The sequence below is a fragment of the Aotus nancymaae genome, unplaced genomic scaffold (genome assembly GCF_030222135.1).
Source record: "Aotus nancymaae isolate 86718 unplaced genomic scaffold, 86718_ANA_hifiasm-v0.15.2.pri h1tg000025l, whole genome shotgun sequence".
NCBI classification, from domain to species: domain Eukaryota; kingdom Metazoa; phylum Chordata; class Mammalia; order Primates; family Aotidae; genus Aotus; species Aotus nancymaae.
In genome coordinates, this window is record NW_026988438.1 from 29,423,362 (window position 1) to 29,494,458 (window position 71,097).

General features: G+C 51.2%; 1 protein-coding gene across 3 annotated transcripts; it reads right to left on the reverse strand.

Moving 5' to 3' along the window:
* Nucleotides 1–6,322: 6,322 nt before the first annotated feature.
* ADCYAP1R1 (ADCYAP receptor type I) lies at nucleotides 6,323–53,360 on the reverse strand. Of its 3 annotated transcripts, none has more exons than XM_012475135.3 (16): nucleotides 53,278–53,360; nucleotides 51,659–51,764; nucleotides 39,070–39,177; nucleotides 36,595–36,615; nucleotides 35,480–35,521; nucleotides 33,032–33,141; nucleotides 32,471–32,568; nucleotides 31,873–32,005; nucleotides 30,782–30,935; nucleotides 30,342–30,402; nucleotides 29,647–29,716; nucleotides 24,789–24,880; nucleotides 17,387–17,467; nucleotides 14,245–14,374; nucleotides 12,721–12,762; nucleotides 6,323–11,129 (listed from the first exon to the last, which is right to left on the reverse strand). In XM_012475135.3, the coding sequence occupies exons 1-16, from the start codon at nucleotides 53,326–53,328 to the stop codon at nucleotides 10,941–10,943; spliced, it is 1,488 nt and encodes a 495-aa protein (XP_012330558.1). In that variant the 5' UTR covers nucleotides 53,329–53,360; the 3' UTR covers nucleotides 6,323–10,940. The 3 variants fall into 3 exon arrangements, with proteins under 3 accessions (XP_012330558.1, XP_012330557.1, XP_012330559.1); XM_012475134.3 differs by having other exon boundaries at nucleotides 17,387–17,470; XM_012475136.3 differs by lacking the exon at nucleotides 17,387–17,467.
* Nucleotides 53,361–71,097: the final 17,737 nt, after the last annotated feature.

Sequence of the window (71,097 nt, forward strand, 5' to 3'; positions counted from 1 at the left end):
ATACACTGAATAAACTGATGTCACCGCACGGTTAAAAAAATGAGGGGGGAACAAAAACTGCAAGTGAATGGGTAGAAATGGATACACCATGTGTACATTAACCAGAACATTGTTGCAACTATGTTACTGCCAAACGAAATAAAATTTATGGCAAAAAAGGTAAAGCATTAATAGAAACATGGAGACATCCCTTAGTAGTAAAAATGAGATGCTATCTGCCTCTCCCTCCTCCTCTGAGAATTGTTGAAAATTTCACACCCTTGGATCCAGCTCATTCAGTTCTAAGTCTAGAAAACCTCTTGCACATGCAAAATAACAAGATCCTCATGAGACACTGTTTGGAATAACTTCAAAATGGAAACGACATACGTTGCCACAGGGAGGATGACGACTATGCCTGGCCTGTTCCTATGATGTAATATACAGCAATTAAAAGGGAATAATCTAGATCTGAATGTACAAGCATGAATAAATAGCACGTTAAACTACTTCGGAAACAAAGGCAGAATGATATATCTAGTGTGATGCCATTGATGGAGCTTAAAACACACAGGCACACCTACTAAATAGTGTTGATGGATATTTAGCATAAGTAAAGAAACAAATGGTACGGATAAATACAAAGTTCTTGTTAGTGACTGCCTCCGGAAGGAGAGAAGTAGGGAAATCAAATACCACAATGGAGACCAAATTTCATCTGTTGTTCTTTCATTTAAAAAGTTATCTGAATCAAGCATAGAAGCATATTGTTAGTTCTGGGGTGGACACAGAATTTGTTGTATTGGTCTCTGTGCTTTAGTGCACTTATTTTAAAAATTCATGATAAAAGGATGCCTTTTCTATATCTTGCCCATTCAAATAACCCTCCTACCCACCAGTCCCTAGGAAAGTCCATGAGTAGATCAGCCTTCAGGTGAGGCCTGATCAAGTTGTTCCAATGGCAATGCGAAGGACCCTGTTTCCTTTTGTTGTTCTCCTCTGCCTCCCCTGTTGTCTGATTCATCTTGAAAATCCCTACCATGTTCTCTGAACAGCTCCAGTTGTTTCTCTCATAACTGCAGGTGACTATAGCACCTGCAAGCCTCACATTCCCATGTCCTGCTTTCCAGGGGATGAGAGAGTGCCTCTCCAATAAGCTTCCTAGAAATAGACTTCTCACATGGCCTGTGTGCCTGTCCGCCTGTCCCTGAGCCAGTCATTATAGCCAGAGGAATGGGTGATAAGGCCATGTGGCCTGGTTTATCTGGACCCACCCCTGAGCCTAGGAGTATGGGCACCCAAACTTTGTGTTTGATCATGAGGTGAGCAGTTTCCATAAAACAAAAGCAGGGTTCTTGAAGGGAGGTGAGGGCAATGGAGGCTGAAGTGGCAGTTACAAATGTTTAGTTTGTTAACCACAGATCCCTTAACACCTTAATTTTACACCTTATCACACACCATATGTGGCTGACTTTTTTTTTAGTCTTCTCCACCTGACCATGAGGACAAAAATGTTTCTGGTTCATTCTTGATGGCAAACTGCCCTCAGTGCCTCTACCACACAGTTAGTTCCCATTAAGAAATTTTTAAATGGAGCGGTAACGGCCATCCATCTAAACAGTGACCTGAATGCTCCAGAGACCACATGACATCTTTTGAAAACAGGGACCTCAGAGATCTCTGGATCTCTGGATTACAGGCCTAAGTCTTGTAAAACTAAAAAATATATTCCTGTGATGACAAACATAAATGTGGGTCATATCCAGCACTTAGTTTCCAAGTCCCTCTCTCGCTTGAACCTCAGAAATGTGTTTATAAGATCCTATGTTTTGGAACATTTGAAAAAAGTAAGTTATTTGCCCTAAATTAGTTAAGCCTGCAGCATCTCTCCACCCTAACATCTTCTCTACCACCTCTTCTTACAATGTTGGGTAGCACTGAACTGCCAGGAACACTTTGGGGATCCAGCGAAGGGGAGGTTAAGTTAGACACTCGGTTTGGGCTCAGTGGGTTTTACACATGAGTGTGTGAAGGTGTGCCATTGCTTCCTTATACAGTTATACTCTTGTTCCGAGCATACTCCTGCTGTTCATTCAGCATTATGTACAAAGGCAGAGAGGGGGCCAGAGATCAGATCATGTCTATTAAAACGTCCTGTAGTGCCTGGCAGTGTGCACAGTGCTGGAGAAACAAAGTTGGATGTGTATGGAGCCAGGTGCTAGTCATCATATGTGTAAAACTGTAATTGGAAGATTGTTTTCATTGGTGCTGAGTCCAAATGTTCAATAATAAAACACACATTTTGATTATGTGACTAAATTATATTTAAATTTTATGCAAAGAAAATGATAGAAAAGCTATAAAGAGATGATCAAAGAGTACGCAGTCAAAACAAGCAAAAAGCATCAGAGAGTAATGAATACAAAGATGATGTTTTTCTGGGTTTCCTAATGTGTATGATAGTTGTCAAGTTTTCTCATTCTAAACACCCTTATTTTTCATACCTAATTTTGAATTTAAAATTTTTCATTTTGTTTTAGAGGACTCCCCAAGTTATATGAGTTTCCACCTTCATAAAACCTAAATCTGCCTTTGTTCATATCGGATAAAAATAGGCCACACAGACTGCCAAGTAGGTACAGTCTTGGAACTGTCTGTGGTGCTGGACCCAAGGTTCACTTGGCTCTCTCCATGGTACTTACTGCCCAAGCCAAAACTGTTCCTGATGGTGAATAGCTGGGTTGGTTAATGGAAGTCAGGCTTAATGTCATAGGAATGGATGCTTTTGTACATGGAAAAAGCATCTCGAGAGGGTTAAGGAGAACACTACAGATGACTCTCAAGTATTGGAGACAACCAAAAGATAGGGACACCGAGAGTGTCAGCTCAAGGAGAACTCACCCCAAGCCATGCCTGAGTCTACTTCAGGGACAGAGGGGAGGAGGGACCTGGGGTGAGGGAGGAGAAGGACCTAGAATACAATGCACTGCAGGTGGGGGCTCTCTGGAAGGAGGAGGAGGAAGAGGGTGACTGAGAGGGGTGGTCCTGAGAGGGCCCTGAGGGTCAGACAAAGGCCCTGCCCATTGCATTGGTGGAAGATTTGCTGACTGAAGCTGAGATCTCACTGCGAAGTCCCCATTAGCTGAGAGCCTGTATGAGTTGAAATGGATATACATGATGTTTTTGTACAGGACTGCTATCTGCTAAGGACTGCTTCTCTGGCCTAGAAAGAGCACATAGAAGAACTCCTGGTGACTGGGTTTCACAAAGAGAATTTATAACCTTGCATTCAGGACAGTGGCAGGGGAATTCCCATGTTCATACCAGAATAACTACTGCAATGGGATATCCACAAGGGCACAGTATAACAAGGTTGGGAGGCTCAGAGCATCTACATGAGTTCATCTGGGGGCAACTGACAGAAATTACAAGAACTTCATCCCTCCCAAGCCCCCATAACTACTCTGAGTATCCCCCAAATTAAAAAGAGACTACTTAATTCTGTGCTTTCTGTAAAGTGGCACAGAATCCACACAGGGGCTGCAGCCATGAGAGAACAGACCAAAAATGGTGCAGACACACTCTCATCCCTTGAAACTAGATGACGTTTCAACATGTGGAAGACACAGCTCCGCAATTCTAATCAGGGGGCTTTGTGGTGTAGGCTGGAGACTGTATTCCCGAGTTTGTTCCCAATATAGTAAAATAGGACAAACACATAGCTATTATGACTGGCTTTCCACAGGTGTTGGATGAACCCAACCCGCCACAAAGGGCTGCCCAAAGATTTGGCGATTATGATACAAACTGTTTGTCAATCAACATCCGTTCTCTCCTTCCAATGTTAAGTTTGCACTGCATTGCCTGCCTTGCAGTGGGGTGTAGCCATGTGACTACACATTGGATAATGAGATACAAGCAGATACAGGTCTCTTAGAAGATGACTGAAGAAGAAAAGTTCTTTTGCCTTCTCCCATTTACCTCTAAGTCCAGCGACATCCAGAGCTCCAGGGGGCCCTGGAGCTTAGGGTGCCCTCAAGACTAGAACTCACCTGCTAAAGATGGAGGAGCAAAAAGATAGAAGCTTGAGTCCTCTGAGACACCACAAAGCCACAACACCAGTTCCGGACTGTCTACCTCCGGACTTCATATGAGAAGTAAACTTCTGTCTGCTTTAAGCCACTTTTTTTGGAGTTTTTGCTGTCCTATCTCACTGAACTTGATACCAATTGATTCAGAGATGGTCTGATACTTACGCTGATTGAGACGAATGGATATCTGCAGGCTGATTTCCTCTTGGAACTCTTTGCTTTCTATTCTAAGACTAGTCTGAGAGAAAAAAGGAAATTAAAGCTCCTGCTGCAAATGTCTATGCTTGTTCTCTGCCTCCTGGAAAGGTAATCATCGCCCAGGCCCAGGGTTCACAGACAGGGACTATGATGCCCTTCTAGTGTCCTCAGTCAGAACCTGTAGAACAGTGGATCTTGAAGTGCTATCTCAAGACCAGCAGAACAGCCACAGCTGAGAACCTTTAAGAAATATAAATGGTCCAGCCCTACCTCAGACCTGCTGGATCAGAAATTCTGGGGGTGGGTCCCACAATCTGTGTGTTAACAGCCCCTCAGGTGACTCTAATACAAGATAATGTCAGAACCACTGGGTTCCCAAGAGGAATTACACACAGTACCAGCAAAACGGCATCAGGAACAGCCAAGATTCAAGGCATTTTTTGAGTGGGCTTGGGAGAAATGAGGGCTTAGTCCATCAATGTTGGGGAGAGGACAGAGGAAACAGGATTTAATAAATGCTCACATGGACTAAGCAGTTTGATGATCTTCACTGTTGCCAAAACCTTCAAGTTTAATGTGAAAGTCAAGGCTTTCAACTAACTTTTGGCTCTTACCTTCGCTTTTTGGATGTGACCTCTTTCAAAGAACAAAATATATGGCCCCTCAATTCATTAGGGTCACATCAGTGAAAATAATATTTTTCTAAACACTAGGGAAGTCTTCTGTAGGAGCAGCCAACAGAGCCTGACACACAAGGAGACTGATTTTCAGCCTTTGAGCATAAGTTCGATTTTTGGAAGCAGCTCAAAATATCTGCTAAGTGGGTCATATAACATAGCCTGGTCATCTCCTTTAGAACTAAAAGAAGAGGTGGACCTGGAGAAAAAGGAGCAGACACAGCCTCTGAAAGCAGAACCAGTGTCCGAGCTTGGGAACAAACCCCCGGACACCTGGGGGCCTCTGGTGACTTATACAGTGCTAGCTGGTTGCAGGGCTCACACGCTATTGGGCTAAGATCTGTCTTTCCATTGACTTCACTTCTTCAGAGTGGCCCACCTGATCGTGGGAGAAAGCTGGCCCTGCATTTGCTGTAGACCTCAGGCTTGTTTTAGTGGGCATTTATTATTCCCAAGATTTTATTGTTATGTTTAGAAAACCTCCAGGCTTGTGAGCCTGACTCTCCAGGTAGAATCCAGAAAAGTCCAATTTCCAGTCTTCCTTGTAGTGAGGACACAGCAATCCAATGGTGTTACGTGAGACTTTGATTCAGAAGTGGGCAACTTGAAAAGGACTGAAAGTGGGATCTGATTTGACAGAACAACAGCAAACCTCTCTGCTTTCAAAGGTGGCAATAACCGTGAGGTCACGTCCCTGGCATGGAAGAGACATCACTGGGGTGGCAGCAGCAACAGTGGCAGCAGTTTTGTCATCAGTCATGTGGCACGATATGGCTTCAGATACCTTTTCTAGTTTCTCCAGCCTTAAGAGAATTCTATGAGTAGCTCAACATCTTTTTCATAAACTCCTCTTCAGACTTGGCCAGAATTATCTTCGTTGCTAGCAACTGAACATTATGACCAGTATGAAAATGGACACTGGGATCGTGACAATCAACAACTTTGAGGAAATGAGGGTTATTTTGAATTGGTTATCTGGTCTGGCTGAGATTGATGGCTCAGAATATCCAGAAGTATTAGGGGACGGGACCCTGGAAGCCAAGGATGTACCTGTAGTTACCTGGGATGAAATGCTCCCTGCAGTCAAGGCTTTGGGATATCTGGTAGGCACTCCTGAGCTACAATGTGAAGGTCATGATTCCACTCAGTTTCCATGACCCCTGGAGATCCTTTGAGGCCAAGACTTCTAATTTACTTTCTGAAGTCCATCCTAGGCTCACTCAGGCCCACTCTCATATTTCTCCTTTGGAATCTTAAAGGCCACTGGGCCTTGTAGACTAGATTACTCTGGGATGATCAAATTTGGGGCAGTAGTGCTTTCCCCTTCCACCTCCTTTCCTCCCTTCCCTCCACTTCTGCCAAGTTACAGCCACCAGGAAAAATGGTAAAACATTTATTGAGTCATCTACAGCAGTGTGACATCCTTAAAATCCTGGACAAGATTGTGAGCACAGCATTAATGGCAGCAGCAGTAGCACTAAGGTCTGTGGGGCTTGTCTTTATCGTGGGAGATGAAACCCAGGCTGGTCCAGCTCCCATGAGTGAGCCAGGAACCATGTCAGATGCCAGGGGCTGCACCACTCTAGCCCTGACAGAGGCAAAGCTACAGAAGACAGACATCAGACAAGACACACATGGCCAAGTACAGACACATCCCAAGACTAAGTTCAGAAGAAGGAGGAATGGACACAACACCCACTTGGGAAATGTCCCAGATCCTTGAAGTTGACTCCCAGGGCAGTGGCAAGGAAATGCTGCTATCACTCATGTGGAAGTATGCTCACTCTAATCCCAAAAGAAAACTGAATGAGCTGATGCAGATGAAGCTAGAATTCTGTGTCCATCTGAGCCCTCTGGCCTCCCCCTTACTCCTGATGCTGGTGGTTTTACAAATGGGGCAAATGTTAACTCAGGAGGGCTCGAAGCAGTAGATAGACAGCAAGGAGTCCCTTTCAGCCGTCTTCATCCCAGTAAAAAACCCCCATCTGTATAGTTTCCAAAATCTTTTCACATACAAGCCATCTAATCTCAACCTTATTCTTGGCCTGTGGGGCTAACAATGCCAACCATGTCCTCCCCATTACTCAGAAGGCTGAGGCCCAAAGAAGGTAAGCCCTGGATCACAGAGCAGATGGCTAAGCCCAGGTTGAAAAGTAGGTCTCCCCATACCATGCTGACTCCATTGCTTCTCCTGCAGTAGAGTCCTGGACAACCTTCTGTCACCAGAGCCCCTCTCCTGTGCAAGGTTACATACATACTGCATGGCTGCTTTGAGTGTCACATTCTGCTCATGTGCAGGGCTGTGCATATATGTGAGCCACTTAGGGTTATAAAACATACTCGATCCCACCATGGTGGCAGGCACCATGCTGTTTTCTCTCATCAGCTTAATGGGGAGGTTTGACCTACAGATCTCCAAGTTTCCTCCCAGCCTTAGCATTTTGTAAGCTTCCTCAAAGACACGGGCAATTAGTCAAGGTCACACAAGCCAGGAGCAAAGCTTGAAGCCCAAGTCCCTGCTCCTTGCTCAGGGCTCTTCTAGCTGACTTCCATGGTCCCTGGGCTCAAGGAGGACTTTATGATAACAAAATATTAATACTTGCTGGCTTCATCTTGGAGTAGCCGTGAAGGAGGCAAGAGTGTCCCTCAAAGAAAGAGACTCTTTGAGCTTTCCCTTCCATGAAGAGTGAGGGTCAGATGAGAGAGGTGAGTGGGCATCCTTGATGGGGATTGTAGATACAGGTGTCTCTGAAGCCTCGGGCTTGGCTCTAGCTCCCTGGTCCTGCTCAGCAAAGAACCCAGCTTGGAGGGGCTGAGTTAGAGAGGAGTCACTGTTAAGCCACTGGATGTGTCAAGCAGGGTGACAGAGCTACACACTGGTTCAGAGACTGTGGCTTGGCATTTAGTGGGGAGTCATTAAGTCTGCAGTGCTAGGGGCCGCCACAGGGCCACTGAACCACAGCCACCCACATTCCACATTCGGACCCCTTCTCTGGCTCCCTGACAGCCTCAGCATCCTTGACTTGGAATCCCATTTCCTCCAGGATGACAGTCCTTCCCTGACACTCTGTGCCTACTCCCTTGCTGGACAGTCGTGACAGGGAAAGAGAGATTTCTTCATCCCAAGAATGGCATTATATATAATCCCAATTCAGCCTCCTACGGGTGAGTTTCATCCTTCAGGATTGCACAGAATGAGAACCCCCTTCCCAGGAATAATCCTTAACAGGGATGGAGTCTGACAAGGCTGTTCCTCCCCAGCCCCACTTTTCCTGAGTCTCTCAAGCTATCTTCACATGACAGGATTTCTTAGCCTTTCCTGGCCCAGGCAAATACCACAGTTCTGGGGCCCATTTTAAGTAGATAGCTGGTGTTTAGATGGAGTTCCAGAGATGCTTTAGGCTATATACAAATCATCTAATCTTATTGCCCATTTTACAGATTTGAAAACAAGGGTCAGAGAGGGAAGAGTTTTACACAGACCTTATGCTGTCCCCCTACTGCCTGTGACCCTGAAGGCCAGAACCTCCTGGAACATTGAGAATACATCAGGTACATCTGCTCACAAGACTGGCGAAAATTCATTCAGACAGAAAAACCAACCAGCCAACAGGAACCAGCAACCTCTATGAGGACACAGGGCCAGGGCTCAGGAAGCAGTACAGTGCATGGGGTTCAGGGTTGATTTTGTTTTTGCTATTTTGCGACGATGTCTCTATAATGCCAAAGTTTCTTCTTCCACAATGAAACAGACCTGCTGCTGGGAGTGATGATGAATGAATGGGGTCCATCCCCAGGGGGCTGCTCCTTGGATCTGGAGGAGGCACCACATTCCAGCCACGTATATATGACTGTGTCTATACGTCAGGCCCAAGGCACCTGCTCAAATGTCCGTGACCTAGTTCTTCCAGTCCACCAGCTTCCACTGTGGTGTTCAAATGGAAGGGACAGAAGGTCCTTTTCTAAGAAAGGGAAAATAAATGGCATTCTGTCCATCCCTCTAAACACACACACTCATCAGAACCTAATATGAGGCACAACGATGCATGCCCTTTTACCTGCCTTGGCTTTGAACTGGAAAGTCATTTAACTGTACAGGGCAGGGAGCAATGTAACCACCGTCACAGCAGTCTGAACCCAACTAGGGTAGAGTGTAGTTTCCTGAACCCCAGTCCATGGCTCCTTCCAGGCAGCCCAGTCCCCTTAGCAGTGTCCAAAGTGCAAGATGGCCACAGAACCCTTGCTTCAGTAATACACACTAGTGCAGGCGGAGGGGATCATGAGGTCAGGTGCAGGGTAGAAGGGCCACTGCACACTCCATGATCAATCTGAGTCACCAAGCATGCCCGGAAAGGTCAGGTACCTCCTTTCTTCCTCTGGCTTTGCCAAAGACCCAGGGACTTACTTGACTGGCCAAGGACACGGGCTTCTCTCTAAATTACAGCAACAAGAGCCTTTTCCAGCCACTCTGAAAGCCTCTCCAGAAACATTTTCCCAAGTCCCCCAGGCCCCTTCCTCTTTATAAAATGAAGTAACATCCTCTTCCACTCAGTCCCCAAGCATTCCAGAACATCATCATGAGACAAGTCTGCAAACAGAACTTGGACAGGTGTAACACCAAACGCTAACGTGGAAAACTAGGCCACACAGCGACCATGTACTCCAGCACTGCCCTCTACCTCCACAGCTGGGCACTGCCCTATTTTACCTTCTCAGGCTGAGGGTGTGCAACCTGCAGCTGGGGGCCCAGGGGCAGGTGGTGTGGAAAGCAAATGCCCCATCAGAATGGGCATGGTGGGTGTGGCTTCTCCTGACACCCTAGCAGCCCATGGTGAGTCAAGGTCAAGGGCATATAAGGGACATCCTTGCAGAGGTCTCGGATTTCAATAGTTGAGTCCAGGCCCAAGGATCCTGGTATCTGGGACACCTCATCATCCGCGGGGGCGGGGGTGGGGGTGGGAGATCCCTGGGCCCCAGACTGAGGCGCATGGAGGCAAAAGGTGATTCAGGATTCACTGATATCACAGGCAGGCGGCTGGTTCATCCTAATCATGGCTTTGACTTAAGGAAAATGGGGAGGGGAGGACTCAGGGACTCTCTGTGGTGGGCGAGGTTGGAAACAGCTTCTGGAAGGCATCCATGGGGGTAGGAGAGGTGAACAGGAGGTGACCAGAAGAACCCCGCCCATCTTGAGCTGGGGTTAAAACAATGGAGATGGCAAAGGTTTTCTTCCCTGGGTCTCCCAAACTGTGTCTCTTTCCCAATCACAACCACATTTCTGGCTCTCAGCTCCTCTTGGATCAAATAAAAAGCACCAGAACTTTCCCTGACCTACAGACTCCCCACCCAAACTGAAGTCTCTGATGAGAAGAGCGTTGGAGCTGTCCCACTGAGCTGAGCACCCAGACACCAAGATGCTGGGCGAGTGCCAGGAGATCTGCACCAAGGGGCGTTCTGGCCACCCGAGCTGGCCCTCTGCTAGGCTTCAGGGACTTGGACCCAGGACTGAGAAGAGCCCCACGGTGGCATGCACACTCGAGGGGTCACATCCCAAATCAGATGATGAGGGGGCTCTTGGGGCAGGTACCACCCAGCTCCTACAGGCAAGCTCTCTTCAGCCTTAGCTCACAAGGCCTCACAGCTGGGGTCAGGCCATCACTGAGGCTGACCGAGACGCAGATGGGTGGAGCTGAGACCTGGCTGGAGGTGAGGAGGGACACTGGGGCAAAGGGGAAAGGGATGGGACAACTTTTCCAAATTTGAGGAGTATTTACATGTCTGGGGTCAGGGCCCAGGGGACCACAGTGGGTGGGACCAGTACCAAAACAAGGAGGGGGCAATCCTAGTCTGTGCCCTGCCTCCTTCTCCCCCTCAGGGAGCCAAGCTTCCAGCCCAGGGCCTGCCCAAGGGGAGGGAGGAGGCGCGAACATGCGTGGGCTGGCGCCTGCCTGCAGCCCCAGCCTGTGGATGGAGGAGAGGAGGAGGGGAGGACGGCTCAGGTGGCCAGGTTGTCAGCAGGGAGACCAGACATGCGGATTTGGGAGCTGCTCTTGCTCAGGATGGAGAGCTGCGTGCCCCCGTTCACCCCACTGCTGGCCAGAGACGGGTGTCGGTGCTTGAAGTCCACAGCGAAGTAACGGTTCACCTTCCAGCTTCGCCATTTTCGCTTGATCTCCGCTTGTACCTGTAGGGAGCAAACTGGGCAGTCACTTCCAGGTAGACATCATCTCCAGCTTCCAGGCCCTTTGCTGGCCTGGGGCCCTTCCCAGGCTGGCACTGCCACCCCCAGCACCCTTCCCACTACCCAGTTGGAACCTGCGGCCCTCAAGGTCTCCAGTGGGGGCTTTCAGCAGCTGTGAGCAGGCTCTGAGGAGCTGACCTGAACAGCCCTTCCCCTGCCACTTTCTGAGCAAGACTCTCTAACGGCTTCCTGTTGTTTTCAGGCCAGGCAGAGACTTGTCCATCGGGTCTTTCAGGAAATCTTTAGCAAGCAGGGCAGGCAGATCAGGGAAGGATCGCCACTCTTGGCTGAGCCGTAAGAGTGGGCTATACATCAGAATCACCTGTGAGGGGGGCTTTAAAAATTCCAGATGCCCAGGCCATACCCCAGAACAATTACATCAAAATCTCTGCACAGAACCAGACATGGTATTTTTTTTTTAAAGCTTCCCAGGTGACTCCACTGGGTAATCAGGGTTGGGAACCGCTAAATAACGAACCTCTCTGGGTAAACCCACCCAGGTAGCTCTTAGCATGGTGAGTGGGGGCCGTGCCGAGTCTCAGCCTCCATGTACTTTCTCAGCCAAGTACCTTTGTGCAGTGTACAGACTGCACAACTGGAGGCAGTGCCTGCACCCACCCTCTCCAGTTCTAGCTCCTGCTTCCACTGCAGGCTCTGAACAAGCTACACTTCTGAGCAATCCCGGCCACTACCTGCAGGGCCCTTTCTGCCTCTCCTTGTCTGTCCTAATCGGATCCTTCCATAGGTTGTCTAGGTGATCACAGAGCTCAATCTCTTTGTTCCTCAGATGCAAAAAGTGGGAGGAGCCTGGCAAGGTGATGCAGCTATGACCCAAGCTCTGGTGCAAAGACTCCTGCCTACTCTCAAGCCCACCCTAGCCATTCAGTCCCCACCCCTGCCCCAGCACCTCTGTTCTGGGTTGTGCTCAAGGGCTTCACTGCAACAGGCTACAGAGGGAGCCCTCGGACCACAGCGCTGGAAATGGAGTATTACTAGAAAGTTCCAGGTCTCTCCCTGGGGTCTCTTCCAAATCCTCAGTTTCCACTCTACCAGGGGAGTTTGGGCCTGGCTAGTCAGCCAGCTGGGGGCAGCCCTGAGTGCTGGACAGCTCCTGGCTCAGCAGCTCGGCCTAGCACAGCCTCATGACCTGTAGGTCCTGTGTCCTGTGCCCCCCCCCCCCCCCGCCTTACTGTCAATTCCTCCTCACCATGGAGTGTGTTAAGGGAGAGGACCCTCTCCAGGAGATTTGTGCTCAGCAGAGCCGATGCTTTTACCAGGAGCTTTGCTCTTCAGGTGGGGCCTTAACTGCACAGCAGGCAAAGTGGGACAGATTCCAGCACAGGGTGTGGGTGTCAGGAGGCCCTGGCACCACACAATGCCAGTAGCTGTGTGAGCAGACCCTCCTATCAGTGCTGGGAGCCTGGCAGAGCCCCCTCTGGGGAGTTAGTCCCATGTGGCCAACAGGTGGCTTCCCCATCTGCTCCCCAGAAAGCCCCACCCCCACTGCAAAGAAGCCAGAGGGCCAAGGTCTTACCTCGCCATTCAGAAAACAGTAGAGAACAGCCACCACAAAGCCCTGGGAATAGAGAAAATGAGCCTGAGGATGCTGGCAAAGGAGCTTCTGAAATGCTGTGTGGGGCATGGAGGGGGTGACACCAGGAAGCAGAAAGACACCATGACCTGGATGGGGGCACCTGCCCAGGGGTCTGCGGTAAGATGAAACACTTCTACTCTGCCAATATGGGCACATCCATGAGGCCACGTGGCTGGTGGCTGAGTCCTGTCCCACAGATACATTCTAGCTTTGGATTTCACATTCCCTTGATCAAATTCTTCCCATTCCCAAAGGCCAGTTTTACCCCACTTTCTACAAGAAGCCTTCCCTGAATGCCCTAGAATTTCTCTTGGCTCCAAACCAGTCTGCAGGCTTCTGAGGGTAGGACCCTTCCAGGACAAAACAGATCTATGCCATCCTTGTCTACCATCATCTCCCCAATCTGCCCTCCCTGGGCCAGATACTCATACACAGCAATGCAGAACCCCACACAGAGTGAGCAAGTACTTCGCACAGAGTATGCACTTAGCTATTCTGTGTTCTTTAAATCTCACCAAACAAAGCGGGAGCATTTTCTTGAATACTGCAAATTAGTTCCCTGCAATCCCTGTGCTCTGTACTGTCGCTTGAAGGTATTGGAAGAATGACAGTTCAAGGATTCCAGAACTGGTCAGCGAGCACAGGGACAGGAGCCCTGGGCTCTGACTCCTGGGCCAGGGCCTTGTCTATGAGCCCACAAGGCCAGTCTCAGGTGAGACCCATGCTTAGTCCCACTAGACTAAGAACCTGGGCCAGGTTAAATGGCCTTGAATTAAAATGGTAGAAGAGGTCAAATCAGATACGGAGAGTAACTTTCTGACCATCAAGATCAAATCCTAATTCAAACAGCTGGCTTAGGGAGACGTGCTTTATCCCTGGACACTCCAGGGAGTTGCCCCTGCCTTCATCCGCCCACTGCTGCTCCCGCCTGCTCATTCCTCACCGTGATTCACCTAGCCCCTTACTCATTTCCAGTCTATTCACTCCTTCCTCCAGGCACAGAGGCAGCATTCTGCCCGCTTCTCATTCCCTCACTCAATCATGTCTGTTTGCTCATGCACTTGGGCAGCTTGCTGGGCTCTCTGCTGGGGACCTAGATGTGGGTAGGATAGAACTCCAGGGGTGCATGGCCTAGAAAGCTGACATCAGGATGTGGACACGCTGGGCTCTTGAAGCCACTCCACCCTGCACCCCAGGCTGCTGGGAGGTACCATCTCAGGTCGCCCAGGGTAGGGGCTGAGAGCGGGGTCAGCTGGCTCAGGATACTCAGATGCAGTGATGGCCAGACACCAGTGTGTCTTCTTTCAGGAGCCCCAAGGGTGGACAGCAGGCAGGGCTCCCTCATCGCCTCTACTCTAGTACTCATTTCACAGTCCAGGTTAAAGAGGCTCCAACACCACCTGCAGGTGAGCAACCCAGCCCTGGCTCCCAGTGAGTCCTGCCCTCCCCACGGGCCACACCTACCTGGAAGGAGCCCAGCCCCAGCTCAAATACAAGTCTTTCCCTTTTGCTGACATTCTCTGGGGAGAAGGCGAATACCGTGTAGTGGATTCCGAATAGTGGGATGAGCAGCAGGGTGGACCGGGCCAGCCGCCTGTCGGGAGAAAGCAAAACATCTGTTCTGGGCACTTCCAAGGCTCAGGGCCAGAGCCATGGAGGGCAGAGAACTCGGCCCCAGTCCTTTATTCTCTCCCCGAGCTGGGTCCCCTGTCCACAGACCCCTCAGCATTCTCTTCCAGTGCAAGTGGCCTGGTCTGCTAGGACTCTCTGGGCTATTGTGGGTTGGGGGGCATCCCCAGTCTGCAGGGCACACAGTCAGCAGCCTGTAGAACCACTGAAAATGTGCACATGATTTACAAGGACCCCTTGTGTGACATGTAAAACCCTTGGGAAAAGCAAAATCAGGACAAAACACAGGGATCAGACTGAGAAGGCTTGAGGGAAATACGGGGTGCTCGGGCAGAGCAGCCACTCTCCTGTTCTGGAAGGAAGCCCCCTGTGCCTAAGAGGAGCAGCCGTTGATGGGCCACAGAGACAGTTGGATTTTCAGAGTCTGGGGCTAGCCCAGACACTCACCAAGTGTTGGGGAGGTGCCGATGACAGGGAGGGAAGGAAGGCACAGTGAGTGGACCACAGAGGAAGAAACTCAGGAGGAATCCTACGAGGAACTTACTGACCCTGGGCATCAGCAATCTCCATCTGGGCAGGAGGAGCCTGTTGCTGGGAAACTGAGTCAAAGGTGGAGGAGAATGTCTGCTCTGAAGCAAGCCAGGCACGGGAGGAATGGCTAGAGAGTATCTCCTGAGGCAGCTCTCCTGGGGCTCCCCTGCCTGCCTGCCTGCCTGCCTGCCTGCCTCTGGCCCTAGGCTGACAGCAGGGTGGGGCTCTGTTCTGAAGGCACAGGGCCACAGAAGCCCACAGCTAGGACACTGGAACCATGTGAACTTACGGGACCTGCTCTATGGGGGGGGTGCTCCCAAGGGTTCTCCCAGAGTGGGCACACTGGCTCCTGTGGGTCTCCCCAGAGAAGTCAGCCCTGCCCTGCAGATGTGGCCTGCCCCCAGGTTGCACCCTGCCAGCTCCTCCAGAGGATCAGCCTCCCCAGCTTCCATCAGAGCTAAGTCCCAGGGTATGGACAGCAGGCATGAGGTAGCCGTTTGATTTGGGGCAATTACACCACATGTCCCTCTCTCCCTCATCCAGCCTTTCTGGAAGAGAATGTTCTATTGAACATAGGAGCTCTAGAGGTCTAGAGAAGCCGAACTCTTGGAGTCTGCATGAGGCCCTTGACTTCCTAGCTTACACTGAGAGAGGAGGAGGAAGGAAGGAGAAGACACGGAGGAGGGGCAGCCCGAGGAGATCTTCAGGCAGAGGAAGCTCAGCCTGGAAAGGAAGAAGACTGTGACTGTGGGTGCCCATCCCTTCCCGCCCTGCTCACAGACAAGGGCCAACAGGATCTGAGCAGGTCTGTGCTGAGCCCAGATGTGATCCTGACCGGTCCATCCTCCTAGCCTTCCTGTTATCTGTCTGTCTCTGACTGTAGCTCCCTGAAGGTGGGGATGGTGCCTCATTTATCTGGGGCAGGGAGCTGATGCTGGGGAAATGCCTGTTCCATGAAGAAATCCATACAGCACACAGGCCTAGCATGGGAGCCTCAGCATCCTCAAAACTGAATTCTTTCTTGGGCACTCGGGTCTTGTTCATCTCTGGTTGCCCGTGCCTGGCACCAGAAGGCAACAAGGAGTGTTTGTAGAAGGAATGAAAGTCAGGAATGCATAGGAAAATGGCCAGAAACACAGGGATATGGATGTCTTGGGGACTCCTCTGTGGCCCTAACCATAGGGGCTACTTTAAAAAAGGTGTCTAGTGAAGGAACCCAGAAAAGGAAGCTGGCCTCAGGACATGCCTGTGGCCCCTGCCTTCCTCTTCCTGGCCTCCGTTCCCACAGGAGGGACCATTTCCAAGTACTTGTCCCTGCAGTCTGAAAAGGGCCCTGGAAACCAAGAGGTCAAATCTCTGCAGCTTCCATGGTGGCATCACATGGGATGGATTCAGAGTGTGAGAAACTGTGACTTTTCGGGCCTTTCCCAGCCGCAAGGTGGGTGCAGGGATGGTAGCGAGGGCATCCCACAGCACAGCCTGAGGCCAACACTTTTCCTCCCCAGCAGCCCTGCAGCAGCCCCAGAACAGTCAGGGACTTCTGGGGAGTCAGGGCATTCCGGTGACCCCTTTGGCAGATGAGGCAGTAGGGACAGACAAGGGGTCTCTAGAGCCCGGGGTTCTGGGACTGTGCTTCTAAGTTGACCGAGGTCTTGGAATGGGAACATATGACGTGAGCCACCATCCATAATGACACAGGGCCCAGGCCTCTGTCCTCCTGCCCTGAGGAGCCAGCAATGGGCAGAAGAGTCCTAAAATACCAAGAAGGACATCAGAGATGCCCAAATTACAGTGGGCTGCCCAGGAGGACAACGGCACCCTAGTAAAAGAGACGTCCAAATTGAGTCTGCTATTCCAGCCATAGACTCCTTGGGGCAAAGTGCTTAGGATTCCCTCTGTTCATTAGGGGGTCCTTGAGTGAGTGATGTCATCTCTCAGCACTTCAGTTTACTCATCTGTAAAATGGTGGTGATACAAGGACCCAGCTCATAGAGTCGTGGGGATTGAGTGAGTTAATGCTGACTCACAAAGTGCTGTGAACACTGGAGTGAAGTTCCCTTCCCTGTGCAGGGGAAGGTCTATATGAACTCAGGCTCTAAGACTCTTGGAAATAATTTTGCAGTTGAAATCACTGAAGCTCAGAGAAGTTGGGGACTGAGGACGACCACACACCAGGTAGCAGCGGCGGAGAATGCGGGGCTGCTGCCTCCTCAGGAAGCACCCACAACTGCCACAGCTCCAAACCCACACCCTACCCACCCACCCCATGACCACGAGGCTGCAGAGAACTCACAAGACACACAGACACCAACATGCAACAGCTGGGAATGGGTTGGGGCTGGGAGGCACAGGCCGGCTCTCCACTCTCCTCCAGCAGCGGCAGTGGCAGCATGCGTCCCCCACCCCGTCAGGACTCCCGGCCACAGCCTGGGACACACACACTTACAGAGTAATGGTGGACAGTTCTGACATCTTGCAAGAGTGCTGCTGAGCCCGCTGTGGCTTGCAGTAGCATTTCTGCACGCAGCTGCTGGGTGTGACAAGATTAGCACTTCTGTCAGCTGGGGGGCACCAGGCAGCGACTTCTGTCAGCTGGGGGGCACTCAGTTTACAGGGAAGGCAGAAAAGAGGAAGGTATGGAAACAGGGCCAGGGCAGTCATGTGGAGGAGAATGAGGGAGCCGAGGGCCAAGACATGGGCAGCTCGGGACAGAGAAATGCACGCCTATACGTGGACATGAGTGTGCATGGCCGCACACGCACATACACACAAGCACTCACACTGGGGCCAGTGATAGGTGGGTGGGCTTAGAGGAAACGTGTATTCAGAAGGTGGCCTGGGCTGGGTCTCACAGGGAACCAGAGGCTGCCTCCAGAGTTGGCTACAAGCTTAGAGCACAGCCTCGTCCCACTCAAGATGAGAACTGGAAACTCACACTGCGGACCTTCTGCACTGACCAGCACAGGCAGCCTGAGCCTTGAATCAGGCCAGTTCTGGGCTTGGCTGTGAAGGTCAACTTGGGTGTCCACTGATCTTTCCCCTCTACCCACTCCCTCTCCCTCTCCTCTGGTCCATAACTTCCTCCCCCTCAGCGCCCCCAGCAACTCAGAATCGGCACATAAACAGGGGGCAGAGGTAAGTCAGATTGAATGGATTGTTCACTCTTCCAGACCTAAACTATTCGAATACAACAGCCACTACCCGTATGTGGCTATTTGAATTTAAATTAACCAAATTAACTCACATCCACAGTTGTCCTGGCCACATTTTAAGGGCTCAACAGCCACATGGGGCTAGTGGTTATCATATTGGACAGCACAGACATAGGGCACTTCCATCACTGCAGGGAGTTCTATGGGAGAGTGCTGGGCTGGACTTCTTGAGAAAAGTTGAATGGGCAGGGACTGAAGACTGACAGGAGCACTGCTGCATGGCTTGCAGGAAAAAAACCACCTCAAGCGGTGGGGAGCCCAGGCTGCAGTCCTGCTCTACATTCTCCTGGGTGGACCCAGGCCTTCCATCTCCTCAGGGAGGTCTCTCCAGCCCACGTGGTCCTGCTTGGGCTTAGGCTGGCACAAGCCATGGACACTTTTCCCTTCTCTGACAGATGTGTCAGAGGTAGCTGAAGAGTTGTGTCATCTTTTCCGATTGCAAGAGAATAGCCACTTTGCTGACTTTCCCCAGGTACCACATGGCTCTGAGGTTCCTGGTGCTGGCCAGTGAATTAATAAATCAGATTGGACATGATGCAAATGAGGACAGATACAGAGACCACAGCCTTGGCATTCAGAATGTGCCTTGTGTGATTCCAACTCCTTAGAAGTAAGCCTGAAGGTACCTGACAGGTGGTGACGTGTCATTTTGCTAAGGGCAGAATTTGTGTCACACTTCCAAGATGGGGCAAGCCCAGGCCCCCCTGCATCTGTGCATAATGGGTTTGGGGTTCTCATTCAATAAACAGCACCTTGCAATTCATATCCCACTGTGAGGTGGGCACTACAGATCCCCTTTTCCAGAACAGAAATGCTGAGGTTTCGTTCGATGCTTTGCTGCTCTGACTGCGGTCCCCAGACCAGCAACACCAACGCCACCTGAGAGCTTCTTAGAAATGCAGAATCCCAGGTGCCACCTCAGACCTGTGGTCAGAATCTGCATTTTAACAAGATCCCTGGGGGATCCACATGCATGCCAAAGCTTGAGAAGCGCTGTTAGGTGGTATTCATCTATCTGAGAAGGTTCTTCATGATTCCTCAATGAATGTCAAAGGTCTGTTTCATACACATACAAAGAGACCGACTCAAATAAGTATGTTTTTCTCAATCATTAAGAGCTTAACTGGGTATACAGAAATAGTAGCTATTCTATTCTTCAAATTTGTTATCTACCTTGCCCAAGCTGAAAAGTTAGTCTCAGGGTGGGCGGAGGGGCTCACGCCTGTAATTCCAGCACTTTGGGAGGCCGAGGTGGGCAGATTTCCTGAGTTCAGGAGTTTGAGACTACCCTGGGCAATGTGGTGAGACCCCGTCTCTACTAAAATACAAAAAATTATCCAGGCATGGTGGCAGGCTCCTGTAGACCCAGCTACTTGGGAAGCTAAGGAGAATGGCTTGAACCCATGGGGCAGAGGTTGCAGGGAGCCGAGATCGCACCACTGCACTTCAGCCTGGGCGACAGAGCAAGACTGTCTGAAAACAACAAAAAACTTGCTTAAGTTAGTCTCCCCTATGGCCAGGAACCCCTCAACCTTGGCTTGGGTAAACCACAGAAATCAGGGTCCAAGAGACCCCCAACTTCAGCCATTGCCTCCTACATGTCAAGCTTAAACTCTCCAAATTCTAAAGTTCTCATTTGCAGCCCTGCTTTCTTTAGCTTCAGATTGTTCCTGTCCCTCTTGGACCCCAGATGTTTCTATGGCGCAAACAGACTGCTCTGAAAGTATTCTAAGGACCATTTAGTGACAAGTTCACTGGGAAAACCTGTACCTGGTGAAGTTGTGTGGCTCTGATAGGGGTGGGGGAGGGCAGATCAAGGAGCAGCTTGGGGGAGGACTAGCCCTGGAGGGCTCTTGAAGACAGGTCTAAGGAAAAGCCTTTCCCCAAACCTTCAGTGGCTCTGCACAAAAGGACTGATAGAGAAGAAAGAGAACAAATCATGCAGAAAAGCCAAAGACAGGGGTGGGAGAAGGAAAGATTTCAGAATCTCTGAAAAGTCAGGGCAATTAGGGAAAAGAGAAAATAAAGTCAGGAAGAAGAGATGAACCTAGACTGGCTGATGTGATAAATTCTGAGCTGGATTCAAGAGAGGATAACAGCTCAGGCAAGGGTGTTGGGTGGGGCTGTCTGGAGAGCAGAGCAGCCTGACTCGGAAGGTGGGAGACCCAATTACAGGTGCAGGGTCCATCTCCATGTCTGCAACTCGGGGAGCCTTGGCCTCCAGGACTGGCTCCACCATGGCTTCACTGTGTTGTCCACAGGAAGGTCACAGCCATTTCCATGTCTCAGCACTCACATCTGTCAGCCAGGGATCCGGCACATGGTTTCTACGAGGGCCAAACTCCAGAAATGCTTCCATAGCCCTCGTGTGCAGGGCTAGTTGGGCTATAGCCCTGGGAAACACCCAGAGGAACGCTAGACAGAGACACCTGCAGGGAGCCCTTTGCAGGAAGCATCCCTGTCTTCTTCATGTCTGCAATCCTAGGGATCAGTATGGTCTGGCCACGTGGTGGTCCACAGAATGTGGCGGACTGAGCTGAACACACTCCATAGGATCTCTCTTGATGCTAAAATGCTGTGCACCCCCAGAGCCCTGCCCAATCCGAGAAGTACTCCCTACCACACTGGCACCCCAGCTAGCAGCACAGCTCACAGATCTGGGGAACTTCCTGCCCACCACCACCCCCTTACCAACCACGAGGACAAGCCACCCCTCCATGCTCCCAGCCAGCCTGGAGTGGTCCCAGCTGGGAAGTCTGGGCACCTGAGTTCAAGGTTTTGCTTGGCAACTGACTGCTGGGTCATCTTAGGTGGTTCCATTTTCCTTCTCTGGGCCTCAGTTTCTCTTTCTGCAACATGAGGGTAATGATTGACTGCTGCCAGCCCCTAACATGAACTTTGAGCATCGGGTGCTCCTTGGCAGGGAAGGAGGTGCGTGGAAGTGGAAGATGGAGCCTATGTGCACTAGAAGGCTCTGGCTGTGGAGGAAGCCTAGACTGAAAGCTGCCTGCCTGCACTTCTCTCTGGCCCCAGCACAGCCGCCTTCAGAGATGTGTGCATCCTCCCCAGTGGGGCCAAGGATACCCCACAGGAGTACAGATGGGTTTTCCCTCCTCCACCCAAGCTGCAGCTTCCAATGCCTATCTTCCAGGCAGGAGGCCCCTGGAGTAAAGCCGGTTCACTTCAAGGCAGGGGGCCGAGGCCCTCACTGAACAGTCAATGTCTACCCTGGAAGCCTCACCTCTCCCCTTTCTGAACCAGTTACCTGCTCGCAGAGGTCAACTCCAGTTAGGCCAAACCTGCCTGAGGCTGAGTGCAAACCCCAGCTGAGGGCTAAGCCCTCACCCCTGCCCCAGACCAAGTCAACCCTGAGCGCATGCTGAACCCTGGCCCAACCCTAATGCCCACTGCCCAAGTCCTGTCCCCAACCACTCATTCTACGGAGCATCAGGTCAGGGAGGATGGGTGGCTCAGTGCCACTGTCCCCCTGTAGAGGCCCCAGATCCCAACAGGTGCTTCTGAGGCTGGGCCAGGAACACCGTCTTGATCTATGGAGGACAAACCCTTATCACCTGAGCAGCTGGAACCAACCTACAGGAAAGGGAGTGAATGCTGGTCTGAGGGCACAGGCAGGGGGTCCTCTCGGGCTTTCTTGGGGACTCGCGGGTTTAAATTTGTTCTGGAAACAAGAGGAAAAAACCGGAGAGCTGTTGTGGGCAGATCTGAAGGGGCTTCTTGGTCCCACACATAACTCTGGTACCCAAGGGGACTCCGGCACAGCCTTGGAATCTCCTTCTGCCACCAATCCCTGCCCTCTCCACCTCCCCTCCACCTGGCATTCTCCCCTCCTCCCAGTGCAGACACCTCCCAGCTCAAAGCCAGCTCTTCCAAGCACTCTGGGCTGAGGGGGCTTTCACATAGGCTAGAACCAGGGACCTCTTCTTCCAAGAAGCCTAATTTTGTACACTTGTTTAATGCTATCTTTCCATCTGTAAATTCCTTGAGGACAGGAATGATGGTGTTGTCCAGCTTGAAGTGAAAGGCCTGCCTGCACCATAGCCATGGCTTCCTCCTCCTCCAGGCTTCATGTCACTTCACTGATAACTAGTTCCCTCAGCTGTAAAATGGTGATTCTATTTAACAGTGGCTTACCTATTCCACCAGATTCACTGGATGTTTGCGAGTGTTAAATGTGTGTGGATGTGGTCATGAACGTTTCCAAGTGCTATACAGTTCTCAGCAGCATGGGTCAATTGGATTACTACTCACATTGGCTGACAGGGTCTCCTTGACCCTGGAAGCACTCAAACATACTGCTGGACTTAATGGGATCAAGCTGATCCCCTCTCCTGTGTGGGAACTCCCACTTGGCTCACAGACTTCATCCACGTGAGATTTTAATCATGGGTGCTCAAGACTAGCAGAGGTTTGGCTTTCTCTAAAAAAAAAAAATTTGCTGAGATTGCAAAAAGATATTTTTTTAATGCCAGAAGCAAACCAACTAGCTGGTTCTTTTAAATGTCCCAGATTAATACAGTACTTACATGTATAAACCATGTGCTAATTACAAGTTGTTCTTATCTATGCATTAGGAAGACCTAACAAGATTCAAGCTCCTGGTCTGTGGAAAACCTGAAACCTTAGCTCACACTTCTTTCCCACCAGACCCTAGGGGTTCTTGTTGCCCAAAGCAGAATGTCTGAGCTGGCGAAGTGTGTTCAGCCTTCAGTAGGGTATCCTATTTAGTAGGGAAAGCTGAGAGGACCCCCCAGAGAAGACATTGGGGGTACTCATTAGAACAAATCCCACCAGGAAGGGGAGGAAATCAAGACCACTAGAGCTCAAATGAAAGATGAGGTTGACTTAGCTCCCTGCCAGCTTCAAATATGGGAGACAACTGTTAGTGTGTGCCCCAATCCACACCCAAGCAGGAGAAACTGAGGCCAGACAGAAGGGCAGTGTCCAACACTAGACAGGAGGCGAGGGGAGCAGCGGAGCCCTATTTTGTAAATCCTTGAGATGAAGGCAGGAGTGATTTCTCTAGGGCAGGTTCTATAGTAGCAGAGGGCTGGCCCCCCACCTCACGGTGCAGGGCCTCTAAGACTTTATGACTTACATTGATGAATAATTTTCTACTATATAATATATACATATAAGCAAGAATTGAGACAGGGCTGAGAGAGAAGTGGGAAACTTGCAAAACATGAAGAAAAACAGTAAATGGACAGCAAAAAAAACTTACTGTCTAATGTAATGTAATCATTGTATAGGCAGAGAAAACTTGGCTGAATATCCCAGGCCCTGTGCTAGTCCTCCACCCCTAAGGAAGGGCTTCCACACGGGGAGGTACCCAGGCTGAACAGACTGACAGACCAAGAGCAAGCTCCTCCTCCCTGAGGAAGCCCCAAGGATCCTTAGGGAAGGATCTGGGATGTGGTCTCTGAGCAGTTCCTGCCTCTCCCTCTAGGAGAATGGCTGAGGGAAGGGGTCCTGGGGAGCCCTGTACTGGGATCTCTCCCTGTCCCACTTGTCATCTACTGGGCAGCCATCAAGGTTGTGACCCCAGGTTGGGGTCTCTGATGAAGGCAGGACCATGCACCCAATGATGCACCCAATGAAGATACCTCAGCTCCTCCTCACCCACTTTCTTCCGAAGGAGCGGAGGAAGCCACACATAGGGCTTTTGCCTTACCAAGAGATGGACCCCAGGGACTGCCCTCAGAACCAGAGTGTGCCCATCCACCCCTCCAGCAAACCACAGGGGGCCACCAACCTTCCTCCCCAGCATCAGAATGTCCCCATACCCCACACAACCAGCTGGTCATGTTCCCATTCACAAGGCCAGAGGTGGGAGGTGGAAGGTGCTCTGTCTGATTTCAGATATCAGACAGGACGGAGAGGGAAGTGGGGAAGGGCAGGCAAAGATAGGCTGTTAGGGACATGACTCCAGAAATATTTCTTGGAAATCAAATGGCCATGGAAGTGGAGAAAGCCCTACACTCTATGGTAAGAGGCTGCCCTCTAACCCAATAATCCCCAACCAATCGATGTTCCTCAGGAAGGAAGGAAGGAGTTGAAGGAACAGAACCACATGCAGAGGCAGAGCTGCCCCTAGGGCCAGTGGAGGAGAGAAAGTACCCCTCTTCCAACGCCCAGATCAGTGAGAATATGTCCACCCGACTCGCTAGTGGAAATTAGGCAACTTCCACAGTCTGGGCTGGGGGTGAGAATATCGGGCAACAGTGTATTCAATGGTATTCATGAGCTTCCCATAGAAATAGGAACCCCAAAGGAAACTCAACTTCTAATCAACCAAGATCCCTAACTCCCCTAGGAAATCTGGTGTTTTCCATCTTGACTTTCCTAGTCAGTCTCTGTCTGTCTCCCTCCCTCTTTCTCTCTCTCTCTCTCTCTCTCTCTCCCTGCCCATCCATATGATGGCCATGCAGCTGAGGAGCTCCTGGGTTGGCTGAAGGCTGGAAGGGAAACTATATTAAATGCTCCTTAATCAGAAGAAGATCTGGAAATGCCAATGCTAGGCTACCCTATCAGCAAAGCCTCCTTCTGCCTGTGACCTGAATGCAGGGCCCGTGTGGCTGTCAGAAATAGCTGTGGCATCCACACAATGGTACTTACAAGTAGATGCTGGACTCATTGCCTCCCATGTCTGGAGACTGAAGTTTCTGCACAAGGATAACGATGATGCCAATAAAAAGCACAAAGTTAACCTGAGGAGCAAAAAAAAAAAAAAAAAACATGATTCTGGGCAAAGACTTTCTATACCTTTGCCTCAGCATAGGCTATTATTCCCCCACCTAGTCAAGATCCCATCTACACTTCTAGTCCAAGATGGCAGCATAATAACTCGCATTTATCTCCCCAGCCTCCCATAGGATCACTGAAATGATGGAAGAGATAAAAGAAAAAGAACTTCATAGGAGTACAGGAAATAGGAAAGGACATCATGAGTAAGCCAGAAAAGTAAGCTATTTCTAAAAGAGAGAAAACAGGGTGATGGGAAAACTACAGCCCAAAAGAGATAAAGTATAAGGCTACTGCAGAAGTGAGAGTTGTTCTCTAGAGAAATTCCAAGTTCAGAGTCATCGAAGATGGGGAACCAGAATGGACAGCCATAAGCAATGCTAATTAAAGGACTGCCTGGGAGTAGAAATAGCAGCATTGCCTTCAGATAGACTGGGGACAAAAGCTTCCTAAACAAAGTAAGAAGCTATGTGAACAGTGACAGAGGAGGAGGAAGAGGAGCAAAGAAATAGAAACGAGGCACCATGACAGGACTACAACTCAGTATCTTTGGGGCATAGCCAAAGCAGGTCTTGGAGAAAAAAAATGAAGAGCCAAAAACTAACTGATTCGAAAACAATAAATACTGAAAAAACTTAAGCATTCAAATCAAAAGCTAGGGAAAGATTACCACAAAAGTAACTTATCTAAGAAATTTAAAATGATAAAAATTATAAGAAATAAGAAAAAGTAGGAGAACTGATCAACAAAAAGTTTTAGTTGTGCTTTTATCTTGTTTGTTGGTTTTTACAGATCAATTGAATGACAAAACATGTTCCATGAGGGCAGGATTCTATCAGTCTTGTTCTCTGCTACATGATCAGCTTAATCAGTGACTGAACTTAACAAAAATAAGCAAAGGGGAAAGGACTCCCTATTCAGTAAATGATGCTGGGATCAGGGGTTCACCATATACAGAAGAGTGAAACTGGACCCCTTCCTTACACCATATTCAAAATTTAAAGATGAATTAAAGATTTAAATGTAAGCCCTCAAACTATAAAAAATCCTAGAAGAAAACCTAGAAACCACCATTCTGGACATAGGCCTTGGGAAAGAATTTATGGCTATCTCCTCAAAAGCAATTGCAACAAAACCAAAAATTGACAAGTAGGACCTAATTAAACTTCAGAGCAAAAGAAACTGTCAACAGAGTAAACAGACAACAGAATGGGAGAAGATATTTGCAAACTATTCATCCAACAAAGGTCTAATAGCCAGCATCTACAAGGAACTCAATTCAACAAGCAAAATATAAATAATCCCATTAAAAAGTAGGCAAAAGATACAGATACTTCTCAAAAAAATGCAAGCAGCTAACATGAAAAAATGCTCCACATCACTAATCATCAGAGAAATGAAAATCAAAACCGCAATGAGATACCATCTCACACCAGTCAGAATGGCTATCACTAAAAAGTTAAAAGACAACAGATGCTGGGGAGGCGGCAGAGAAAAGGGAACAGTTAAACACTGTTGGTGAGAATGTAAATTAATTCCGCCACCATGAAAAGCAGTTTGAAGATTTCTCAAAGAACTTAAAAGGGAACCACCACTAGACCCAGCAATCCCATTACCAAGTATATGCCCAAAGGAAAATAAATCATTCTGCAAAACAGACACATGCATTTGGATGTTCATCACAGCACTATTCACAATAGCAAAGACATGGAATCCACCTAGGTGCCCATCAACAGTGGCTTGAATAAAGAAAATGTCACACATATACACCATGGAATACTGCACAGTCATAAAAAGAATGTAGCCACATCCTTTGCAGCAACATGGATGCAGCTGGAGGGCATTATCCTGAGTGAATTAACACAAACAGAAAACCAAATACTACATGTTCTCGCTTGGAAGTGAGAGCTAAACTTTGGGTACACATGGACATAAAGATGACAACAACGGATACTGGGAATGACTAGACAGGGAGGAAGGATGGGGGCAAGGGTTGAAAAACTATTTGGTACTATGCTTACTACCTGGGTGATGAGATCAATTGTACCCAAAAACCTCAGCATCATGTGATATACCCATGTAGCAAACCTGCACCTGTATTCCCTGGATCTAAAAAGTTGGAAATATTTTAAAACAAAGGAAAAAAAGCAATGTCCGGTACTTAGTAAATACTGCTAACTGTATGTGTTAGTCAATGAAAAAGGAGAAAATGTAACGACAAATTTAGGAACGAGAAAGAGGGCAAGACAATAGATATACACAGTATTTTAAATGATGAGAGAAAATTGAACAAAATGGGAAAATAAAAAGTAACAAAATTAAGATACAGAAAATCTAAGAGCAATAACCTCAGAAGAAATTAAAAAGTAGTTGAAGATGTATGCATTAAAGGTACCTGGTCCAGATAATTTTATAGACCAGTTCCAGAATAACATTAAGAAAGATGTCATTTACATACTGCTTAATTGTTTCAAGGCAAATAAAAAAAGCAAACCTTCTGGATTACCAATGAGGCTAACAAAATTTTGCTACAAAAACAAAATAAGGAGAGAAAACACACAGATACACGCAACCCATGTACCTAAGACCATAGAACTTTATGAAGAACAATGCCAAAAATTTAAAATATTAACAAAATTTAGCAACATAGTAAAAGAATATGCAGATCATGTTAATAAAGGTTTTATCCCAGAAATGCACCTCCAAAAATCTAATATTTGTTACAATAACCGATTAAAACAATAAGCTTCCATTATCCCCATAAGACAGCAAGTATAATTCAGTAACAGAAACATCAACAAAGACACGGGAAATTGGCACTCTTGTAGCTTGCTCATAAAGAGCAATCTGATCTGCATGAACATGTTAAATGGACATACCCTTTGTCCCAGAAATTCCACTCTTGAGATTTGTTCTAAAGACATACTCACATATGTTGAAGACATGCATAAATGTATTCATCATAGTACTGTCTATAATGAAGGAAAACTGAAATACTATAAATGTCTACCACTAAATAAACGATTACTTGAATTAATGTCTCCAAAACACATTTGATATAATTCAACACCCATTCCTGATTATTAAAAGAAAAAAGAAGCCAAGAAGAAAAACTTTCTCAATTCGATGGAGGGTAACCACCAAAACTAGAGCAAACACCATCCCTATGAAAAACAAGGGCTAGAAGATGTAAACACTGGAATGAAAGAGCAAAAACTATTTTCATTTGAAGATTATATAATTTTCTACCTAGAAATTTCACGAAAACCAACTGAAAAGAAAGAAAAAGTTCAGAAACATAATTAAGACACAATACATAAAAATCAATAGCTTTCCCTTACAGCAGCAATAGTCCATTAGAAAATACAATGAAAGAGTGATTCCTAGACCCACTTAAAGCCCAAACTGGAAAACACCTTAGAGGTAAACATAACGAGAACAAGGAAGAAAACTAAAAAACTTAACCAAAATGACTCTGTAAGAAAAGACTGAATACATGGAGAATCATGCCACATTCTTGGAGAGGATGACTCAATCTTTCAAGCAAATAAATTCTCCTCCAAATTAGTCTGTGAATGCAATGCAATTCCTATACAAATCTTAACTAGACTTTCTGGTGCAACTTGACAAGGATATTCAAAAGTACACCAGAAAGAGTAAACATGCAAGGAAAAATTTGAAGGAAGCAAAAGAATAACAAAGGGAAAATCTGCATACCAGAACATGTTACAAGGTTACAGTAACTAGCATAATGGTGCATCTGCCATGGGAATGGACAAACAGCTTAGTAACATGGAACATCTGGAACCAAAGACCAGTATACTGAGGGTTTATAATAAAATGACATTTCAACATAATGGAGAAAGGATTCAATAAAAAGGATTGAGAGGGTAGAATGTCCATCCACTGAAAAAATTAGATAAAATTGAATATCATTTCAGACCAGACAAAGCAATAAAATTTCAGCTGGATTAAAGATGCACATGTAATAGTCCACAAAAAGTGGACAAGAATAATCTTTTTATATCTTGGTTGGAAAAGGCCTCCATCAACCAGAAATAAGGCTTGGAATTCATTAAGAGAAATCCTGACCATTTGTCTGTACAAATGCTGTGCAGAAATGGAAATATATATACAACAAAGGAAGTGTTAACATCCTTTCAACTGTAAGAAAATCTGATAGAAAACTGAACAAGATAAATAGGAAGATTCACAAGAAAAACAAATTGTCAATGTTTAGAAACAAATGCTCAGTCACATTAGCAAGACAGAGAAATGTACATCAAAATGATGAGCCAGCATTATCCTCCATAAGCCTGTGCAAAAAATTAAATGATTGATATTACAAGTATAGGTAATGAAATGGGGAAATGAGCCACTCTTCCTGAGGGGCATAAATTGTTAAAGCGTTTTTGCAAAGCAATTTGGGATCTGAAACTTTAAATGTCTACCCCTTTTGACCCAGCAATTCCACTTCTAAGGATTTATTCTAAAGAAATATTTCTACATGCTCAAAATTATGCACGAAACTATTTCTATTTTTTGGAATGAGAAAAATGGAACAATATAAATCTCTAATGCTAAGAAAATAGCTGGTTTGTGCTTCCCTGTTACAGACTATGATGACAGAAGGAAGCTAGGTTGTGTGGGGACTCTTTGATTTCTCTTCCTCTCGTGCCTTGCTCCCCAGGACCCCGTCTCTTCCCTTCCTCTTTATCCCAAGGACACTCACCATGATAGAGCCAACCACAGGGCCTTTGATCACCCACCACAGAGCTGTGCTGTCATTCATATCCCAGCAGCTGAAAGATGGACAGAGAGAAACGAGATCGCATCCGTGAGTCAGCGGTGTGGAGGCCTGAAGGACACTGCCCCACGTAGCTGGGAGCCCAACACTTTCAGCCCCGCAGTTCTCTGAGGAGGGGCTGGCTGGAAGAAGAGCTCTCCAGTGGGCTGCAGACTCCAGCCTGGTCCTGGCTCTGAAAAATCCCCTCCTTCTGAGCCTCTATCTTTCCCTCCACTCACCTATCAAGGCAGGGCATGAAGCCCAAAAGTCAGGATCACCAATGAGCTCCTGGGAAAGGACCATTTTTCTCCGTGAGACCTACAGCTCATAGGGTGTGACCTCCCCCTTAGCATGCTTCCTCCTCTCCCTAAAAGGAAAGCAGACACTCGGAGCTGAGTGCAGAAATAAAAAGGGCTCAGAAACCTAGCACATTCTCTTGCTGGGTTTCTGGCTGAGATGCAGCTGGATGGGTCACCTGCATGGAGCCAGAGCTCAGGTGGTGCCCAGTGCTGGGCTCTAGTCTGGGCCTGGCATTGAATGGTTTCTTGGGGGCAGTTCATGTGAAGTCAGGGCAGCCACTGAGAACCCATCTGTAAGAATCTACTCTGTGCTGTGGTCCTGACTCTCAAGCATGTACTAACCCTGTGTCATCAAAGTAGAGTCTCAATGTAGCCCACACCGTCACACACACAGTCGGGGTCCCTGAGAAAACAAGAAAAAGAGGTCCATGACAAGAGAAAAACCAACATGTCCAATGTCCGCCTCAGACCAGGGGCTCCCAGGGGCTGTCGCTCCCCCATGAGACTTGGAATTCCTGGGAATTCTAACTGTCCCTCACACCCAGGCCTCCTGAGAGTTGATACCTTCCTTGGACCAAGGGCTATCTTGTTTCCCAGAGGACTCCTAGGCATAACTCCTCCCTCAGATAGTGGGCTTTCCACAGGCAAGAAGAATGAGAAAGAGCCCAGGCCATTAGCCTAGGGCAGGGCAGCCCTCCTCACCTGACACTTCCTGAAGGTGGAACCAAGGACACAACTGGCCGTGAGGCCTGAGCCTGCCCAAGTCATAGCCAGGAACCTACCCCAGCCAATAATGGTGTACCAGTAGAAGTATCTCCTTTCAGGGAAGAAGGTCTCCACCAGCAGGGTGAAGAGGTACAGGCCCTCGATGAACAGCCAGAAGTAGTTGGACACGACACAGTAGTGGAAGAAAACCATGACAGCCTTACACTCCACCTGCAGGGAGAAGCGTCAGGGCGAGGGACGTGAGACCAACAGGAATGGGAGCACGGAAGAATCCTAGAGCCCACTGGCTCTGGCATGCTCAGACTCGAACAGCCCAAGGATCTAAGAGAGTCAACATTCCTGGATCAAAGAGTTGAAACTGCAGCATCCCAGGATTCTGAGTCAAAGCTGCCCATGGAGGCAAAACTGCACACACAGGACGAAGATGGATGGCAAACACAGGCCTCCCCACTGCCAGCGCACTCCCTTCATTTTCCTGCTCCTTCCCTTTCTCCCTCAGCGGAGGGGAGGAGGAGGGAGAGAAGCAGCCAGAGGACCCTGCAGGAGGCTCCTTACTATGAGGATTTGGACACCTTTCAAGCAGGGAGATCTATATTCCTGGCCTCCAGAAATCTCTATTCATGGAGGCCCCACACACATGTCCTCCTGGTCAAGGCCTGGACTTTACACTGTTCTTCCTAACCTACCTCCTCAAAGCCCAGCTTCTCCTCACGCCACCTCCTCTAGAGGTATGAGACCTGGGAAGGTGTCTGGAAAGACCCCTGGCCAATCAGCACCTGGGCTCCATCCCAGGCGAGTTAAATGACCAAGGGCTGGGTAAGCCCTCTCTCAGCCTAAGTTTCCACCTCAGTCAAGTGGGACTTGGTGTTCCCACCTGACCTTCCTCCACTGCCATACCAAATACAACACTCAGGTCAAGGGACAGGAAGCATTTTGGCTGGAAGTGATGATGTACATTGGCTCATTGGCTACTAATAACTTGATTCCTGAGTTTTCACATAAACCAAGGGTGGTGGGGCAATGCCTTCGCCTACAGGAACACACTTGACCTGCAGGGTGTCAGGCAGGTAATGTGCATCCTGGAGAAGCAGGGGGATGGTGCGGGGCCTTCCTGGCAGAGCCCTCCTGGCCTGCTCAGCTCACTCACGGTGGAGACGAAGCAGTGGTTGCTGTCCTGCTCTGCATACAGAATCCAGTCTTTGATGAAGACGGAGATCGCCCTCAGCATGAACGACACAAACAGGTTCATGTGGATGAAGTTGCGTGTGCAATGCAGCTTCCTACAGGAGTGGGCCGGGGAGAAAGAAGCCTTGGACCCCACAGCATCTCACGCCCTCCATGTGGGCATCCGTGGTGGGCCAACTCCGTGGCTTTATCTCAGCAGGTCTCCTGCCCAGGCCACCCTCCTTCCTGCCACCTCTCTAGATCCTCAGACTCCCAGGCCCCTATAATCCAGCTCCACTACCCCACATGGCCAGACTTCCTCCTGTGGCCTCTATCTAGACCAGGAACACAAAAGCAAGGAATGCAGATCTCCTGCCCCGGCTCTGCCTGGCTGCATAGCCCTGGACATGTCAGTTACTCCCTCTCGGGTGAAGTTTCCCATCTGTTATCCTTGGGGTGGGGGAAATGCCTTCCAAGGGGCCTCTTAGGGCTGACATCAAGTGGGTAGTGGGGAGATGGACCAAGGCCTCTGAGGCCCTGGCCAGCTCTGGTGCTTGCTTGAATGTTGCTGGGGGTCTCACCGGAAGCGACACAGGATGACCATGGCAGTGGTGAGGGTGACGAGGGACGTGCTGTAGCCAACCGTGTAGAGGGCCTTTACCGACAGGTAGTAATAATCCTGGACAGGGCACAGGACATACAGGGCTTCATGTGAGACCTGCCCCCAGCCAGCCCCCCTCGGGCCTGCACCCAGTCTCCCAGGCCAGGGCCTGCCCACCTCCAGGCCTAGCTCCTCCTTCCTCTCTTCTGCTGATCTCATCACCACCTCTCGCCCCCCGGCCAAGCCTCTTACTCCCTTTTGCACAGCATCAGCATTCTGCAGATGCTCGATAGATGCTGTTGAAGGCAAGGGCTCTGTCCAATCAGAACAGACAGCAGCCTTGGCCTGCACGAAGGTCCAGGAAGCCCCCTGCTGGGCCTGGCATTAACCCAGCATCCTGGAAGAGTAGCCAGAATGGGAAGCACAGGCAGCATCACAGCCGCTTCTGAGCCCCAGCAGATGCTGATGAATGCTGCCTACTGACCTGAGTTTCCTCAGCCCTGCCCTAACCGCCTCCGGGGAGCAGGGTGCAGACACTCACCTGGTCCCCAGTCTCAGATTCATATTCATCAAACCCACAGGCATCAAAGTAATGAGGGAAGGGTTCTGACCAGCCATCCTCCGTGCAGTTCCGGCTCACCACTCCCATGTCTGCAGTAAAAAGAAAACTCAGCAAGGCCCTGAAATTTGTATGCAAAAATTATGTGTTCAATGGGAATTCCTGGAAAACACCTATGACCAACTGGGAAGCACGGGGGAAGAAGGTTTTAGAAATCAGCGATTGCTAATCGGAGGGTTGGAGAGACAAGCAGCAAGCTCATTTCAACCAAAGAAGGGGAGACTGCACCAGCTGAATCCAGCAGCCCTGCATCCCTCCCCTCTGGAACATTTCCAAATGCTCATCAGGGATGGGCCCGAGTCCTCCCCTGGGCTCTGGATCAGCACTTCTCAAATGTCAGTGTGCAGAACCACCTGGGAGACTGATCACAAATGCAGATTCCAGACCTGCCCCCAAAGATTCTCTGTCAGGAGATCTGGGCGCTTTCAGGAATCCCCTCTGGTGACTGTAGGGTATGGGTGATATCCTTGGCACACCTTGGGAACACATCTTGATGTGATGCTTTCCCTCGGAGCTCTAAGCCTCACAGCAGCTGTGACATCCCACAAGGGGACACAGGGCTTATTACATTAACAAGGTCCAGACCTCCACTAACCTAGGGCCGGATCTTATGAAGATATATATTTGGGGTTTCTTTTAAAGTTTTGCCTTTCAGCATTTGGGGGACTGTCTTCTGCCACTAATGTACTTTAATTTTCTTTTGATTGACTTTAAGGCCATTCAGTGGGACACCCGAGGGGCTGGGTTCAGTCATGGCCATCAAATGAGTCATTTGCTGGCTGCACAGTAGAGTCCAGGCTGGTTTTTGCCCTGCCTGGGGCTGTGTTAACCTTTCGTGATTGCTTTTTCATTTTCCCCCTCACCCGATGGTTTATAATGGTGGGCCATTCGTGTCGAGGGTGGGATGGGGGTGAGCACGCAGCCCCCTTTTCCTCCAGCCCAGCACCTGAGTCTGGCCCCAGCCTGACACTGGGAGTGTACTTGGTCTACCAGGACCACATGCGGTTGGTTCTTCCCTTCACAGCATTCAAAGACCAGGACATTACACAAAACAAGAGACACCTGCAGAAAAGGGGTTCCAGTACCCATATTGCTGGACAGGTCACCTCCAGGGAACTCAGAAAGCAGGCAAAGAGGGCAACAGGTCAGCCTTTGCAGGAGGCAGAGGCCAGGAGAGGAGATCCTTCCACTTTTCCAATCTGCATCCCTCACTTATTGCATTAGAAGATCTAAGGCCAGTTCTCTTAGCCAGGAAAGTCAGAAATGAACTTTCTGGGACGTGGGTAATTCTGCCAGAAAGGAGAGTTCTGCCCACAACAGGGAGCCTGGGCTCCAGCCCTTCTCCAACTCTGAGTTCTATGGCACAGGCTAAGGAGGAAGCTGGCAGGCCCAGGGGGAGCAAAGGAGCTCGCTTCTGTCCCACAGCTGATGCCAAACTGTCCCTTCTTCCAGCAAATCTGTTTCAGGCAACCTCCCTTTAAGTCCCTCTGAACACTTCTTTCAGAAAGTCTGAATGTCCCAGGGAAATCACCACCATGGCCAAGCTCCTTCCCCTGCCTGGGCCTCATTTCCTCTCCGCTTTGCTCACATCGGGGTGGTGGGAAGAGGAAAGGGAAGCTGCTTTGAAACACAGTATTTTTTGAAAAAAATGTTCTAGAGGGAAAAGCAGTTTCCTTTCTTTTATTTCCTTCTTTTTTTCCTTTTTATAACACAGTGTGGGCTCAGAAGTATAAACCCTTTTGTTCAGAACTGTTCCATGAATTCGCCACTGCATTGTTCTAACAGAAACCTCCGGAAGCTGGAGTGCTCTTAAGATTGTCAAAATCCCTCAGTGATTGTACCTACTTCACTAGGCTGATCTGCCCCAAAGACTGCACAGGAACATAGAACTTTTGGGCAGCGTTTCCCAAAGGGCTGCCCTACCCAATCAGCCCATCAGCATCGCCTGTAACGCTGGTGAGACAAGCACATGCTCAGGCCCCAGCCCAGGTGGAATAAATTAGACTGCCAGGAACTTGCATTTTAACAGCACAAGAGGTAACTGTGACACACGGTTAAAGCTCGAGAGCCACTGTTCTACATGTTGGAGTTCAGAAACAGTCAAGGTTCTTGCAATCCAGGAGTTCTTTACTTGAAGTCCACAAGGGGACCCTAAGACATCTGTGGTTCCCCTGAAATTCTATGCAGTTTTCTGTCTGAGTTTTTCTGGGAAGATAATCTGTACCTTGATCAGAGAAAAAAGTCACCGGCCAAAGATCTCCCAGCCACAGAGGGGCAGAGCCCAGCCTGGGATGGGGCTCTCAAAGCTGACACATGAGCAGATGCCCTCCCTCCAGCCAGTCCATGGTTGACCCCAGCCTATCCCCTTACCTGAGAGATCTAAGGAGTTACTGTCACCAAAATCAGACTCTCCTGCAAAATACAGACATAGGCAGGTATCAAAATGCCTGGCTTACAGTTAGCTACTGTTTGCTCTCCACCCTGGAAGGCTCAGGCTACCCCTGGTCCACGGGAAGGAGGGGATGGAGTCCTGGCCAAGAGGCAACATCACACACAGCAGCCGCACACCTTTCTCACACGTGCCACCTTCTAACACCAGTCTCACTTGCTTTGCATTTCTGTGATGTTCAGGACGGTCCAGGACTCCTCTGCACCACAGGAAATGGCAATAGGCATTGCCAGGAGGATGGGAGTGCCTCCAGAATGGAGAGGAATGGGAGAAAAAAGGGACACTTGGGCCTTTTCAAGAAAAGGGCAAAACACAGCAATGTAGGCGCAGGGCTTGGGGTTTCCTTTTTGGTGTTCAGCCCTCCACCTCAGCCTCCAAAACTGCTCTTTATCAAAGGGAATCCAGAAGACTTCATCTTCAGACAATTTTTCTTCTTTTCTCTCTACTCTTCATTCCCATTTCCACCCTTTTCTCATGCCAAACCCCTGCTAGCAATGAGACCCCATTTCCACCCCCATCCCCACTTCTCAAAACTCCTTTCCCAAGGTCCAGCTGACATGCCACCTCTTCCTGGAAGCCTCTCCTGACTTCACTATTCTGCCTGCATGCTGCATCATTCGCTCTTCTGTTCTCTTGCTCACTGTGCATTCTGGCTTCTTAGGTGTCAGGAATATCACCATCCGCATGGACTCAGGCACATGTTCAGGTCTGTACGTATGCACATGCATGCACCTACACATGTGTGAGCTTGTTTCTTAGCCCCTCCATTGGTGAGTCCCATCCTTCCAAACAAGCCTGTGAGGGCTCCGAGGTCCTGCCTGTGTCTTGCATCTTCCTGTACCCTCCACCTCCAGAATGGCCAAGGTTGGGGAGAGGGGAGGGAGGAAGGAGGAAAGAACCTGATCCCCAATGAGCCTCTTACTCCACCCCCACCCCCGCCCCAATCCCGGCATCCAGAGCCTGGGATCTCCTGAGGCTGGGCTCCTGCTGGATGGACAGAGAAACAGTGGTCTGTCCTCACCAAGGTTCCTCTTACCAATGGTTTCGGTCTCCCAGACTGAAACAGAGAGAGAGAGAGAGAAGTCAGAAGTAAGCAGCGGGGCTGAAGTCAGGGGGTGCTCTCATCGGGCCCTGCTGATCACTTCCTCCTCCTTCCCACCCCCAAACATTAAAAAGGGGCTCTAGGGAACCCAGAAGGTATGAGGACTATAAGCTGGGAATATTGGAGACCTGCAGAAAAGAAATGGGCAGAGGCATTTGAGAGGAGGAAGCAGATTAGTGCTCCCACATCTCCAATCTCTCCAATATCCTACACAGCCACAGTCATCACAACAGGCTACCTGGGAACCGAGAAGAAACAGAGGAATTCCATTCTCTCCCTGCCAAGTATTCAAGGCAAGTCTTGCCAATCAAGCTTTGTGAAGAGAGGTGCTAAAAGGCCCTGCCATAATGAACCATTAAGAATCAGGTGTGAATAACACCTTCCTTGTGCCACTTCCAGAGGAAGCGGGGAGTGTGGAGGAAAGTGTATCTTAAGAAAATCTTATTTTACTGTTGATTCATTTTGCCTTTTGATGTTGAGAAGGAGGAGTCTGGCATGGAATCTGATCCAGAGTAGACATTCAATAAACTTTAAAGAAATGATGGAATGAAAGAAATATATGAACGGAGGAAGTGATTAAGCTGGCTCTACAGGAATGAATTGGAAATCAGGCTGAATCACGCACTGGTTGCCACCACGCCTGACAGCCCTCCAGTCCTACTGTATCTCTCACTCCAGTGCCTGTATCCTCTCAAAATTCACTGCGGCCTGCTTGGGTCACACCCAGTCCCCAAGCCCTCGGATGAGAGAGTTCCATGCCCCCCTCCTCCCAGGCCAACAGGTGGTCTGGAGGTGGAGGTATGCTGCGGGGTGCAGTGCATCTTAGACAAACCTTGGGGTGGGAGCCAGAGACAGGGGCCTGGGACCCCAACACACACCACTATTTTCTCTGCCACCTCCTGCAAGCCCCTCCCCCTCCAGGGCAGAGTCGGTTATTGGAATTTGAGGTTTGAGAGCAAATTTGCCTTTTTCCTCTCAGAGGTCAGGGGACTGCCCAAGGCAGGACTCAGTGCCAGAGTGGAGCCTGGAAACTCGCCCCTTCTAGAAGGACATCAACCTAAGTCTTAGGCTGGAAAAGAACGCTAAGAGGCCAGGTCCATGGCCACACAAAACTTGGACCCCTCTGATCCCCTCAGGAGCCCCCGCCCATGGCTTGATGGCCAGGAGGTGGCTCAGTAAGTCACCTGCCTGAAGCCAGCCCCGCCAGCTCTCCCTGCCCAGCTCCAACTCAGTGCCTTCAGCTGGCCACCCTGCCTCCTGTGACACCGGGAAGAGGTAGAAGGCCTGTGGGAAGGTGCACAGGTCCCAGCCGAAAGGCAGGAACCATCCTGGAAGAGCCCATGGGACCCATATGCAAAGGAGCCATCTGCAGCCATCCCTTCCCCTCAGATGCCCCCTGCAATGGAGATAGGGCTACTGGGGCTTCTGCCTGTGGGTAGAGCATCTCCTTCATGCCACTTGGGCACAGAGCTCAGCCACTCTGCCCAACTCACAGGCTCCTCTATGATTTTGGGGCCGTTAGATATCTCCATAGCACTTTAGGGGCCCCCAAGACCTCAAACACAGACATGACCCAAACTCGGATCTTCAGGACACTGCACCCTCCCAGCCTTCCCTCTCGGGGAGGTGCCGTCGCACACCCATGCCTCCAAGCCCATGTCCACGAGTTACCGACAGCACTGTGGCACTGTTTCCCATGTGTGGCACCCTCTTCCCTGGCAGCCCGAGGCCAGACTCCTCCCCATCTGAGCCCGAGTAACTGCGTGAGGGCATCGAGGGCCCAGAAAATGCTCTGTTGAGCAAAAGTGAGTATGCGCCCTCCCCACCAGGCCCTGTGCCAGAGTCTAAGTGGTTCTGAATGTGGATGTGGGTGTCTTGTGTCCAGCTGCCTTCCCCACGCGTCTCATTCTGCCTGAGGGGGATGTCTACATGTGCGTCTCTCTCCAGGCCTCCCGCTGGGCCGCTGAGGATCGATCTGTCGCTGTGGGAGGATGGTGACAATAATCCCAGCTGGCATCTACTACTGCACATTCAAAATGCACCAAGTCCTGTGCTAAGTGGCGTCCACAGCATCGCTTCACGTTACCCTCCCAAAGGCACCCTGGGAGGCGACCACCGGGCCACATTCCCCAGTTGACAGACAGGGGCCCGGGCTAGAGGATGAGTGACAGCTGGGATGGATCCCACGCCTGAGGACACAGCCTTGCTCTTAGCCACAATGATGGTCCCCACATGTACCTGTGTCCCCGTGTATGCATGTCTGGTTTCATTCCCCACACCAAACGTGAGCTCGGGAGCAGGGACTCTCTGCCCACAGGGTGGCCTCCCTGTCCTTGGTGCTTGCCTGGGGCCGAGTTTGGGGAGCAGGCTAGACCAGTGTGACCTAAAGATCCTCTGGGTTAAACCCACCTTGGTCTGGGTTGAAGATTCGGAAGAGTTCAGGGCAGCTGACCAGGACCATCTCACCCACGTGGGCGGGCTTCCAACACGTGATGTTATCCCACATCCCGGGACAGCCTGTGGAGAAGATAGCCATGGTGAGAGGGGCCAGACACACACACATGCACACACACGCACACCCCCCAACACACATCACACACACCAACATACACACCACACACATATACATATATCACACACACCACATTCTCACACCACACACCTCACGACACACAGATCACACACACAGATCACACATACCACATGCAGCACACACTACATGCACACATCATACATATGCCACACACATACGCATCACACCCACCACATACGCATCACACCCACCACATACGCATCACACCCACCATACCATATACACATCACACACCACACACATCACACACTGTATACTTGTATGCACACACCACAAACATCACACATGTACCATACCCACACATCATACCCCACACACACCACACATGTACACACACAAACACTCATATATACACACATTGAGGTGTGCTCCACAGCTCACAAGCCAGGCCCTTGCAGGTGACCAGGAACAGTTTAGGGGAGGGAAGGCAAGGCCTACGGTCTGCGGGAGGGCTCAGCCCTGTACCAGGAACATTCCTCAAAGAGGAATGGAGATGCAAGACACTCGAGAGCTCCTGGGTAGGGAAGGAGGGAGCCCTTACCTGTTTTTACACCACCCCATGGCCCCACAACCTCAAAAGATTGTGGGGAGGGGAGACACATCAGGCCAGGCTGGATCCCTAGGAATGAGATGTTGAGATGCAGGGGACTCTGTGGCAGTGTCTCCCACATCCCTCACCCAAGCCCTCCTCAGCCAGCCCTGAGGGGTCCCACTTCAAATCCACCCCTCAGCAAGGCCCCTTATCTGCCCTATGGGGAGGGGCAGGAACAGGCTGGTCTAAGACTGCTGTTCCACTTCTTCCACCTACCCCCAGGCAAGCCCAGCAGGGGACACAAACTGATCAGCTGGAGAAGAGGGGAAAGCCAGCCAGACAGAAGCTTGCACTCACCAAGCCAGAATTGTGAAAGGACCCAGAACCAGAAAAGGTGGAGGCAGGGACTGCTGCAGAGGCCTCCGCAGCATCTCCAGGCTGATGGAGAGGAAGGGACAAGCCTATTGAGAGATGCTTAGGAATCCCCAAGACTTGGTGCCTCATTGGACATGAGCAGCAAGGAAGAGGAAACTGTCAATCTTGATGACCAGATTTTCAGGTCTGGGGGCCCAGCGGCTCCCCTGACCCCTCTCCTCCTGTGCCTGCCTCTCCTTCCAGCCCTACCAGCCTCTGTAGAGTTCCCTGCACTGCCTCATGCCACCTCTTCCTGCTCCATCCCTACTTCTCTGGCTCTGTCCTCCCACAAGGCTAGAACACATCTCACCAAGGTCACCAGTGACCTTTGCTGCCAAATCCAAGGAACAATTTCAGCTCTGACTGGGTCCAACCCTGCAGCCCCAACCGAATGCAGGTGCTGGTAGCTGCCCTTTGGCTGCCCACACTGCCAACCTCAGAGCTCACCCTGCTCATGAGCATAACAGAATTGTATGTGGACAACTCCCAGTCCTCTGCTCTGTCCACCCCATGAGGGTATAGCCCACAGCTGGTTGCCTGCTGGATACCCCCACCTTGAAGGACCAAAGATGGTTCAAACACAGCAGTCCAAGACTCAATGCAGCATCTCCTGACCAAACCTAATTGCCTGTCCCAGCCCCAGCTGGAAACCCAGGAGTCACCCCACTTCACCTCCCTCACCTTGGTGCTCCTGGTCAAGCCCTTGCTGGGTTTACCTTGAAACCTTATGCAATCCGTGCCTCACTCTCTATCCCTTCACCCTACTCAGTGAAGGGACTAGGACCCCTCACTGAGACCACAGGTACACAAACCCCTTAGAGCTACAACCACAAGCTTTTCAAAATGAGTATCTGGCCATGTCACAAGCCCTCACCAACTATCCCACGCTTTCCGGGCTCTTAGTACCCTCAATCCTTAATATGGTACTTACGACCCTGCCCACGACCCTGCCACTCACTTCTCCTTCCGGCCTATGGGTAGTGGTTGAGGCCATGGGATGAGACAGCTCACTTTGGGAAGGGATGTACAGTGAGAAGAGCATGGAGGAGAGAACCGTGCTATGGGTTCTGTATGGAGACGGAGCATGGAGACCCCGTATTTATGGAGTAGGCAGAGGAAATGCATGTAGTGATGCAAGCAGGAGAGAGCGGCACAGGTGTGGTGGGAGGCAGGGGTGTGGGGTGCCAGGCAGCAGAGGAGACTTGCAGGAAAGGGCTGTCCATCTGTTAGGGGATTATAAAGGAGAAGGCTATGAAGAGGGTTTCTGTGCCATATCGGGGACAGCGGGTGACCGACGGAGCCCACCTCACAGGGCTGCTGTGAGGATTAATGAGTTCACATGTGCAAAGCTCTGAGCCAGGCTCATTCAATGCCTGTTCACTGCTGTCAGAATCATTAATTTCATTATCCCAATTAGGTGTCCCTGGGAACCATTACCCCGAGAGGCCTCCATAGGCAGGGAGGTGAAGCAGGGACCTGCAAGGTGAGATGGCCTGGGGAAGGGCTGCTGACAGGGCCCAGAGGACACCTGAGAAGATACTGGGAAGAGGAGGGGCCTGGAGGAGGCACCATGAGCTCACAGTCTTTGTTGGGGTCCATGACGCTTGAGTGCTGTTTGGACCAGAAGGCATCCACAGCTTCTAGATTGAGAAAATCCTGTCTCGGAATTCACACTGGGCTATTTTGGAATCCGCACCCAGTCACATTGGCCCATAGCATCCTGCTCACAAATGACAGAGTTTGGGAGCTAGATGTACCATAGAAAGTTCTGAGAACAAAAAGCCAAGAAGGCAAAGATATTAAAGGCCAGATGAAGGGAGCTGGGTACCAGGTCTCAGAGCAATGGGCCAGTCATCGGTGATTCCTGTGTAACGGTTAGCAGAGGACATCTAGCCAGCATGTGCCTGGCTGTGACATCATGTCCTTGAAAGAGAACCAATAGCACATCTTTGGCTGCTGCAGCCCATGTTGACCGCGGAACGGCCATGGAGCGTGGCTGTGTCTGGCCCATGCCTCAGGAGCCCCAGCCAACAGATGTTCCCTTAATGGAGAACATTAGACCCTGGCACAGCCAGCTACTCCTGCCATCTGACATTGCCGAGGTCACGGGGCCACTTCAGACAGAGCGAGCAGGGTCGTGAGGGTTGAGGGCAGGGAGGGCTGCAGAGGACGGGAGGGTGGCACGAGGGGAGAAGGGGGGCTCTCGTGTTGGCAGCAGGACAGGGGGTACATTCTCTTAACTATTTACTAAGTGCCTGCCTTGTGCCAGGGACCATCTATGGACCAGGGCCGGTGGTGGAGAAAAACACAAAGCTGTGAAATTGACGTTTGAGGGCAGATTTGGGGGAAAGGTGAGCTCTCCACACAGCATTAGCACCGGAAGCCCTAAAACTCGAGTTCTGATCTCCTTCTGCCACAGGCTCACTAGTGACTCAGGCCAGTCACCGCCCCCTCCACCATGATTCACATTTCCTATGTGTACAGGGAGGACTGAGTCTCTCTGTGAACTCCCAGCTTTGAGTGACCAGAGCTCAAATCTGAAACAGATTCACCCAGGACGTACTGGAGCCCAGAGGATGGCTGGGGTGGCTAAAGCTGCCTAAGCGGCATCTGCTAAGGTGCTTCACCCCAGCCCAGGGCCTGGGAGCTCTCAGGATTCATCTGCCACAGCTCTCAAAGCCCTCCTGGTACCCCTTATGTCCCCAGCCTGGGCCCCCTCTAGAGTGGTAAAGACAGTTCCCATAGTACCAGGGCAGCTGGGAAACCTAGAATGAGCCCTCAGGACCCCGGGACCAAAATCCCAGTCTGGGTTTGGAAGACAATGTCTCTGGCCCTATCAAGAGCTCCAAGACCTTTACCCAGTCCTCTAGCCTGCTTTGCTGCAGTCTCAGAAGACTCCCAGCTGCCTCCCTGGGGCTCCCCAGAATGCCCTGGTGCCCATTTATCTTGCACTTACCACCTCCCAGCCCAGCACAGATGGGAGGGCCCAACGGACTCCCACCTTCACTCCTCTGTTGAATGGAAACTGCTCTTGCCTCAGGGGATTAGAGCTGAATCCTCCCAGGGCCCAGTTCCCTGGAGGTTGGGAGGATGGGAGTTGGACTCCCGAGACAGCCTTGGGTTTTTCTAACTAAAAGCAGCAACTGATTTTCCTTCCACTCACACACAGTACGTCCAGCTTCCACAGACCCATATGTTCCACAACAAAATTTAGTTTTGTTGAGACTGGAAGATTTCAAGATGCCTTTTCTCCTTCTCCTCCCCCTCCTCTTTTACCTTATTTTTTCTTCCCAATTTCCTCTCCCTCTCTCTTAATTACTCATTTATTCAAGACACACTGAGTCAGACACTGCAGAGCAATACAAGAGCGAATAGAAAAGGCACAGTCTCTGCGTGCACAGAGCTCTTAGTCCAGTGGGTTGTGTTAACACTTTTAGATTTTTATGCTCAATGCTTAGAGATGTCATTGGGTGGTGTATTCATTCCCTACTGCTGCTGTAAGTTTGTAAGCAAACTTAGTGTCTTAAAATGGCAAAGCTCATCTTACATTCCTGTAGGTCACAAGTCCGAAATGGGTCTCACTGGACTAAAATTAAGGTGTCAGCAGGGTTGCATTTCATCTGGAGGTTCTAGGGGAGAATCCATTTTCTTGCCTTTTCCAGATTTAAGAGGCCACCCATATTCCTGTGCTCATGGCCCCTTCCTCCCTCTTTGAAGCCAGCAGCTTGGCATCCTCAAGTCTCCTCTTCTCTGATTCTCCTGCCTCCTCCTTTCACTTATAAGGACCCACGTGATGATACTGGGTCCACCCAAATAATCCAGGATAAAATTCTCAGTTCAAGAACCTTAATTACCTCTGCAAAGTTCTTTTTGCTATGTGAAGTAACATATTGACAGATTTCAGGGATAAGGATGATGTGGGCATCTTGGAGCAGGGTGAGGGGCATTATTTGACCTGACACAGATGGGCTTTAAAGGAGTTATACTTTGATTTGATTGTGTAGGGAAGATCATATAGTCCAATAGCAGAGATGCAGACACGGGGAGGCAGCAGAGTTGGAGAAGAGTCCTGTGTGGGACAGAGTCAGGAGCAGGGCTGACAGGGCTTGGCGAGACACTGGCTGGACCTAGCTTGGCAAGTGTGCAAAAGTCTGTTCTCACCCACATCACCTGACTGAGGGCACGCCAATGGTGAGCAGGTGGAGTGCAGAACCAGCCTCTAAAACATGCCTCACAGGCTTCCTCAGCCTTCCTCTCTTCCCTCTCTGTACCACCCTTGAAGGCCACATGTTAAGGGTAGCAATGTTCCAAGAGGGAAGAAACCTGGATCCCTAAATGACTGGGTGAAGTCGAGTTCCACCTCCTACCTCGGCTGACCCTACTGGCCTATGATACATGCAAGCAAGAAATGTTACTGTGCTAAGTCTCTGAGATTTTAAGATTGATGTGTTACTGCTGCAAAGTCGAGGCCATCCTGACTAACACATCCTGAATGGGGGAGAGGTACCAAGGACGTCACCCAGGTTTCTGACTTCGGTGTGTGGATGAATGGGTGGTGGGTGGATGGATGGATGGATCATTTGCCACAGTGGAAAGAGCCAGGTGAGAAGCAGATGTTGGAGGAATTAAGCAAGTTGGAAAGTAAGAGCTTAGTCTGGGTATGTTCAGTTTGAGATGGTGCTAAGAGCCAAGAGGAGACAGCTGTCAGGTAGGCAGCTGGAGAACAATCTGGAGTCTAGAGAAGTAACAACTGGAGAAGAGAGCCAGGGGTGGGCAACACAGGGATGCTATTTAGGCTGCAGACATGGATGCTTTGTCTAGTGAGAGAGCAGAGATCAGAGAAGAAAAGAAGAGAGAATAGGCCTGGCCCCAACAGAAGTGCCAACATTTAGAAGAGGCCTTGGCAAAGAAGACTGAGGAAGAAAACCAGGACAGGGGAGGGACGCGGCAGCCAGGAAAACATGTTTCAGGGAGGAGATGGCCGAGTGCAGCCAAGGCCAAGTTCCTGTCCTCCCTTTCCTCCTCCAGAGGTTGCAAATCAGAACAGGTCCTGTTCTCCGGGAGACCTCACCAATCCTGACGGCACTCCAAGCCTTGGAGTGGCTCCATCTGTGTAAAGGCCCCCGCTGGGAGACGTGGGCAGAGGAATGCAGGCCTAGGGGTGGGTAGGGGAGTGCTGCATACACTCTCTGGAGCTGCTCCCTCCTAAGACATTATAAAGTGCCCAGGAGTGGCAGTGAAGTGTGAGAGCAGGAGGGAAGGGATCTGCTCAGGCAGGGTGACTGAGAGAGAACACACGAGCTATTAGCTTTTGCCTGGAACAAAATAAGGAGCTAATCCTGGGTTGTCATGGTGATGATTTTGTCCAGTTCCACAGTGTTCAAAACTCCATAGGGCAGGGCGCCAAAGAGACTCGGACAAAGCCATGGTCCTTCCTTTGAGAAGCCACCTGAGGAAGCCCGGGTATTGTTAGAACAAGGTCCCCATTTTAGCATGCAATCCAAGAGTAAAAACAATTCAATTTACCAAAACTTATACAGCCAATGTTTCTGTTCCACAACATGAGGACCCCGCTGTGAGCTGAGTGCTGGGGGTGGCAGAGGATTAAAGATGCCGCCCTTCCCTTTGGAAGTCAGTGGTTCTCAAGGGACTGCAGATGGGCAACACCACCTGGGAACTTGCTGGAAATGCAGATGCTCAGGCCCCATCCGGATCTACTCAGAAGCTCTGGGAGTGGCCCCAGCAACCTGCATTTTAGTGAAAAATCTGATATTCAAGTTTGAGAATGACCAAACTTCAGGAAAACACAAGTTTGGATAGAAGTGAAACCCTCTGTCAGACGGAATAAGTTCCTCAGCATAAGGGTCCCTGCAGACACCACCCTTTCCCCAGGCTTGATGCCTGTTGGGTCTCAGAGCAACTGAGAGACCCAGACAAGAAGCTTCTCCTGCTCTAAGGATGGGGAAGCCTGGACCCAGCCCTGTGTGCTTCTCTCCTCTTGGCCTCTCCCCTCTAGTGGGGGTAGAGAGGACTGGTTCAAGGCACTTGGTGCCCTGGACAGGCCTCTGAGACCAGGTCAGAATAGCAATGAGCAGGCCTTCCCATCCTCCCTCCAAGCCTGCTCTCTGCTGACTCTGCCATGGCCACTCCTCTTCCTCTTCCACCAGAGTGTGGGGAGCCCCCACGGAGGACCACACCAACCAACCCTGCTTAGATTCAGGGAAGGCTTCCGGGCTGATGGAAACCTGCAGCCCTGCAAAGTGGACGTGCTGGTCTCACCCTCGGCAGGCAGACTGCAGAGGAAACAGAGCCTGGGGGCTGTGTGGGCTTGGGGATGCTGAGCCATGAAGCCAGTTCCCAGGTACAGGCATCTTTTGTCCTTCCCGTCTGGTCACAAGAGTACTGTGGCAGAAAGCACACTCCCTGGCTGAGATGGCAGACCTGGGTCCCGTCCCATGTAGCTGGCTCTGGCCCCCAGTGTGGTTGGCCAGTGACCGCCACCTCTGACCTCAGCCTCCCTGGGCATCATATGACAAAGCCAACTTGGTATTGGCTCAAATCCCATTAGCATTCGGGGGTTTGGAATGAGGGACAAAACGGCTGCATCTCCAAACCCCCTCCTCTCCTCAATAAACACCTTTAAAAGATGCCAAGGATTTTGCAAACAAAGCAAGCCAGGCTGCCAGCTTGCTTTCACTCCCCATGGCCACCTCTCTGGGCTCTATTTCTCACCCTCGCTGAGCTGCCTGCTACCCTGCCTGCTACCCCCGGCACATCTGTGTCCTGACCACTCTGAAAGCCACTCTTCACAGCACCATTCTAGGTTCTCTATGGGGTGGAGGTCCCAGGACCAGTGAGGAGCAAGGGCTTGAAGGAAACAAGTGCTTCCTGGAATCTCCCTGCATCCCCCCAGCCACACACACAGTGCCACAGACATAATCCACCTAACAGATCAAGGCTCCTGTTCCAATTGACTCATGTTACTAGATTTAATACATACACACAAAATATATACAAGTATGTTAAACTCTATAAAAGACACTGTTGTGAGTTTATACTCACAGGCACTGGAACAAGCTGTCAGGTTTCCTTTTTCAAGTGTGTTTCAAGGACATGAGCTGAGCTTTGGCCAGCATTCTGTGCATGGTGTGTGCTTGGGGCCACACGGGCAGCGAAGGCACAGGAAACAGATGCAGCAAGAGGGCTGGCACAGATTAATAACAACGCACAGACGTCGATTCTTTGGTACATCCAGATTTGACGTGGCTAGTGGTGAGCTCCCCAGCCTGGTTTGTCTGTGCCCTGAGAGGCTGCTCTCTGCCTGAGATGGCATGAGTGAGCTGGTGGATGCTGTGCTCTGGCCAGTGTTCTCAGACCTGGATACACTTTAGAATTGCCTGGAGGCTTTTAACACTACATGGAGCCCCCCTACACACCCACCCAAATGCTGAAGACTTTGGTCTGGAGGGGGCCTGGACATCAGCATCTTTAAATGCTCCTGGGGGCTCTACAGAGCTGCAGGTATGATGAGAGGGGTGGAGGCTCATCTTTCCCAAGAGTGTTGAACTTGTAGCCAAGAAGCCCAGCTCCAGCCAGGGCGCCCCTAAGAGCAGGCTAGAGGTTCTTAAAGGGCAATGGGGGAAAATTAAGTCCTCCCCTGGTGGGTGACAACAAGGTCAATGCTCTCCAAGAACTTGAGGCCCCCTTGAGGAGAGTCCTCCAACCTCAGCCTGCAGGGCAGGCTCTTCCAGGGGCCTCCCTTCCCCCTGGCCTGCCCCTCTCCTTCCCAAGCAAGTCATTAGAAGTCGAGACATTCTATCCCAGGCCTTAGAAACACAAACGCCCTTTGGCCTTTTCATAGCTATGAAAGGGCCAGACCTCAAGCACATTTCAGGGCCCCTCTCTCCCAAGGCCTCTTTCCAGCCTCACTGTAGCCTCCTCTGCTGTATGACTTCTCGCCCTGGCAAGGGGAAAGCTGAGGGCTAGGGTGTCTCCTCATTCCTCTTCTGAGCAGCAATGTAGCCCAGGGGTGAAGGCACAGACTCCAGAACCATCCACATGCACACCTTGGTTCCACCTTCCCGGCTGAGGGGTTTACTAGATAAGAGACAAGTAACCTAACCTCTCTGCGTCCGAGCAGCCTCACCTGTCAAATGGGGGTGAAACTCTACCGAGCCTATAGCTTTGTGAGTTAAATGAGTTCTCGTGTGTGTGTATGCGTGTACATGCATGCGTGTCTGAGAGAGAGACGGAGAACCCAGTGCCCACCTGCCTTACTCACTGCTCCCTTTGTACCTTTCCCCAGCCAAATGCTTCTCTCCATCTTCCCGTACTCTCCATCTGCCCTCTGAAGCCCAGATCTGGTCCCCAACCACTCCCCTGCTCTTCCAGGATTGTTCCACGTGGCACTCACCTGCTGCCTAGAGAGATCTCTCTACTCACCAGAAGAACTGGGATCTAGCAAAAGGTGGGAGCCCTGGAGACCCCCAACACTATGAGATGACAGCTCCTAATAATATAGCATCTTAGTTAAGCGCTTAGCAAATGTCATACACTGTCCTTCGCATTTCTCACAGACTTTTATCACTTAATGCAATAATCCTATGTGGTAGGTATACTTTTCCTCTATTTTTCAGACATGAAAATTAAGGTGTTAAGGGCCCTTCAAAGATCCGACGTCTGGTGCTGTGGCTGGGCGGTGGGGGCGGGGGCAGCAGTGCTGGGACTCAGAGCGTGTCACTCTTCAGAGGCGGTGCATCCCAGCAGTCAAGGGTACAGGCTGCCTGAGATCAAGTTCCACCTCTGCCTCTTAGTAGACTATGCCCTTAAGCAAAGTGCATAACCTCTTTGGGCCTCAGTTACCTTAAATATGAAATTGGGGTCATAACAGACCCACACACTTTCCCCTGCCCAGCTGCTGTGGTGGTAGAATGAAGTACTGGCATAGAGTCTGGCACACAGGAAGTCTATAGAGGGCCTGGCTATTAACATGATGCACTCCATCCCACTCATTTTAAAGGAGGAGATCCTGAGGCCCAGAGCAGGAAAGAGCCATGGAGTTGGTGGTCCAGCTGGGCCTTTAGTCTTTTCCTCTTTCTCACCTAATGGGTGCCCTTTGCTTCTGCTTAATTAGCTCAGCTCTGTTTTATAAAGCCCTATCCTATGACTCAAGGGAGGGGAGAGGTAGAGATGAGGGACCCTTTCCTTAGGCAGACTGTGAGAGGGTACAGCCTCCTCTCCCATCTGGACAGGGTTAAAGGGGAGCGATTCACTCACCTCTTGGAGAATCCTTCACACCCCAACCTCCTGTGGCCAGCCCTGACTCACAGGGTCCCTGAGGAGGGGTGAGTGGAGCCCCCAGGGCAGTTGCAGAGATGCCAGCTCCGTGGGAGCCAGCCACTGCCTTCCCCCGCCTTCAACTCCAGCAGCAATGGACATGAAATACACACCCTGGGCCCTCTGCCATGCCCCCTCAATAGCCCAACCCATCTGCTCCAATTCTGAGTTCCAGATACAGGACATTACTCAAGACTGCCAAAAACACCAGGCTCCCACCTCCTGTGGTTTCCTCAGCCTACAGTGTTCACCCATTCATCTAGCCCTCAATTCTCCCCTGCCTTCAAATGCCTACCTATCCCTTGGGCCATACTCAAGGGTTCTCAACAGCAGCTTCTCATTAGAATTGCCTGGGGAGCTTTTAAAATCTATGGTGACTATGATGGACCCAAGCTTCTGATTTAATTGGTTTGGATTGTGGCTTGAGTGCATTTTTCTGAAAGTTCCCCAGTGATTCTGATGTGTAGCCAGGTTTGAGAAGCAAGGATCCAGTTTCACTATATGAATCCTTCCCAAGAGAACTCATCTCTTCCTCTCCAGAGCACACGCCTGCGGGTGAGACCTCCTCCCCAGCACTGGCCTGGCCCCTCCTGGGATGCTGTATGTCCAGCCTGACATCCGCCTCCCTTGTCTCTGCCACGACATCCCTGTGAACAGGCCTGTCTTGACTTCTCAGCCCGGAATTCAACAAGCAGGTGTGCAATTAAACTGCACACAGCTTACCCTGAGGTCCCTGTCCCACGCCAGCCCCTGCCTCTATTCTTCCCTCCTGAATGCTTTTATTGCGCAACCCCAGATGTGTCTGAGACATGAGATGCAGGAACAATGGCCCTGGGTTGGAGCAGGACACTTGGGTTCCAGACCCACCTCAGCCTGATCCTCCATGTGATCCACACCATCCCTGCCCTCTGGACTCGGCTTTCCCAAGTCCAAACAGAGACTCGGACCAGATATCCTTGGGATATTCTTTTGGCCTCCTCCAACTGTGTGCTCTTCTGGGCCCCCTGCCTCAGTTTCCCTCACTGGCGGTGCCCCGAATCCACATTCAGCCTTGGTTAGGGCTGAGCAAGAGCTCAGATGGAGGCAAAGGCCAGCATGACCCAGAGTAGCTCCCTTACCAGTTAATGTTCACTGAGAAGCAACTGGCCAGGGAGCTCCGTCCAGTGGGACCATTACATTTAACTGGGCCGCAGATTAATCAAGTGTTTAAACAGATGGTGCTCAGAGGAGCCAGGAGGATCCAGAAGGAAAAATGAATCCCTCCGGCCTGAGCAGAGAGCCCTACTTGGGCAACATGGAGCCAGTCCTCCAACGATTGAGGCAAAAGTGAGGCTGGCGAGGCCTCTGGGATGCCCCCTCCCCCAAATCCCCAAAGTCCCCTTAGGCCAAAAGCTGATGATGCCTTTGCTCTATGCGCCTTAGCTTCCCATCTGCACAATGGGAGTTTGGAGGGGGAGGGGTTCAATGGGGCCACTGGTTCTCACCAGGGGTCGTACCCCACTCCCTTGGGACATTTGAACCGTTGGAAGGCATTTTGTGGTTGTCATTGTGGTCGGGGACATTATGGGCATTTAATGGGAGAGGCTAAGAATGCTCAGTGTCCTGCAATGTGTGCTTCCTCCGGCACAGGGAAGCAGGACCCTCCTCAAATGCAGCCCCAGGAGAAGCATTGTACCTGAGTCTTCAGGACTGCATTTCCTGCTGTTGCTTCTTCTCTAGCTGCTGATGGAATGAGCAGAGGAGGTGGGAAAGGACCCCGTATTACCTGCCCTGGGTTGACCAAGCACTTTACAGCTCAGCCACAGGCAACAGCTGTGTCCCTGCTGCCACCAGGCCCATGCTGCCTGCTAACAAGCTCTTGACAGCCACTGCCCAGCCCAGGCACCAGTGCTATCCTGGCCCCTGTGGGAGAAAAGACAGCCATGCCCAGTCACCCAGAACAGCCGTGAGGCATCCAGGGCACACCAGCCTTGAGGAGGGCGGCCCCAGCATCATTGTCCAGAGCAGATCCAAGACATCAGTATTCCGGAGGGCTTGCTGAAGGTCCCAGAAACCTATACCCTTGAAAACAGTTTAACAAGCTGGCACTGGGGACATGGCATGCTCCCTGCTGCCCCGCTCACCTGGAGAGGAATCATTGAAGCCCATCAGCTCATTGGCCCTCTGGATCTTCTCCAGGCACATGGCTTGCTCCTTCTTGAAGATGCAGTCAGAATGCATGGCGGGGGCCTGTGGGAGAACACAGGATGGATAGTGGGAGTGGGCAGGGAGGCCTGTCTGCAAGCCCTCCTACCAAAGCCCGAGGGGCAGTGTCCTGGGGGGAGTGGGGAGCAGTACCAGAGAGGAAGGTGACAAGAGATGTCAAGGCCAGCAGAGGCCCTGGCATTCACCTTGAGAGATACTGTGAGGGCTCTTCTCAGTCACCAACTCAATGTGTGGCTTTGGACAGATCCCATTCCCTCCTTGGGTCTCAGTTTCCACATCTTGTAATAATAGGAAGCATATACAGCCCTTCACTCGGTGCATGCATTATTCTGTCATATGTGTGCATGCATACAGGTCTGGAGAGTACTATGAAGTGCTACTTTTATCATTTTCCATTTTACAGATGTGGAAACTTAAGTACAGAGATGTTAAGTCACCTGCTCAAAGTCATAGGGCTCAGTAGACTGAAAAGTGAGGAATCGAACCCAGGAGGTCTGACTCCAGGGGCCACAAGGCCACAACTGCAGTCTAGGGGACAAAACAAGTGGTAGGGAGAAGTCGGGCGGAGAAATCTCATTGTCTGTCTTCTCCAGGGGCTCAGGGAGAAGGTGCCCCCAGCAGCTGCAGGCTAAGGAGCAGTGGTGCCATTTAGTGGGGCCTACTCACCACCCTTATTTACAGAAGAAGAAACTGGGGCTCAGAGAGGTTAAGAAACTCCAGCCCAAAATCACACAGCTGGTTAAGAGCAGATATGGGCACCAAGTTCAGGACCAAGTAACTTCACAGCCCATGCACTGCTATCATGACAGCTGCTTCCAAATGCTGTCACTTTAACTCAAACCCCCAGGGCAGGGATGGTTCCCAGGGGGATGTCAGCAAGTGAGGAGGCAGTCACAAGGCATTTGAGTTGCCAAGGGCCATGTTTGGGGACAGAGTCCAATCCCTACTATTCACAGATGTGCAGGCAGTTTCCAGGGAAAGGGATAGGCTTGTCTGACCACACAGTGAGTCAGGGCAGAGACAGAACTGGTACCCAGGGTCCTGAGGGCAGGCTCACCCACTGCTACTCTGAAATCTCAGGTCGCGTGATGGGACCAGTACCTGGGAGTCGTCCTCTGCTCACTCCCCATCCCTACCTTTGCTCAGGGAGAGATCTGAGCAGAGGGCAGTCTTCTGAGTTCTATCCTGAGGGCTTGGTGGGCTGGTGACGAGAAAATCAAAAGAGACTTCGGCAGCCCTGACCAGAGATCCTGCGTTCAGCTGAGCAGATTGTGTACTGTGCAACTTAAATGTTGCCACACATTACCATCATAAAGATTTGTACATTTTGTAATAAATTCTGGTCAAATCAATATAGGGTCTTGAGGAAGGTACATCTTTTCTGATTCACACAAAGGCGCTGGGGGGCCCAGTGGTGGTGTTGGCAGAAATACCAGCCAAGTGAATAGTTGAGCTGAGGGCACACAAAAGACATGGGTTCTCCAGAGCAGGGGCTCAGGTGAGCTTGAGACTCCCAGAGATGTTCCTGGGCTCTTACCATAGGCAGCAGGAGGAAAGCAGCCAGGGAGACCTGCATGACACCAGCCATGACACTTCTCGGCCAGCACTGCGGCGGGTCAGCCCCAATGTGTCTCCGGGCTAGAGAAGAAGGAAAGGTGTGAATCCTGTGGAACTAGTGCTGTGGCGGGGTTGTGCGGGGGCGAGACCACCTGCCTTCCTCATTCCCCCAGCTCCCTGCAGCATGGCTCTCAGCCTCCAAGGATAACCCCACCTCCATGCCTGCATCCATCTTGCTCTTTCTTCTTCTGCCCTGCAAACATGCTAGGCACTCAGTCTGTGCTAGGTGCTGGGGATACTGTGGGCACACACTGGCTCAGCTCCATCCGTCTCCTGGCATGGTCTGGAATGGCTTTCTCCTTGGCACCAGAGGGATTTTCTCCCCAAATCCTTGCATGTTCACCCTCCTCCACAGTGACAAAGTTTTAGCTGGCCATGTGCATGCTCATCTAGAGATGTTTCCTGGTCTCTCTTGCTTGGAGGTGTGGGTACATGATGAAGTTATTAGCACTTATGGAATGTGGGTGGCAGCATGTGGCCACATCTGCACCCTCTGTGTATGAGGGTGTGGCATGATCTCTGCTCCTGCTCTTTCACCCTTCCCAAATGCCAAACCCCACTTTGACAGTGTGGACGTGAACAGTATCTGGGGGTGTAGGCAGCAACACTAACACTATGAGAGGAGGCAGGACCGCCAAGTGACCTCGTGGAGCCCAGCCACAGGGCCTGCCTGGAGGGCTCACCCAGCTCCAGACTGTTACGCCAAAGGGAAGCCACCTTCCAGCTAATTTACCCTCTGAAGGGGCCTCTTTGTTCCAGCTGCCTGGCCTGGTACCCTAACAGTTACACCCTCTTTTTGCCCTACCTCACTCTACTTTAGGATAAAGCTTTGAACCATGACACGGGAAACACACTGACAGCTGAAGCATGTGCTCAGGCCTCAGACCTGCAGGAGCTCCAAGGGAGCAGGTCTGCAAGGACTGGAGCCACTGGTGGGGACCAGACAGACAGGTTACAGGGAGTTGAGAGAGGAGTCTGCAAGAGCACCCTCCCAGGGGAAGAGCATACTCTGCTTCTAAAATTGATCATTACTACACATACCCTACAACACAGCAATTCTGCATCTGAGAAATGTTTGCACTTGGACAAAAGGAAGCATATGCAAGCATATTCGCCACAGCATCCTTTAAAATAGCATCAACAATAAAAAATGGGGCAGCAAAGCATCCATCAACAGGCACTGCTAAATAGGCTCCGGCACAGCTGTACGATGGTTATGATTATTTTAAATTTATTACTATTAAATTGTTATAAAAGAGATTGAGTAGGCCCATATCAGGGCACTGCTAACCCACAGGTGCCTAGCCCAGGAGGCCGTAGGGGGCCCGAGCAAATCCTTCATGTGCATCCCAACCATGAGTCCTTGCACACGCCCTACCAGCGGGGCAGAGCTGCTGCACCCCGGGGGCCTTTGTGTCCCTCACTCTCTGCCTAACCACGTCCCCTCCCTCTCTCCTTGCCTCCACAGGGCCTCTCCAAGCTCAAGCTGGAGATAAGCATCCAAAAAGGAGAAATAAAACCAGCTGCAGGAGGACTCAATAAAAGGGAGCCCCCCCCTCCCCATATTATGCACCAGGGCTCACTCAGAGATGCTGAAGGAGGCCTCAGATGTCCCCAAGAGATGCTCCAAGAAGCCTGGGGAGCATGGCAACGCTGGCCCAGCCTCTTTGTGTGGACCAGGGAGGACAGGGCAGACTGCCTGGCCTCAGCACTCCTGGGTACCCTGAGGCACCATCTATGCCGGGCACGCAGGCTTCGATCTCTGTACCAGCTCCCAAGGCTTGCCTGGTGGCCACAGGTTCCCTCTAGTGTGACCTAGCACTGGTGGCCCCCAAGGGGCTTGGTCATTTCTACCAGCCCTGGGGATCCCAAGGCTCTGCCTACAGAGAACCCTCCTGACTTGTCTGGCTGTGATGGAGGAGTGCCTGGCACCAGCGACCCTCAGCAGACTCTCCAGGCCAGCAGAGGGTTGCAGGGAAATCCTGCAAGGCAGAGAGCCTCCATGATCAGGGGTTGATTCCCTGTACCTTCCACAACCTCAGGCCAAAAAGGTGAAAACGGAGCTCCTTGCTTTCAGCGAGACCTTGAGATGGCGGCAGCACTACCCCCATTGGGACTGGGCTGCCCCCTCAGTGGATGCTCACTGCCTCCTCGGCAAAGTCCTAACCTCTGACCCAAGTATGCAACCTGGGCTGCCCACTAGAGTCATCTGAGCTTCCCAAAAAAAGCCCTGCCCAAATGAATTGGAAGCGCTCAGCTGTGGTTCGGGCGGCAGTGCTGTTTAAAGTTCTCCAGGTGATGCTCATGTATAGTTAGGATCATAAAGCCTGTTTTAACCTTTATTAGAACCCAGGGACCTGGCACAGAGGAACCAGGATTTTGAAAGCTTCTGGTGGGGTGGGGAAGCAGGTGGCAGCAAGCAGACAGAGTGAGTTTGTGTTTTGAGGACTGGTGGATTTCTGATTGTTTCTCTCTTTCAGACATACAAATACACAGAAACAGGTCCACAGAGATGAGCATAAAGACATGTCAACCCTACAGAGACAAAGAGAGACACTTATCCCCAGGGCCACCACTTGGAGGTATTGATACAAACTCCCATGATGGCATACACAGGTGGAAGCATACACTCCCATGACAGGCAACTATGCACACATACACAAACACACACACTCCTTCACAGAGACACAGAGGCACACACACACAGAACAAAGATATGTGCAGATGCAAGCACACGGCAATTTCAGATGTTCAGATATGTCACAGATCAGACTGTAGATACACAGAACAATTCACACTTACACTCACCCTGCAAAGGCATTCAGATATAGAGAGGGAATCAGATATACTCGGATTCAGATATGGGTGCAGGTATAGCACAACACACATGCGCACACATGCAGGGACACCCAGACTTGCAGGGGCCTCACCCCTGCTGTGCGAAGGGCAGCAACTCAGCTATAGCTGCAGTGGGCTGAAGACAAGCTCCAGCAGAGGCCCCAACCCCGACACACCCCCAGCCGTCTGCTTCATCACAAGGCTGCTTACCAGGAGACAAGTGTGCCCCCAGCCCAGTGACCCAGGGCAAGGGAGCTGGGACAGTCTCAATAGGGCACCTCCTCTGGAACTAGATGCAGGGTTCTTGATTCTGTTACCTTCTCTTGGTCCCCCCCGATTACAGTCCACTCCCTGTCTAACTGGACACAGACACCCCTGCTAGCAAAGAGGAGGAGAGACAGAACCTGGGAGTTCCCAGGCCTAGACTCCACTGGGGACTTCAGGGATCACAATCACCTCCCTCAGCCTCTTCCCCTCTCCGGGTGGTAATCCCTTCAACCCCTCTAGGCACTTCTGCCCCCACCACAACCCTGCACTGCCCCCTGCTGGACGATGCTCAGAGTTTACAGACTTAGGCCGCCTGCCCCAAACCCTGTGTTTCTCTGCAGTGTCCCTCTGAGATGCAGCCCCCTTGTCAGCCACTCCAGCCCTCTCCTCCTCTGGACTCTCCCAAGCCGCTAGTGATACCCTCAAGGGACAGACCAGGCCCCACCACTGCAGCCCGGGGTTGAACTCTTCCCCTCCCTGAGGATGGATTTCAGCCCAGCCACAAAAGTGGCTCAGGATGGGAAAAGGGGTCACCCCATATTCCTTGGCACTCTCTTGGGTCCAGGCTTTGTTGGGGCAGATAGCTTTCGAGGACAATCAAACTCGCCTCCTGGCAATTAGTATGGCAGACTTGGCACTATTTTCCCAGGGGTTTTAGCCCTAGGAGCCTGGGAAAACTGCTTAACTTCTGTGCCTTCTTTTTATCATCTGTAAAATGGGAATAATAGTGACGTCTATCTCATAGATGCTACTGTCAGGCATCAGCAAATTTATACAAATAAACTATAGAGTATAAACTATAGCCTGGCACTCAGGGTTATACTATATCTCACCACTTTGTGTTCAGACTTTTTGCACTCTCTTGTCACTTCTACCCCCACGGCACCTTGTCACATTCAAAATGGGAACAGCAGGCCTCCTGCACTTTTATTTACTAGTGGCTAACATTTATTAAATACTCAGTATGTGCCAGACACTCTTCCAAGCAAAAAACTTGTGTGAACTCATTTAACCTGCCTGAAACAGTTACTAGCATTAGCTCACTCTATAGCAGAGGTGACCGAGGCACAGAGAGGGTAAGTCACTTCCCCAAAGTCACACAGCAAGGCCCCAGTAGAGCTGGGAAATAAGCCCAAGAAGTCTGGCTCCAAAGCTGGTGCACTCCATCCCTATGATTCCAGTGCCCTCTCTTACTGGTCAAAGGAAGATCAGTTCAGAGCCTGCTGGAACCCCATTAGGAACCCCCACACACCTCCAGGGGCTGGTCAGGCCCACCACTACACCCGTCCACATATCTATGTCTAGTTTCCTCCTTAGGAAGAATTAGTTACAGACACATATTTCAGACCTGAAATAGACCTTAAAGCCCACCTCTAATGGTGCAGATGTGCAAACTGAGGCGAGAGGAGACACACTTCCTAAGGTCACACAATATACAGCCTGTAGGCTTGCCCAGCAGGAATGGGATGTGTGACAGATACCTGGACTGTAAGGGAATTCGGGGGGGGGGGGTCCCAATAGCACAGCATTCCCCCTTCCCTCCTCAGGCCTCATAAACCCAGCCACCGAGCTTGGAGTGAAACTGACTACAGTAGCCATGTTCTCCTCTGAGTCGCTGCACCAGGCAGCAGTGGCCCCTGCACACAGAGGATGGCGTCATCAGTCAGCACACGGGAGTGAGCAGTGACTCACTGGGCTCGCAGACTTTCCACATCTCCATGTGGAGGGCAGAGACCCTCCAGCCATCCCCCTACTGTCCAAAGCCCGGCAGAACCCTTTTGCTTCCCCTGGCTGAAGGCAACTCCGCTCCTGAGATGGGCACTCGCCCCACTCCAGCGGCTGGCCCAGGCCCACAGTGGGAAGCTCTGATGTCCCTGTGCCCTTCCCAACCAGCCCGGAGCAGCACAGCTTCCCCTGCCTCCTGTAAACCCCCACAGGGGTGTGTGAACAGCCTACCCACCTCTTCTTTGGGCCACACAGCCCTGGGATTCTGATCTGCCCCTCATGGGGCTGGGGCCATCGGAGCCACCTCCTACTGGAATTCTCTGGCTGCTGAGCATCCCTCCCCTCACAGGGCAGGGCAAGACTGGACACCAGAAAGGAGATGGCCAGGCTAAGTACACCATTCGCCTCCCCTGCTCTCCCCATGCTCCCTTTACTCATGACAGGGGAGCCAGACCGTTCCTACTTCCTCCTCTCCCTCCTAGGGCCAGGAACAAGGGAGAGAAGGCTGAAAGATGAAACGCTGCCCCCCTCCCTCTCACCCCTCAAAGGGAGGGACAGAAGCTGCTGCACGGAAGGAGGGGAAACCCTCTAGAACCCTCTTTCCTCCTCAATAAGACCAGAGCTGATAAAGAGCACAAACTCCTGGGCCAGGGGCCTCCTGGCAATCTCAAGATGAATTATTAATGCTGTCGCTATTCTTTGCTGTTCAAACTTTCCCCTTTCAGAGTCACTGGATCCTGTCCACAGTGAGTGACAGGAGCCAGGCCACCAGATGGGCCCCCAGTGATGACCCCACTCATGCCCTGCATTTCACACAAGTTTGGGTGGGAAACCAGGTCCAAGGCAAGGAAGGGCCAGGCTGGGGCACCCGTGCACATTGGCAGTATCATCCCATCTCACTGATGAGGCACTGAGGCCCTAGGAGACCAGGAAACTTCCCCAAGGCCATGCTGCAGAGTACTTCTTCCCAAAAAATGTGTCCTGTGAAGAATCCTCTTCTATACTGTATAGTACAGGGACCTCCCCTGACCTGGAGGAGTCCCCTAGGCCAGGCAAGAGGAGGGGGAGGAAGAAGGCAGAAGATAAATGCAGGGAGAAGAGGAAGGTGGGAAGGGAAAGGATGGAAGGGACGAGAGGTGGAGGGAGGGGAGGAAGGGGAACAGGAAGCCTGGCTGGAGGGAGGCACAAGCTTGTGGACAATGTTCACTGAGCACCCACCCGGCAGGGGGTGTGGCTTGGGGAGGAGTAGCTCTGCACTGACAGCCTCTCCCTTTGTGCAGACCCTAGGTAAGCTGCAGCCTCTCCTAAGTGAGCAGGAGCCCAGCTCTGATGTGTGTGTGTGTGTGTGCCCACAGCACCTGGCACAGGCAAGACACAAGAGTGCCCAGAAAACTTGGACAGGTGCCCCCGGATGGGTTTGGGAAGGTGATTCCAGGGTGTCCAGGAGCAAAAGAAGATATCAGGAGGTGATGAGGTAGAGGAGAGAGGGTGGAGGGCTGGTGCCAATCCGTGGAAGCTGGAGAGTTGTTCTACCAAACAGAAGAGTTATAAGCAATGAAGAGTTGTGAGCAAAGGAGTGGAATAATCAGCTTTCCATTTAGAAAATATCCCTTCAAAGGCTGGGGAGCAGAGATGAAGGAAAAAAATGTAGGCAGAAATGTACCCTGAGGCCCTTTTCTGGTAGAGGTGATGGGGGACTAAGCTGAGCAGGAAGGCAGTTGGGATGGAAAGTTGGGGACAGAACCCAGAGACATGGAAAAATGAGAAGAGTGTCTCCTTGACCCACCTCCTCACAGGTGGCAGGAAGGAAATATCAGAAGGAGGCAGTACAGAAAGCAAGAAACAGAAGGCAGGACGTAGTTCACTACACAAGCCTTAGATCAGCGGCTAAGTTCGGCGGTGCCCAGGAAGGAGCTATTATCTATCTGTATACATTTGTCTCAGCCAAACTTCTGCGTTGCCCATTGATCAGGAGGGAAAGATGAGGGCAGCTAAGGCAATACATGGAGTCTGTGGAGAGCTGGGATGAGAGTGTCCAATCCAAACCCCCAACGCCACCTCCAGGAAGCCCACCAAGGCAGCACCTGCCCTTTGGGACCTAGCCCTCCACTGAGAAGCCTCAACCCTGAGATGAGGAGTCCCTCCCCTCTGAGTTGTTTCAGGTCTCCCCGCGTTCGTTGTGAGTTTCAAGTCTTGTCTAGAAACAAGGGGTATGCCCAGGTTTCCGTGTGGCTTCCCCACCCATGGGGATGGGCACAGACTTGGACGCAAAGGGTGAATGGTAAAGGGGGCTCTGGAACTGTTCGGCAAGCTCAAGTGACAGCAGTCAGCTTTTCAGTCTTTAATGTTGTCTCCAGGTTTTAGAGTGGGGGAAATTGATCTCAGGGACAAAGCAGAGGCCAATCTGGAGTAGGGTGCTGAAGCCAGGTAGGGAGCCTCTCCTGGGCCTGACCCATTAAACAGATGGGCATTCAGGGCTCCTAGAATGAGTCAAAGCGTCTAAGGTGCCATTGGGCATTTCTGGCTATTTCAACGCTAAGCCCCTCCCTTCGTCAACCTCTCTGACCATTTCTCTTTCCTAACCTTACAACCCAGGAGCTGGCAACCCCTTCCAGCCAGTCAGATCCAGGCTATAGCCTATTTTTGTATGGCCAGTGAGCCAAGAACAGTTTTTACATTTCTAAATGGTTGGAAAGAATTAAAAGAATCATATTTCATGACACAGGCAAAATGTATAAAATTCAAATTTCAGTGTCCATAAAGTTTATTAGAACATAAGCCTGTTTACATATCATCTAAGGCTGCATTAGGCTACACAGTAGAATTAAGTAGTTGCAACACTGTATGAACACAAGGCCTAAAATAACTGCTATCTGGCACTATACAGAAAAGGGTTGCCTACCCTTGTTCTAGGTTCATGCAACATACACACACACCACACACTTTCCTCAATTCAATTCAATATGCAGCTGGACTTTGATTAATGAAGACTTCTGTGATCTTCTTTGGACAAATATCTCTGAGTCCCTGGGTGTGCCCAGATCTGTGTGAGAGGGTATGTCTCAATGTCCGTGTGCCTTTCTGGTGTTGCTTGTCACTATTGTGCCCCAGCTCTCTGGCAGGTGTCATAGAAAGCCTATATGCTTCCCCAGCTGTGTGTCACTCCCTCTCTGTGTGTCACTGTGGGGGTGGCTGCCACCGTTTGCCTCTGACGGCATCCAGAGCTTGGTACAAACACGTTGCAGCTGAGGAGTCTCCAGTCTCCATCTTGCCAGGCAGCTGGACCACTAAGCCCAAATCATTCAGACCCTGGAATCTTAGATTCCTCTCTTCAGGGATGGCTGAAGTTCTCCAAGGCCTCTAGGCCTTCTGGGGTGGAAGGCCACTTGGCAGCCCTTGTTTGGGGCATCAGACCTCTGCTCACAAATCTGCCCAGGACAGGAAACTCACTGTCACCTCCAGTGTCTGCCCCAAGGTGGGTGGGTCTCGGGAAAGCAAGGCCTTCCTGGCACCGAGCTAAGCTCTAGCTCTGCACTTGGCACACCCTAGTTCTTCCCTGTGGCAGACAGCACAAGGTGTCCTCCACTTAATCAGTGCCAACCCTAGGTCAATGAAATGCTTGTCCCCGGGAGGGCGGCAACCTGGGACACTCAAGCCTAGGCCCTGTCCCCAGGAGAAAAGCCACTCTGTGGCCTTAGCTTTCCTAGCCTCTCAGTCACGTAAACTCCCATGTGTGTATTTATTTCTTCAACAAAATTGAGGGAGTGTCCCAAAGTTGACACACAACAGAGAGAGGTGGCCATGTGAAAAAGGATGGGTCCCAAAGTGTTTCTCCAATCAATCCCCTCCCAACCTGAACCTTATACAAAACAGGACTTAATGCGCCCCTTAGCCTAGATCAATCCTTAGAATGCAGGAGAGGGATCCTTCCACAGGCTCCCCACAGATACCTCCCCTTACCGCACATGGAGGCAAACAGACTTTTGGGGGTCTTGTCCCAGACACCCAGACACCTATGGCCAAAGAGGAAAAGGACCAGGCCCGCCTTCACCGTCACCCCACACACACTTGTTGATGGATTGGTTGGAAGATCTGGTCCAGGGCCCACTCAGCATGTTCCGTCTCTAATTTGTATGTTCAGATTTCAGCTTGTATCCACGTTGGTGCCTCTGTCCGCCCTCCCCAAGGTCAGTGAGAAGCAGGGCTTAGCTTAGGACTGGGGACTCCACCAGTCCCACTTGTACCCAGCACCAAACTCATTTAATTGGGGTCTCCTGAGAAAACCTGAGTGCTGCCTGCTGCCCCTGCCCCCAAAGGCTCAAACACAGTTTTCCATCTTCTTGAGAATCCTAGAGCCACTCAAAAGCTTCTAGCCTGACCTTCAGGACGCCTTGCCTGCCTCTGGCCAGCTGCAGTCTCAGGGCAAGTTGCCCTCCACATGCTGCGTCCAGCCCCTTCCCATCCCCCACCTCCTCCCCAGGGCTGCTCACGGGAAGAACCAAACGCTGTGTCTTTGGAGAGGGCCAGGGGGGCTTTGTGGGTCATTGTAAGGCTGGGGGAGATAAAGGGAGTCTGACGCACCTGCACTCAAAAACATAAAAATGGTTGCAAGAATTAGCAGGTGTCCACCACCCCACCCCCAGCATCTTCCAAAGGGGGGCTGAGCTCCAGGGGTGAGGCTCTGCTCCTCAGCTCCAGGTGAAATACAATCGGCTTCCGGCTGGGCTCCCTCCTGAGGGTCTAGCTGCATCCATTGGCTCCCCTGTCCCTTCTGTGCCCCCAACCTGCCAAGGTCCCACAGAGGATGTGGCCTCCGCCCGCAGCAGCTGCCGCTTTAAAAAGCCTCTGCCTTTAAAGCGGCAGGCAGGGGTCTCGGCAGGCCCACTTCAGCCTGGGGAGGCCGGTGTGTTTCCCCACAAACCCCGCAGGGCGTTTCTTCTGAGGACCACCTAAGCCCTGGCATCCCCAACCCCAGCCCCTCTGCACCGCGGGAAATCGAGACGACGCGCTTTTGAACAATCCTGAATGTGTCACCACAGAGGGGCATTCTACGCTGGCTCCTACCACAACCCCTACCTAGCACATTGCTTGCCCATCCCTCAAACCCCGTGCGGACTGTGGTACCTAACCCCGGGGGACCCTCCAGCCTTGCTTTCCGATCCGCGTAGGCGCGTCCATCCGCCTAGGGGTAGAGAGACACGTCCCTCTGGGTCCCTCCCGCCGCATGGCTTCGTTGCCCCTGGTCTCCCTTGTCCACATCGGGAGGGGTGCAAGATATCTAGGCCGACACCCACCCCAGGAGGCTGCGGCGATTGGCTGCCCCAAGCGCGGCACCAGACACTTGGGTTGGGGGTGTCTGCCTGACGCGCAGAAAAGGCGCAGGGGTGGAGGGGGCTTCATTTCGGATCTGGGAAGGCTTGCCCGGCGCCGGCCCTCGCCAGGTCTCGGTCAGTAGAGGTCGCGGCTGGCGGAGACCGCCGAGCCCGAGGAGAGGATCCGAGGTCCCGGCTGGGCGAAGGTTCTGGAGCCGGGAGAAGACGACTGAGGCGTGGAGGGGCAGCCGCGGCGGGGCGACCCTTACCTGCTCACGGCGGGGCCTGGCGGCGGGGCCGGGGCAGACTCCGCAAACGACGCGCAGCTAGCGAGTCCGCGCCCCGTGCCGCGCGGGGATGGGGAGCGAATGTGCGGAGGAGCGCGCGCCAAGCTGGGTCTCCGCGCCTGTGTGGCCGTGGGCGGCCGGGGTCCGTGTGTCCCTGCGCAGCGGCGTGTGCGTGTACGCACGCGGGGACCACGCTCGCCCGGAGCAGCCGCCGCCGCCGCCGCCGCCGCTGCCGCTGTCAGTCCCGGCCGGGGGCCGAGCGCAGCGCCCCCCTTCGCCTGTCCCGCGTGGCGCGGCAGTCCAGCTCGGCTCTGTCCTGCGGGCAAGGCGCCGCCTCCGCCACCAAGCCAGGCCGGGCGCTGGAGAGAGCCGACCGACCACCGCCTCCGCCCCCTCCCCGCCACCCCACTGCACACTTTGCAGGCTGGGGAGGGGGTGCCGCAGACCAATGAGCGCCCGGGGGCGGGGTTAGGCCGAGGGCGGTGCGGTCGCGGCGCGGGGCTGCTCAACCCGATCCCATCCGCAGCACAGACCTGAGCTGGAGCTGCTGCTGGAAATCCCAGTGGTGGGGTGGGGGGCGCTGAGGCGGAGGCGACAGCCTCATGTCATTCCCATGTCCTCCGTCTGTGGGCTTCCGAGGCCAACCACCCTCTTTCTACTCTCCCGATCAAAGCCGGGACTAGAAAGCGGTCTTTATTCTCCCTAGGTCCTCAAAATTCCCTGTGTGTCAGATTCTGTCTTCCTCCTCCTCCTCCTCCAGGAAGCCTTCCTTACGAGGCAAGTCTCAGACCCTCCTTGGGCTCTTCTTTGCCCCTACAACTCAGGCCTGGGAGGGTCAGCTAGTTTTGGGGTGCCTGTCGGGATGTACTCAAATGTGACCCCCCTCCCCCAGAATGACCAGAAAAGGGATGGTGATGCTTACAGGACAGAGGCAACTGCAAATATCAGACTGCCTGGCTCCAGTGCCTGCTGCAGGACAGCTCTGTGAGCCTGGGTAAGTGACTCGGCCTCTCTGAACTTGAGCGTCTTCATCTGCACAGGGGTACCGTAGTACTGGCCTCCAGGGCTCTTCACAGCAGCATTAAATAAAAATGGTGCACTCACCCCATAGTAGTTTCTCCCTGGTATCATTCATTCATTGAGACTGAATGAATTACTGTTAATACTGTTATTACAGTCCTGTCCAACCTCCTCCTAGTACAAATGGCTTAATGAAAAGAACTACACAGGTAAAGGTGGCATAGGGGGTTGGCGGTGAAACCAAAACCTAGCTGAGAGTAGTTACCCACTCCCAGGCAAGTTCTTACCCTCTGCCCGCCCCCAGCCCCCAGCCCCCAGCCCCCAGCCCCCAGCCCCCAGCCGCTCCTGCCTCCCTCTGCTCTCAGTTTTTGGTCCCTGCCTCAGGCGTCACTCTGAGAGCTTCTCAGTTCTGCAACCAGGCTCTGTTCTTGCCTTTTCAAGTAAATTCTTGCTCAGCTTCCCTTTGGGCTCAAGTTCTAGGTATAGCCACCTTGTTAAGGAGGGGGAAGGAGGAGGGAGAGTCCTGAGCCTTCCTTTGGGGACTTCAGTCTACCAAAGAAGAAAGAACCTGTGGATGGAGAGGAATCCATATGGAAACTTGAAAGACGCGATCTGAGGTTCCAGAAAGATGTGTGGAGGTTCCTAGGTCCATGTTTCTCTTTGCTGACCAATGGTCACTGATCTCCACTGGCACAATACACTGGTAGTCTGATTGGCTGATATTCCTTTCAGTCCAGGAAAGCTTCCTGGTGGAGGAGAATTTCTGTCTTGCCTACATCAAGAGAGAATGAAGAGAATGGATAGAAGAAAGAATGGAGAGAAGAGGACCAGGTACTGTGCGAAAATCAGACACGCAGACGGGACCTCCCTCTAATCCTGGCTAACCCCTTCTTAGCGTGTTGCCCTAACCTTTGAGAGCTACTTTCTTCATCTGCGTCCAACTCTGGTGTTGTGAAGATCAAATGAGAGGCTGTGTGTAAAAGCTCTCTGTAAACTGTGAAACTAAGTGTGAGGGAAGGAAGGCTGCCAGGAGCTTCAGAGTCAAGAGGGACTCAGAGTGAAGGGTGCAGACGGCCTGGGAGTGAGAGGAAGGGTGGAGATTGAGGTCACCTATGGCAGAGCAGCCAGTCCTGGGAATTGGGATGGCCAGGCTTCCAGATAGAGCGCCCCCCACTCCACTCTACTCTAAAGTTCAGCGTTGACTTCCAGATTTATTCCCTTTCCATTCTCTTGGTTCTCCAGTTTCCACTATGGGCTCCAGATCCCCTGGAAGGAGCCAGTGGGGCTGGAAATTCAGATCCTACTCTGCCCACTACCCACCAAACCAGTCATGCCCCCATCTACCCAAAAAGGGCACTTTTTTCTGGTAGATCCACCTGGAGGTGACACCTCTCTAACCCTCTCCAAGTTGCCATGTGGGCTAGCAGCACTTATAGACTTAGATTCTAATCCCACTTTCCCCCAGTAGCATCAGCCTGGGACAAACATCAGAGCTGGGATCCAGGAGGGTCATCTAGTCCCCTTCTCTATGGGTGGGGTGCCTTAGCCCAGAGGGGCAACAAGACTAGCCCGAGGAGACACAGGCAACTTTCTTAACAGAAATCTTATCCTGGTGCCCAGCTTAGTAGTGTTCTACCTTGTGAGCTCTCCCCACCCCCTTAATTATGGAAATCGGGCCAGGCACTCTCAGCCCGCACTATTCTCCACCTGTCTCAGACATGCCACTGTGGTCTTTCCAAACGGTCTTGGAAGAGGAGCTATGCCAATTCTGTTCCCCGAGACTAAGCCTCCCCAAGGACATAGCCAGGGTCTCCCTCTTCTCTGCCTCCCCCTTCTCTGCCTCCCCACAAACTCACCCAAGTAATCAACTTCACCTCAAGATCCAGCCCTGACCTTCTAAGCCAGCCAAGCTACCACTCCCACCCTACCCCTACCTGCCTGCCTTTGGGAAGACTGGAAGCAAGGGACCACCCCTGGGAAGGGTTTTCTCTGAGGACCCCCTGAGCTGCCTTCTCTCTCCTAGGGAGGGAGGCTGGGAGGGCCCTCACCAGCTTTTTCCCTGCCTTGAGGTGCTCACTGCCTCACTCCCTTCCACAAGCCAGCCAGCCAGGCGGGCAGCAGCTGAAAAATAAGGGTTTTAATTCAATTTTCTGAGACGTGGCTGAGGGAGATGGATGCCAGGCCACCCTACCCAGCATTCATCTCTCCTGAGCAGCAGTTTCCTCCCTGACTACAGGGCCCCCACCCCACTTCAGCTTTTACACTGCTCAGGCAAGAACAGCACCCATAAGGACACAGGTGCTTTATAGTAGATAGCTGACATCGACCGAATGCTCACAACGTCTTGTGCCAATGCTTCTCAACCCTCTGGGTGCTGCAGACTCCCCCTGGGGAGTTTTTAAAAAATACCTACACCCAGGCCTCACCACCCAAGATAATTAGACAGTTGGTCCATCATGAGGCCTGGGCCAAAGAATTTTTTACAACTCCCAGAGCACGCTAATGTGCAGCCACAGTTAAGAACCCCTGTCTTCAGCCCTCTGCTAATGCTTTGCGGGCGAGCATCCCAAGGTAGCATGCTCATATCTCCAGAACAGGTTAGAAGTGTGCTGAGATGCTGGTCCCTCAGCCCCCTGGGCAGCCATAAGCAGCCTTTTCCATTTTCCTCAGGAGACATATAAATGTTTTCATTTTCTACAGGCAGCAGGGTATGGAAAGGCTGGGAAGTAACTGCCATTTGTGCATTGGCCCATTTAATTCCTGTTTGGGGAATGGTGAGAGCCTTGAATGACAGACTGTGAAATAGTGTTTCTGTCTATGGGAAAGCTTCATTCAGAATGCCCTCTGGTCAGATGGCCAGAGAGACTCTGAGAAGCCCCAGGAGCCTCAGGGACCGCTCCCTGGAAAGCCTGGAAGTGTTAGATTAGAGCAAGCAGCAGACAGGCTTTGGAAAGCTTAACCCCCCGCTAAGGTGGGTAAGCCATGCCCATTGCCCCACTAAGGCCTTTTATCCCTGAATACACAGACTGCAGAGACATTCCAGTGACAGGACTGAGTTCCCCTGGGAGGTCACCCACCCACCCCAGAAGCAGATCCCCGAAAGTTAGGTGCACTCCTGTCCCCTGCTGTGTCATAGAGGAGCCAGGAGGTAGCATCCTCATCAGATGAACCAATGCCATCTAGAGCCTTGGACCCTAATCTCCAGGACCCTTGGGATCCTCTGAGAGACCAAGGGAATGAAGGTTAGGTTGCCTAGATCCATGATTGTCAAATTGTGTTCCAAGAGCTCTAGAAATCCTTGAAGTTGCCTCACAAAAAAGCCTGGAGTGAAGAAGGAAGGGGATACCCATGTTCAGAGATGCCCGGGAGCTCCTCAAAGATTAGCCCTGAGTCCTCTGTGTTCCCCACCCACCACAGGGCACAGAGATGGGTGAGGGTGAGCAAGGGGAGAAGGGCTGTTGGGAGCGGGGGCAAGTGGGACAAGGGGACAAAGGACTTGCTTGGACCCTAAATGCTAAGTGCAGATGACCATTTAACACCACCTTTCACAGATGAAGAAAATGAGAGTCAGGAAACAGAAATGATTTGTTCTGTTACGGGGCTAGCTAGTGGCAGAGCGGGGCCAGCATGCCAGTCCTGTGCTCTATCCCCAGAATCATGACCTTAGAAGGGAAGACACGCCTCTACAGAGTTGGAAAGTGTGGATGTGTTGGGGGTGGGAATGGTGGAAGAAGTAATTTCCTGAAGCTTGGAGCAATGGCAAGAGACACATGTGAAGAGTCAAATGCCCTTAGTCTCTGTCCTCCTTGTACATAAATATCCAAATGCACCCTCATACCCAAATGAGCATATACTCAAATACACGTACTTATTGCTACACCCGAGTACACTGCGCATGCATACACATGTAGATTTCCATTTAATATGCATGCCCAGAGGTGCATTTACATAGAGTCCAAGTATGTGCATGCACTCAGATGCACAGGCGTGTGTGTGTGGACACACGCACACACACACACACATACTCCCTCCACAGATCTGGAATAGGAAATGTACATCTTCTCTACCGAGAAAGAGATGTTCCCTCTCCTGCAGACTCTCAGGCAGGCAGCGGGCCTGTCTGCAGAGGCATAGCTTCATCACTGTCAGGAAATTCTTGTCAGACAGTGAGTGACACTTCCCATTCACCTGCCATAGTCTCCTCCCAGAGACTCAGCTGTTTACTCATGGAAGCTGAGTCTTCTCCAGGGCTCCTGGTTGAAGGAGAATGAAATATTTCCAGTCTCCCCTCCAAATCTCTATTCACAGGACTTTCTTATCTCTACCACCATCCTCTCCTCCATCTTCTGCACATCCTGGCATTCGTGCATAGTATTCTTTGGCTACAGAAGGGACCCTCATGAGTATCCTACAAATAGGCCATAGCATGTGTATTCAGGAGCCACACTGCTCATGTCCTGTGCTCTGCGTATTTGCTGTCCTCAGCGGTCTGGGTCTAGCTACTCTTGGGGTAAACACCTGCACCCCCTCTGCCTGTCCCCACTTACAGGTGCCACAGTCAAAGCTAGGTCCCGCCTGCTGTTCGTGAAGCTTCCTGGAGCCTGGCTTGACTGCTTTGAAAATTACAGTGTGCTCCAGCCCCACACAAGTCCTGGCTTCAACATAGGGCCACGGCAAGCACGGAGGTGTGGAAATTACAGATAATTTGTGTAGGAGGAAGCAGCCTGCATGAGGCAGGGAATACAGCCTTTCCCAGAAAAGCAGCTCAGAATAATATGGGGCCTGTGACAATCTGAGCCCTGACTCGGTATCATGCAAATGATGCTGATAATTATATTAAAAGTAGGGCAAATAGAACAATCTTTGATGACCAACTTTGAGAACGGGTTGGCAGCTGATGAAACAATCTTTTGCCATGGGTGATGGGAGGACTGTCTTCAAGAAATTCATTGAGGCACTCAGGGCTCTAGACCCCAATCGGGCTGGGCAGGTTAGTGTGAGCTGGCAGGATGGGACTGGCTCAAGGCCTTGCATACATTCAAGGGCCTTCTAACAAGTTAGAGCAAACATAATGGCTGAAACCAGCACACATTGTTTATCTCACCATTCCCATGGGTCAGGGTCCCCTGTTCAAAGTCTTAAAATGCTACAGTCAAAGTGAGTGAGGCATGGGGTCTCATCTGAGGCTCGGGGTCTCCTTCCAAGGTTTTTAGCAGAATTCTGTTCCTAGTGGTTGTAGGACTGGGGCCCCAAGCTTCTAGAGGGCACCCACCATTTGCTGCCTTGTGGCTCTCTCCACTCGTGGCAGTGTGGTTTGTCAAGGCCACGGGAGAGAGACTCCACTGCCTCTCCAGCCTGGATTTCTAGGCCCTCTTCTAATGGGATCATGTAATTAGCTCAGGTCCTCTCAGGATCTTAACTTTTTGGATAAACTTGAAGACAACTCATTAGAGCTTTTAGTAACATCCACAGAATCCGTTTCCCTCTGCCACATGACTGGCCTGATCAGGAGATCAAAACCCCATCTTATCTGTAGGTCCTGCCCACAGTCAAGAGGAAGGGCTTGTATGGGCTTGTATTCTAGGGGGCAGGATCCTTAAGGACCTTAGAAGCCAGCCTACTACAGTCCCCACCTTCTAGAGCCTGGAATCTGACAGCTGGGGGCAACCCATTGACCAAGTTCCCTGAGGAGCTCCCTGGAATGTGAGAGCCCATGTCAGTCTTGTTCCACCTCCAGCACTGGGCATAAAGTCGGTGCGCAGGAAATATTTATTGATTGAATTAGTGAGTAACCAGCCCCTACCTCCATAGTTGATGGGGAAACTGAGGCCTGGAGAAGGGAAAGGACTGTTTTAAGTCATCCAAAGCCACAGATGACAAAACGAAATAATGAGAAGCACTACAATTTACTGAGGCCCTATGTTTGGCTTGCTTGCTTGCTTGTCTCCTTAGATCATTGTAAAGATGTGATTAGGAATTATGATTATCCCAGGTTTACAAATAAACCCAGTCTCAGAGAGGTGAAACAGCTCATTCAGAGATGCTGCTGGCTTTCTTGGCTCCATCCCGATGTCCCAGATGCGCCCTTCTCTATGTGCCATTGTCTGTGTCCACAGGCAGGACAGACTGAGTGCAGGGTCAGAAGGCTGGGCGTGCAGGGAGAGCCAGGGGTTACGGGATGCATCCTCCCTCCTGTGCCTCTGCCCAGCCCCACTTCCTTCCCAGAGGAATTAAGTCCTCACTCTGTTTCACACTGGGACAGGGCCACCCAAGGGGGAGAGAGGTGTTTCT

Coding starts and splice junctions, on each gene's coding strand:
- ADCYAP1R1 (XM_012475134.3), bottom strand. CDS start 53,328: ATGGCTGGTGTCATGCAGGTCTCCCTGGCTGCTTTCCTCCTGCTGCCT. Junction 29,717..30,341: donor CTCTACTTTGATGACACAGG/GTTAGTACATGC, acceptor TCCATCTTTCAG/CTGCTGGGATATGAATGACA. Junction 11,130..12,720: donor ACTGTTTTCTGAATGGCGAG/GTAAGACCTTGG, acceptor TGCTCCCTACAG/GTACAAGCGGAGATCAAGCG.